The sequence below is a fragment of the Pinus tabuliformis genome, chromosome 9 (genome assembly GCF_031772625.1).
Source record: "Pinus tabuliformis cultivar Carrire ecotype Pingquan chromosome 9, CPIR1, whole genome shotgun sequence".
NCBI lineage: Eukaryota > Viridiplantae > Streptophyta > Pinopsida > Pinales > Pinaceae > Pinus > Pinus tabuliformis.
The window spans coordinates 977,350,618-977,422,706 of NC_142307.1; positions in this window are offsets into that span (position 1 = coordinate 977,350,618).

Consider the following 72,089-nt stretch of genomic DNA (forward strand, 5'->3'; position numbering starts at 1 on the left):
ATTTTGGCAACAACATTATTAAGAATTCTCAGTTAAATTTATTTGAATAGCTGGAGATATGAAAATTTCTCAATAGTGTTGATGTTTTTATTTATTACTAAAGATTGGATGAAAGAGAAAACCTATAAAAGGGGATCTCCCTACCTCGAGAAGGGGGGGTGCCATTATTTTTCTCACTGTGAATTTGTATCTTTCTTTACCAATAATGCAAGACCTAGAAATGTTGTGGCTCATTTTATAAATTATTTTTTAACATGTAGGTTGTGAGCTTTCCTCTAGCTCCCTGCTAATGAGGAAGGGCCCTCCTCTTTACTAGGGATAGTTGTGACTATACAAGTAGCACAACTATTCCATTTAATTAGCTTGTGGGTTTTGAATCAAATTTATGGAATTGAAATTGATTGTTGTTAATGATTTCCTATGTGATTAGTGCATTGTTGTTACTCATTATAATTTGCAGAAATTATTGAATTTATGTCATTCTTACTCAACCATAGCCATCATAGGTATTTATGTTAATCCCCATGTTAACCCAAAAACCCCTTATTAAGCCCTAGATATGGAGTGATTACATTTTTATTATTATATTGTTATGTAGGATATAACTCATTTTGGTCTCATTTTATTATAATTGTATCACTTGTCTCCTATATATATATATATATATATATATATATATATATATATATATATATATATATATATATATATATATATATATATATACTAAGGAGACCTAATCTTAGGATCACCAAATATTATTTTGTTCATTTTATTATTTGTAAAAGAAGGTTTCCCCCTCAAACTAGATTATAATTATTTGTTTTTTATCACTTTTAAAGTGCAATGATCATAGCAATTTACCAAATCATATCGGTATTGCTAATATATATATTCTTGTGATTTGTTGCCACTCAATTCATGTTATTAACTGTTGTTACAAGTTACTATTTGTTAATGATATCCTTTATTGTTTCCAGTTCAATAATGTTATCCTTTATTGTTTCCAACCTATTGATATTAATGCAATTACAGTAGTAACATTTTATTTTCTAGTTGGTTATGTTATTTGAAATTGGTGATATATTTTTTATTGGTTGTGCTTTTGAGAGATTTCATTTATACAGGTGAGGATCTGGTTTTTCTAAGTGTTATTTTCTTTATGCAAGAGTGGTTGGGTGTTGTTTCCTAGAGTGATTTATTTCCCAAAACTTTTTGCATAGTGCTTTTCTTTTTACGCATATGTGGTTTTCAATAGTAAGGTTTCAATTTTAGAAATGAGTGAAGAATGATTTCAATTCCTACAAGTGTGGAATAATTTACAATGAGCATTGGGATTTGATCGAGGGTTGTGTTCTTATTGAGGAAGCATAATATAAGGAATTATATCAAGAAGTACTTAAGGTTATTTAATGATTGTTTCATGCACTTACTATGCATGATAGCCTTGAAATAAAAATATTTACACTGGTTGATAATCTATGTTAGTGGATGTATTGTTTTTAACCAGACAAAATAGCTAACACATTATGTGACCACACTTTGCATTCATTAAATAATCCTCATATGTCCATGACCATAGGCGCATCATAACGATAATAATCTATACCAAAACCATTTGTTCTTTACATCTCTTAGTGCAATGATGGTTATCCTTCGAAGTTTATTCATTAACCCCTTGTAATTGAGCCTCGTGACCATGTTCTTCACATACTATTAATGCAAGACCTAGTAATTTTGTGGCTCATTTTAAAAATTGTTTTGTAACTTGTAGGTTGTTGATCTAGAATATATCCAGGGCAAAGAATTAAAGGTATTACAGACTCATGTGCATGGATGTGCCTATGCTACTTTATGCAATGGATCGATAAGATTGCAGAATACATTGACACTGAGGCAGTTAGAGAAAACATAACGGGAAAACATATAAACACAACAAGTTTAATAAGGATTTCACCCAATGCTCATCGGCTACATCTCCTGGTCCAGCCTTCAGTGGTGGCCTCTCTATTATGTTTTCAAAGCAAATTTTTTACAACAGTGAGTTCAATTTGAGTCTCACTCAACAGACATGATTCAGAAGGACTAGAGTACACAGACTCTCCTTACTAAAACTCGACCTATATTGGTCACAGTAGTACGAGCCCAATCTAAGACTCATACATGACAGCCCTATGCCGAGGAGTTCACTTGAACCTCTCAAGCCTTCTTTGGAGAACACAGACTCTCTAACTCTCTCTGGCTCCGTCTGGCTCCATGTTGCCTTCAGGTCAGCTCAGCTTCTTCTCTCTGTTCTCTGCTCTTAGCTTCTGCATCTAACTAACTCTCCTCTGTGTGTCTCTGCTTCTGTCAGTTCATGGCTTTAAAGCCAGTCTACTTTCTATTGTTCGTTTCCGCTTCCCAGCATTCTGGTTCTTCTGCCTCTGTCCGTTTGAATTCCCCTGTTCTGCATCATCATCACCGTGTAACGCTGATGCAGGAGCATCGAAACTGACCAGCAATGTGGAAAATTGTCCACATGTTGTGGTCTGACAGGGTGAATTTTATTACTGTTTGTTCAATCTCAGTTTTACTGAGAAGGTCGATTCTTCATATAGTTTGTTATTTTAGTGATAAATGCAACTGTTTTATTGAGATTTTATCTAATAGTAGGAGATTATGTTAGCTGTTTGTTAGAGCAATTAGTGGAGGAAACACATAAAAAAATATAAAAGCAAAGAGATTTGGGGGAGCGTAGGGGTGGTGTGGCTGTTTGTTTTTGGGCGAAAAGCTCCAATTAAATAAGAGGACTGTGTTTTTTGAATAAAACTGGAGATCGTTCTTTGTGAGAAGTCATCGAAACAAATCTCTGTTTTTTTATTACTGTTGCTGTTGCTTATGAATAAAAAAAATATTGTTTGCGCCAATGTGTGATGGAAATCTGTGTTATAAATGTAACAGATTAGATTCGTATCAATGGAATGCTGAACTGTGGTTTCAATTCAAATATCTGTGATATGTGTTAAGTTTTGTGCGTGGAATCTTCCCACAGAGGATAATCAAGAAAACAGACTGCGTGGATTTCGGAACAATGCGGATTTGGAATTTGTGATTCCTGAAATTTCGCCTCAAAATCCTGGAGGTTGTTAATTGCCAGTTGTAGAACGAATCAGATTGGATATGCATTAACTGGCAGTTGTGTATTGGATCACGGAAAAAAATGCAATTGACTTGGCCATATCGAATAGTGGATTCGATATGAAACAGAATCTGGTGGCTTCCGATGCGTTGGGTTCGAATCACCATTTCGGGAGGAGTCAATCATTGACAGCGCCATTCCAAATCACGGCAGATTGAAAAAAAAATGCAGATGGATCTAAGTTAATGGAGCAGAGCGAAGTTTTAGTACCTCCTGTTCCAGACCAGCAAAGCTAAAACGTAAATCTACAGTGGAAAAGCGTTTTTGGGTATAGATGTATTGTGTAAAATCGTTTTAACACAGATATAAAACGATTTAGTGATGTTTACGTTTTGGCAAATGAAATAGATTGCATTGGAATGTTTCAATCGATATATGGTTATTTTATTCGTTAATTGCAACACTAATAACACAGATGGGGCGTAAATGGTTTTGATGACATTTGCAAATTGCAAAGAATGAAATGTAGATAGGTGGCAAATGTTTTTGTTTCATTTGAAACCAGTGGATGTTACCTATTATGCGTTGGTAAAAGAATTGGAAGGCTATGCATGTACAACAAATCGAAAGAATTAGTTCTCATATTTAATTGTAACAGGGTTTTCGTTTAGACATTCCGCCTTCTTAAAGATAAACATAATTTTTCTGTTTGTATTGTTGTTTGTGCTATAAATTGTAACCTAATTGGATTGAGCACAGGAGTTCGGTGCATCAATTTTTGGTATCAGAGCCAAACTAGCAGGTGTTTGCAGCAAAAGATGCCGCCAAGGCGAGGAATTGGTCGAGGAAGACCAGAACCAAATGCAGTCCTGATAGACGAAGTGCGAAGACTGCGTGAACGAATGGAGACAATGGAAACAGCCCAGAGAAGAGCACCTGATGAGGGAGCTGAGAGTTCTTCCGAAGAATCTGAGGAAGAAGCGGAAGCAGGAGAAGAAAATGAAACTGCCAAAGTCCTCAAGATGCTGGCAAAAGTTGGAAGCAAACCCAAGATAGAAATTCCTATGTATGAAGGAAGTTTAAATGCCGAGGAGCTCATGGATTGGATCAGATCCATAGATCAGTATTTCGATTATGAAGAGATTGAGGAGAATAAGAGGGTGAAGTTTGCAGTCACTAGACTGAAGGGCCATGCAGCCATCTGGTGGGACGAGTTACAGACATCAAGAACGCGAAAGGGAAAATCTAAGATCAAGCAGTGGGATAAGATGGTAAGCAAACTGAAAGCCAAGTTTTTGCCTAAAGACTATCATTTGAATCTTTTTAAGCAGATGCAAAATTTGAAATAGAAAGGAATGTCTGTTAAAGAATATACTGAAGAATTTTACAGGTTAAATATCAGAAAAGGGCATGTAGAAGATGATCTGGAGAAAGTAGCCAGATATGTTAATGGGCTAAGGTATGAGATCCAAGACGAGATTAGCCTGTTAAGTTTGAAAACTGTTGAAGATGCCTATCAAGCAAGTTTGAAAGCAGAGGAGAAAATATTGCGGAAACAGAGTCAAAGAAACAGAGGAAAGAGCTCAGCAAGAGGTAGAGGATCAGCCAGATCTAGAGGAACACAGCATCAGTTTGAAGCAGGAAGTTCAAGCAGCAGATCACCACAGATGGGTGAATCTAGTAGAGGGAGATTCGCGCCCAGAGGAAGAGGGCGAGGAAGAGATGTTAGGTGTTATACCTGTGGAGAATGGGGACATATGTCGCGGGACTGTCCTCATAACAAATCAGCAAGCTAGAGAGGTGCAAATGTGGTTGAGGCAGAGCCGGAACCACCTCGACTTGTAGAGAAGGAGGAACCACCGGAGGAAGGTGAATCATTGCTGCTCAGAAGAACTTTGCTGAGATCAGAAAAAGAGATTGGAGAACCTGCGCAAAGGAAGAACTTGTTCAGAACTACATGCAAATCAAAGGGTAAGTGTTGTAAGGTTATAATTGATAGCGGGAGTACTGACAATCTTGTGTCTACAGAGATGGTGGAAAAGCTTGGGTTAACAAAGAAAGCTCATCCTGCACCTTATAAAGTATCTTGGCTTCAGAAGGGTCATCAAGTCACCGTGACAGAACAATTTAATGTGGAAATGCAGATTGGCACATACAAAGATGTGATTTTATGTGACATAATGCCCATGGACGTATGTCACCTGTTATTGGGGAGACCATGGCAATTTGACAGAAAGGCGATTCATAATGGAAGAAGAAATACATACACCATAGAAAAGGATGGAGTTAAGCATACGTTGCTGCCAGTGAAGAATGACGCTGATAAAGAGCTGCCTGAAAATAGTATCATGTTGGTGAGTGGTAAGGAACTGCTACAGGAAGTTGATAAAAGCGAAGAGGTGCATTTCGCTATCGTGGGAAGGCCAAAGGTAATTTTAACCTCCACAAATTTAAATGATTTGCCTGAAGAAATTCAATCTGTGTTAAATAGTTACATGGATATTGATGAGCCCCAATTTTTGGTACAATTTGGGCTCATTTGGCCTACTTGCTCTGCTCAAACCATTCATTTTTATTGCTTATGCATTCATTTCTTGGTTTATTCGTGTTGTTTGTAGGAAGAAGGGTAGGCATTCTATCTACGTGACTAATGCATGATAATTTCAGGTTTTTGGCATTAAAAGGGAGCAAAGATCACGAAAAAGGAGACAAGGAGACAATGAGGTGGCACTGCTGGTTTTTAGGAGAGGATGTCCACGGTCTTGGGACCTTCCTCGTGATTCCCACCATAGCTCCGAGCTCCAATCCATCTCCCCACCGAGCTTAGAAGCAGCCAACTGTTCTACAGGAACAGCAGTTATAACTGTTCTACAGGAACAGCAGTTATGACTGTCCTACAGGATCAGCAGTTTAAACTTCAGTTGGACAGCCGAGCTCCTAAAATCAAGGACACCTGTTGGATTATCATTTGGCATAAATACTGAGGCCGTAGCATTGGATAGAAGCTTTTTTTTGAACTTTTGTATTGCTCTTGTAATTTTGAAGTACGAGCTACAGCTCAATTTTGTAAGCCAATTTTGGCATGTCATCAGACTTTCGTTTATGAATAAAGGCAGGCAGATTTTGATCTCATCCTGTGTTTCTAAGGGAGCTATAGCTCTCAGGTTAGGGCCCAACCTGAGAGCAATAGATCTCCTCGGTGTTGTAATGTGTTTGCATTTCGTTCCAGCACTTTGAGTTTTTACTTTCACATGCAATTCGAATTTACAGTTTGTTAATTTAGTCTTTTCATGAGCTTAGATAGGATTAGTTTATGGTGAATTTGTTTCAGTTGCTTAGATTCGATAGGAGGATAGTTATAAATTATTGGAGCTCCAGCAAAAGGTTGTTAAGGCTCACTGCCATCTCTCTTAGGGATTGGGGTGCAGCCCATAACCAACCACCAAAAAGAAACGCAGTTCTTCTCACTTCCATGCAAGCTGCAACATAGACATTTTCGTTGAAGATCCGTCCATGCACTTTTGACATTGAAACATACTTCTACATTTCACTTCCATGCACAAGTTTCATTTCTTGGTTTTCCATTGTTGTTCATAGGTTTCATAGCACAGTTATCATAGGTTAATGAATTTCTCGTTTTTGGGTGCATAAGTCATTTGTTTCATTTACGTTGCTCCTCATCATTCCACTTTCTTCCTCTTCTTCTTGATCTCTCCTCAATCCACCTACTCAGCCTCTGTCCAACTCATTTACCCTCCAACTCATCCATTATTCACTTAGCTCCATTCACTTCAACTTTCGTTGATCACCATCCTTCCAACCATCAAACCACTGCATACACTCTTCCTCCATCTGATTTCTCTGCTCCTGAGCCATCACCAGCTCCATCTCCATCTCACCTATCCTTCCACACCACTCCAACACTCCTCCATCTCCAAAAACCTCCACGGCCAAACATCCTGTAGAATTGCACAGACTTTCTGTAGAAACCCCTGAGTTTCCTGTAGGATCCCCTGCAGACTTCCTGTAGAAACCTGCAAACTCGGTTGCTGAGCATCCGAACGTGGTAGGCTTCTGTGGACTGATGCTGGAGACCCTCTGGGACCTCCCTTAGCCATCCTGACCTTGCCCATGCTTTCCTTCCATTCCAACCGCTCCTGCACAACCAAACCCTAATCAAAAGCATCATCGCAATAGATCCAACCACTTAATGAAAAAATACAAAAACATGATTTTTCAGATGCAAGTAGCTTAGATGCATGTATTTCAGTTCACTGCAAGTAATGGCATTAGTGGTAGTAGTTTCATTCACAGTTTTGCATCGTTAGGATCTAGCCTAGTCAAATTAGGGTTTACTAGGGTTTTCATGCTTTGTTGGCTTTCAGTTTCTTTCTGCAACTAGATTAGTCTTCTTTCAGTTAGCTTTCGTCCATCATTCATAAAGCTTCTTCTGTGAGCCTATAGAAGTTGGCTTGAGCCCTAGCGGACTTGTGCCAGCTGACCAAGTGATAGCTGCGACAAGATCTAGTACTTGTGCATATAGCACCGTCGCTTCCAAGTTTGTACGAACTACCGGGTTGATAAAATTAGAGATAGGAAGCTCCAGGAGTTGTAGCATTATTGCTACAATACTGGAGCCCACCATCTTTTTGGCGCCGTTGCCGGGGAAGCGTCAGAGTATTAGTAATTGTTGCTTTTCTTCTACTTCCTTACTCTTGCCTTCTGCTAAGTAGTTTACTTCATTTCCATTCTGCAAAAGTAGCATAGCATTTCCTGCTTTCATAGATTAGCATTTCCTGCTTTCATAGATTAGCATTTCCTGCTTTCCTAGATTAGCATTTCCTTTCTGCAAGCGTAGACTAGCATTTCCATTCTTGCAATTTCCTTTGAGCAAAGTAGATTAGTTCTTTCCTGCTTTCAGTTTAATTTCGCATCTTTCATAGTTAGTTGTAGATCAATCTGTCTCAGTTTTGCAGGTACCAAAAGAAAAGCAAAGCAAAAGCAATCAAAAAGAAAAAGAAAGTCTTTTCCATTTCATGCCTCGTAGGAACTGAGATAGATCAGGCAAATTCCTACCAAACACCCCCACCACATCACTGAGTCACCCTTCTCTCTTCTTTGGTGACAGTGACCTAGAAGAACATATAGGTGAACATCCTGAGATATCCAAAGACCCTATAGTAGAAGAAGAGTTAGAGACCACTCCATCTGAAGCTATGGCTGACAATAGAAGAGGAGATGAGAGAATAGAAGGTGCTTTCCCCATCCGAGAGACCAATGGAGAGATGAAAATGAAAAACATTAGCCCCTCTGCCTTACCTCACTTCCATGGGCTGACCACTGAAGATCCAGATACCTTCCTATTTGAGTTTGTTGTCCTTTGTAGAACCTATGACTATACTGAAGATGAGAAAAAGTTGAAACTTTTCCCTTCCACTCTTAAGGATGCAGCACTACGCTGGTTCATGGGCTTACCTGGGAATAGTATCACCACTTGGGCTCAGATGCAGCAAGCTTTCAACACCAAGTACCGGGATTACTGTAGGTCCAAGGAAACAAAGGGGGAAATCTTTCAGATGTCCATGGGAAATGATGAGTCCTTAGAGGATTATGAGGAGAGGTTCCAACTAAGCTATAAGCGGGCCAGGTGCACGCTTGACCCTGAATCCCTCAAGTTGGTCCTGCTCCGAGGAGTCCCTGAAGACCTCTTAGATACCCTTCACATGTTAGCTGGGGGGGACATTTACCAACTGCCTTATGAGGACATCAAGACTGTGTTTAGAAACCACTCCAGGGCAGCTCGAAAACGAGGTAGAGGAAACCACCTCTCAACTAGTGTCCCTTTCTCTAAACATGAGCTTGCAAATCAATTAGAAGATCTTAAGAGTGAGGTGAGACAAACCATTTCCATGCAGCTTGACACATTCAGGATTCAGCAAAAGAAAGAAGAGGCTGAGAGAGCCTTGGCTGTCTTCTGCCCTAGGTGCACAAGGAGGCACCCTAAGAACGAATGTCCATTGCACTCGGTTGAAGTGTGTTTCGTTTGTGAGGAGGACCATCCCACAAATCAGTGTCCAACCTTACCTGGGTTTAAATCCATGTACCATGGGACAGAAGCTCCCACAGAGCCTCTCTATTACCTCAACCAAAGGAGGCCACAGGGATCTAGACCTTATCAGCAGGGGATGCAAGGGGCATCTCAAGCTTATTACAGCCCCAACCAATCGACTCCTATGCCTTCCTGGGGTCCCCCTGCTCATCCTTCATGGTCCATGCCTCCTCCATGGTCTTATCCACCTCAGTACCCCACTCAACCTACTTCTCATTCATATCACTCACATGCCCAGCCACAGCCTCAATGGAATGCACCTCAGTCGGGGTGGAGGCCCCAATACAACACTCCTCCTGCCATCTTGCCTCCACCACCAGTTCAACCTCAGCCATTACCTCCTGCTCCTCAAAGGCAGCCTCAAATGCCTGCTCAACCGAACCCGAACCCCAACAATAGACAGGCCCAGCAGGTATACACTGGGGAAACCTCATGCCCTACCTATGCGGTGGAGATCCAGGAGATCAATCTTCGATCTGGAAAGACTCTACCAGATCGCCAACCTCCTCCCCCAGAGGATGAGGAAGATAAATAGGAAAGTGAACCAAAGGCTATTCCACCCTTTCCTGAGAGACTAACAGCCACCACACAACCCAACCCAGAGGAGGAAGAGCTTTTGGGTGAGCTCAAGCAGTTGTGTGTAAAAATACCACTTCTCCAAGCCATCAAGGATGTGCCAATATACAACAAGCTGGTTAAGGAGAAGTGTTTCAAACACCCAGGCAGACGGAAGAAAGATGCCTCAACTATCAATGTCATAGGACAACTGTCTGACCTTATGTTAGGACAAGTCATCTGCCCAAAGTACCTAGATCCTGGAAGTCCTGTAGTAGATGTTCACATCAATGGCACCATCATACCTCACACCTTGATTGATCTGGGGGCTGCCATTAATGTGATGACCAGGGATACCATGCTTAAGCTTAATCTTCAGGGTTCCTTGAGGAAGACCTCGATAGTACTGCAATTAGCAGATCGCTCCACCGTGACTCCCGAAGGGATCGTGGAGGATGTCTTGGTATCTATTGACTCTTGGGAATACCCTGCAGACTTCCTGGTTCTGCAACCAAAGGCCAAGCTTACTGGATACCCTCTCATTTTGGGAAGGCCTTGGTTAGCTACTGCAGATGCTTACATAAGTTGTCTTGCAGGAAACATGACCATCAAGAATGGTCCCATGTCCAAGCAGCTAGTCCTATACCCTCCTGCCCAACCCTCCTTAGAGCATGACTTACCACTCTGGTTGGAAGAAGGAGAGGAAGACGAGGTGTACTCAACACCTCTGTGCACCTTAGATACCACTAGAAGAGACCCCCCAACCGAGGATGACTTGATCGAGACCTTGATCCAGAATCCACCTTCCAGTGCACTACCCTTAGAGAAGTTGGTGGAGGATGCCCAAGCTAGCACCATAGTGGATCTTTGTACAACCAACCCTGTTACTCCCAGAGTCAAGAATGTGGAGTTCGGCCCTGAGAAAGCATTGAAGATCAGCTCCTCCCTATCTCCTTCCCAGGAAAAGGAGCTGTGTAGTCTGTTGGCCAACCACCTTGATGCTTTTGCTTGGAGCTATAAGGAAATGAAAGGAGTCCATCCTTCGGTCTGTACCCATCATATATACATCAAAGAGGATTGTAAACCGGTTAGGCAACCTCAGAGGAGAATGAATCCAGCCCTTAAGGACATTGTCAAGGAAGAATTGCAAAAACTGTTGGATGCCGAATTCATCTACCCCATCTCAGATAGTGAATGGGTGTCCCCTCTAGTGTTGGTTCCCAAGAAAAATGGGAAATGGAGAATCTGTGTGGACTACCGAGAACTGAACAAAGCTACCAAGAAGGACCATTTCCCTCTACCTTTCATAGATCAAGTGTTGGATGGACTGGCAGGAAAGAAATTCTTCTATTTCCTAGATGGGTTTAGCGGGTACAACCAAATCCAAATCAGCCCGGAAGACCAAGATAAGACCACCTTCACTTGTCCTTGGGGTACCTTTGCCTATCGAGTCCTTCCCTTTGGGCTATGCAATGCTCCTACTACCTTTCAGAGCGCTGTTTTGAGCATCTTCTCGGAGCTGGTCCATGATGCAGTAGAAATCTATATGGATGACTTTACTCCTTATGGGGCCAACTTCCAGGAAGCATTGTCCAATCTGGGAAAAGTCCTAACCAAATGCACCGAGATGAACTTGTCCCTTAGTCCTGAAAAATGTGAATTCCTAATGAATGAAGGGACCGTGCTAGGCCATACCATTTCTTGCCAAGGATTGCAGGTGGATCCTAACAAAATTGCTCTCATCAAGAGGGTTCCACCTCCTCAAAAGGTCAGGGATGTCCGGAGCTTCTTGGGATTAGCAGGATACTACCAGAGGTTCATTAAAGATTTCAGCAAGCTAGCCTCGCCATTGTTTGGCCTGTTGGCAAAAGATGTGGAGTTTAATTGGACTGACGATTGTCAGAGGGCTTTAAATGAATTAAAGGACAAGTTGGTGTCAGCCCCAATCCTGAGAGGTCCAAACTGGGTCCTACCTTTCCACATCCACACTGATGCCTCGAACAAAGCCATAGGTGCAGCTTTAGGACAAGTTGAGCAGAAACTTCCATATGCCATTTACTTTGTTAGCAAAAACTTGTCCAAATCTGAGCTGAATTACACTGTAACCGAGAAAGAATTCTTGGCTGTGGTCCATGCATTGAACAAGTTCCGACATTATATTACTGGTTACCAGACCTTTGTACATACTGACCATGCTGCTATTAGATATTTAATGAATAAGCCAGATGTGAATGCTCGTATTATTAGATGGTTACTTTTATTGCAGCAGTTTGATTTGACCATTGTTGACAAACCAGGTAGAGAAAATGTTGTTGCTGACTTTTTATCTAGATTGGATTTGTCTGCAGATGAGGATGGAACAGTGGACGACCAGATGCCTGATGAACATCTGTTTGCTATTTCAGTACTCTCTCCATGGTTTGCTGATATAGCAAACTATCTTGTTTCAGCACAGTTCCCTCCACACCTATCTTCCAGAGAGAAGAGCAGAATCATCAGAAAAAGTGCCTCATTCACTTGGATAGGGGGCAATCTGTTCAAGCTTGGCCCCGATCAGATCTTAAGGCGTTGTGTAAGGGAGGAGGAAGTCTTTGATATCCTCCTCACTTGTCATGATGGGCCTTGTGGAGGACATTTTGCAGCAAAGAGAACTGCCTTCAAGATCCTGCAGGCAGGCTACTATTGGCCCACACTTCATCAAGATGTCAGAAGATATGTCAGTCAGTGTGACCAATGCCAAAGAATGGGGAAACCGACCCAAAGGGATGAGATGCCTCTCCAACCTCAAGTGACTCTTGAGCCATTTGGGAAGTGGGGCATGGACTTTGTGGGCCCAATCAACCCCTCTTCGAGGCAAAGGACTTACATCATTGTGTGTACTGACTATTTGACAAAGTGGGCAGAGACCAAAGCAATCAAAGCAGCAACAGAAGAAAAGGTGGCCGAGTTCCTAAGAGAAAACATCTTCTACAAGTTTGGCTATCCAAGAGAGCTGGTCACCGATCAAGGGAGCCAGTTCACCTCCAACCTGGTTGAAGATCTCTTGGCTCATCACAAGATCAAGCATAGGACTTCCACCCCTTATCACCCTCAAGCAAATGGGCAGGTGGAAGTCACCAATAGAGCATTAGAAGGGATCTTGACTAAAGTGGTGAGCAGCAGCAGAAAGGACTGGGCAGATCGCCTGGTTGAAGCCACATGGGCTTACAACACCACTTGGAAGACCACCACCGGCTTCACACCGTATGAGCTGGTCTATGGGAAGAGAGCTTTGTTGTCCATTGAGTTTGAATACAACACTTTGAGGATGGCAGCTCAGCTGGACCTAGATCTCAGCCATGCACAACAAGAAAGGCTACTGCAGTTGAATGGCTTGGATGAGCACCGAATGCAGGCCCTCCTTCACTTAGAAGTGGTTCAACTTCAGAGAAAGGTGTGGCATGACCAACATCTCCACGACAAGCAATTTCAGCCGGGAGATTGGGCTTTGTTGTATGACTCAAGATACAAAGATTTCAAAGGGAAGCTGAGAACCAGATGGCTGGGACCATATGCAGTGGAGAAATGCCATGACAATGGATCTGTCCTCATTCGAACCATTGATGAGGAAGCCATTCCCATGCTTGTCAATGGGCATCGTTTGAAGATCTACAGGGGACCTCTCTCAAGACAAGAGTTCATCAAAACTATGGAGAAATCTGTATTGGTCATAGAGAAGGGTTCTGCCTCTGCCTCTGGCATACCCTGAAGAAAAAATGAAGAAAAAAAAAAAAAAAAAAAAAAAATAAAAAAAAAAATAAATAAATAAAGATCCTTGGGTGAAAACCTCTCTGAGGCGCCCAAGGCAGGTAGTAGGGGTGAAAACCTCATTGAGGCGCCCCTATTGTCTTTCAAAAAAAAAGGAGAAAAGGTGAAAAAAGATCCTTGAGTGAAAACCTCTCTGAGGCGCTCAGGGCAGATGGCAAGGGTGAAAACCTCTCTGAGGCGCCCCTGTTATCTTTCAAAAAAAAAGAGAGAAAAAAAAAAAGAAAAAAACAATAAGCAAAATATGGTAAAATTGCATGCAGGTTGCAGATGTTTTATGGAGGAGAGGAAGCCTTCAACTCAAAGCCAAGGGTCCTTACCATGCTGTCAAGGAACCTCATCAGCACCTCCTCCAAGAGTACCCATGTTTTTTCAAGGTATGTGCAATTTTATCATGGTTTGAATCTTCTACAGGAAGATGTTGTCTTTCTACAGGAAGATGCAGTCTTTCTACAGGAAGGCGCGGATTTTCTACAGGAAAGTACAGACTTTCTACAGGAAGGCCGAACTTTCTACAGGAAGCTCTGTGTTCTACAGGAAACTTCCTGTAGGAGTTTTGGACGGCCAGAATTCATCTTAAAAGAAGATTTAGCGACTATGGATTGGTATGGATGCATGCAAGCCTCTGTTGGCACCCTTGCACATTGCTGTCACCTTGCTCCACCATCCTTGTCGACATGCGACCAAGTCCCTGCACAAACAAAGAAGATCGATGAGTTCTCGCGGGAAAGCCATTTTCAAAGTTAAACAAATGCTGGGATCTCATACCACATGCATCAAGAGCTCTGGGAACGTGATTGAAAAGCCCGAGCCTCCGTCGTGCAGCATGCACCCAAGGAGAAAGGACTGTTACGAGACACCTCGCGGGAATCCTGTAACAGTTCAACCTGCTCGAGTGGATACCATTCACAGCACCGCCATCTGAAATAAAACGCGAGCGCATGCAAGCAAAACATCCACTCCATCTTTGGCAGCCTGTAACCACGAGCCTCCGGGTCTGTGTAAGTCGCATGCAGCAGGTAGATCCACTCACCATCGTCCAAGAACTGGAAAAATCGTGTGCAGCCACGCAGGTAAGTGTCTCAACCCTTCCTTCCATCAAATCGCATGAATTTTACTTTGAAATCGTTTGCAAAGCATAAAATTGAATGGTTGAGCGGCCGTATGGCCAGTCGACTGGCCACGTCGGCTAGTTAAAGTGTAATTGGATGTTTGGGTGGCGGCCACGACAAAGAGAATGAACGGCACGCACGTGAGAACACTCTCGTCAGAGCATGAGTTTAACAGGAAAAGGCGGCGGTAAATCTGTGGGAATGGATGCGGCAGCAAGTGAATACGCAGGCGGATGATGGATGATGTCGCCCAACGGTCCGGTGGGGACAGCTCATCCCCCGCGCCACGGATTGCGCCAATTCAAAATCTAATCGGCTAGATCATGTGCATGCATTTATCATCCAACACTTCAAACTCGGGTGGCTATTCTGATCTCCTCTGCACTTTGATACGCCGAGCTGTTGGCTACCAGAACGCCGGTAAAGCACACCTCGAGCGCGGGCCAACTACAGTCCTCCCCGAGAATTGCGCACTGCTTCTACAGGAACGCAGTTCTACAGGAACGCAGTCTACAGGAACGCAGTCTTCTACAGGGAAGCGGGTGCCTCACGAAAAAGGTGGCCAATTAAAGAGGTAACCCTGAACTCTCATGCAACTGGTTAGTAGAAGTGGCAAGACCATCGTCCACAGTCGGGTCATAAAGATATTGGTGGAATTGTTGTTTGTTGTGCCTATGCTGTCGTTCTACAGGATGTCGGTATAAGTAGACTGTGTTGAATTTTGTGGATTATGTGCATGCTCTGTCTTAATAGACCAAATCTCTTTTGCATTTGCCACCTTTAATTAAAACGACCGTGTTCATCATGCCGGGTGGGTTTATAAGACGGGAACCCACTGATTCAACTAAACTAAGGAGAAACCCGGCAGTGGTAGAGCTCTTCACCAGAGCACAATGGATGCCTTGTTGTGATAAGCTGCAAGGTTACGATGATGAAGTAGCCGAAGAATTCTTGCAGGCTCTGAAGCCTAAATCTCAGACACTGGCCACAGTGAACTTCAGAGGTCTAAGCCTCAAGCTCACCCCAGAACATATCAGTCGGATCACAGAACTTCCTATGGGTCTGCCGTGGGATAAAGAGGAGAGAAAGCTGAGTCAGCAGGCAAAGAAAGAATTCTTTCCACCTGAGGAAGAATTCTCGGAGGACAAAAATGGGGTGCGAAGAACGAGCCTGTTGCCACCTTGGAACGAAGTCAGTTTGCAAATCATGAAATATATTACTTGTGAAGGTCGTTTCAGCATCGTGTATGCATATCACTTTCGGCTGCTCACTGAGTTGAGGCACCGAATTGACCTTCCTGTAGAACAAAAACTGAGCATCCCTTATTACCTCCTGCAGTCTCTAATGGAGTGTGCTACAAAGCTGAAAGAGGGAATACCAGATCAGATAGCCCACCATGGGTTGATCAAGATTCTTGTGGAGGATGCATTGCATTCTTATAAGGTTCCCCTCTCATGGGAATCCTTCCGGAATTTGACAAAAGATGGGGACATTAAAATGTTGATCGAAGAAACGGGTTCCTCCAGCAGTGAGGAACAAGAAGCAGTGGCCGAGGAACAGGAAGAAGAAGGCCAAGAGACCCCGACAACAGTACAGAAGAAGGAACAAAGGAAGAAGCATGAGGAAAAGGAGGACAAAGAAAAAGGTGGCACACCTATCCTGTCAGCAAGGGAAAAGAGGATGAAGAGCAGAATGGACAAAGCTGAGGTGGTCCACGTCAGCCCAAGTACCTCAACAGCACCTGCAACCAAAGTAAAAAGTAAAACTCAGGCAGGCAAGCAAGCAGAGGTGGAGACACCTGTGTCTACAGGAAAGCAAAAACAGGCTTCTACAGGAAGCCCGAAAACCATTGAGAAAAAGGCTTCTACAGGAAGCCCAAAAACAAAAACAAAGGCTTCTACAGGAAGCCCGAAGATCATTGAGAAGCAGGCTTCTACAGGAAGCCCAAAAGCAAAGACCAAGGCTTCTACAGGAAGCCCGAAAATCGTTGGAGAACAGGCTTCTACAGGAAGCCCAAAAACGGAGACAAAGGCTTCTACAGGAAGCCCGAAATTGCAGAAACAGGCTTCTACAGGAAGCCCCGAAAAGGTGAAACCCAAGGAGAGGAAGGTGGATATTCTGGCACGGGAGGCAGCAGCTGTATTAGCTGGCCTCAACACGCCACCTAAGCCAAAAGGAAAGAGGAAGAGGGAGACCCCTCTATACTTTAAGGCTCGAAGAAGTGTTAGGATAAAGACGGGCAAGCCACAGGCCCAATCCAGCAGCCCGATTATCATCGAAGATACACCTGCTTCTCCCAAAGAAAAGTCACCCTCCAGGATCACAGTCACCTACGAGAAGGGGAGTCCAAAGAAAAATACGTGGCAAGAAAGGTTAGACTTGTTGACTGAACAAACGCGGCTACAGGAAGCTGAAAATGTTCTACAGGATACTCTGGCCCGGCTACAGGAAACGGAAAAGAAGGAAGGAGAAGGACTCTCATCACCACCAAGGGAGGGTGAGGTAGAACCACCTGAAGAGATAGAAAGAGAACATATACCAGAACCTAGCCCTTCACCTAATCTGAATTCATACTACACCTTTTTAGAAGCGGGCAAAATCATACCGCAGAAATTTACTGTGCCTCTATTTTTTGAACTAGAGAAAGAAAGAGTCCGTTCCCACACATGGATGCAAATCGCCAAATCAAAGGGTGTGGCGGACATAGGCCCTCTACAAGATCAACTCAGGGAGGTCAGGAGTGAATTCACCATGGCTAAACATGTGGCTAATTGCCAACGTGTGCTTCTACAGGAAGAAAATCAGAAACTGAGATTGCAACTACAGGAACTAAAGGCAGGGGCAGGAACATCCTCCAAGGACATCACAAATGAACAAGAAGGCAAAAAGGAGCTGACCACCAGCCTTGAAGGGCCAATGACACTTCTACAGGAAACAGAACAGCAAACAAAAATCGAAGTGCAAGCCCTGAGAGAGCAACTGCAACAAAAGGAAGCACAATTGGCCTGCATGGCCAGTTGGGCCATGGAGGCAATTCAGTGCAGAACACCTGCAAAATCCTATGGATTGTTCTTAAAAGATCAATGGCTGCAGTTCCAAATAAAAACCTTGGCACAAAGAGGTATTTCACATATCCAAAACCCACAACAATTTTCTGAATTGTGCAGTACTAGTTCGTCTGAGGACAAAGCCAAATTAGCCGAGTTTTACCTCCACAATTTGGCTTTGCCTAATGAAGTCTCCTGGGATCCCAATGTTGCCTTGGGTGATATGCAATTGATGGCGTTCGCCTCATGGTTAAACCATGAGGATCAGAGAGCAGCTGAAGCAAAATCGGTCATGAACCGAGAAGTAAGTGAACCACTATTCATTCGACCAGAAGTAGAGGATCCGGTGGCACTCATCTCAGCCCACCAACAGTTGGCTACAGATCCCACAGCTTCCTTGAGATTTATGGACCAACAGGCCCAAGCCATAGCCCACTTTGAAGACATGGAAAGGTTGTTGGGAGAAAGTGCTGCCCAAGCATGTGCAAGAAGATGGAATACCCTGGCACACAGCTTGAAAATCAGAGTGTACCATACCCCCATTCTGATGAGGGAAGCTTTGGCAAGGGTTGAACTTTACAAGAAATCCATGCAAAACCTCCAGGCCAGCTGGATTGGCCTTAAACTCAGCCCACCTCTACTGCTAGGACTGACTGAAGGCAATTCAGAGGAAGATGACAGTCAACAATGGGAAGAGGTGAACAGGAAAGCAGGGTTTCATATCCACAGAGAAGACACCACCACAGAGCCTTGGGATACAAGGGAAGCAATGAAAGCAATGAAGGATGAAGATTTGGACTAAGTTGCTCAAGGATGAGCAAATAGTTTAGCTGGGGGGTGATGATGAGCCCCAATTTTTGGTACAATTTGGGCTCATTTGGCCTACTTGCTCTGCTCAAACCATTCATTTTTATTGCTTATGCATTCATTTCTTGGTTTATTCGTGTTGTTTGTAAGAAGAAGGGTAGGCATTCTATCTACGTGACTAATGCATGATAATTTCAGGTTTTTGGCATTAAAAGGGAGCAAAGATCACGAAAAAGGAGACAAGGAGACAATGAGGTGGCACTGCTGGTTTTTAGGAGAGGATGTCCACGGTCTTGGGACCTTCCTCGTGATTCCCACCATAGCTCTGAGCTCCAATCCATCTCCCCACCGAGCTTAGAAGCAGCCAACTGTTCTACAGGAACAGCAGTTATAATTGTTCTACAGGAACAGCAGTTATGACTGTCCTACAGGATCAGCAGTTTAAACTTCAGTTGGACAGCCGAGCTCCTAAAATCAAGGACACCTGTTGGATGATCATTTGGCATAAATACTGAGGCCGTAGCATTGGATAGAAGCTTTTTGAACTTTTGTATTGCTCTTGTAATTTGGAAGTACGAGCTACAGCTCGGTTTTGTAAGCCAATTTTGGCATGTCATCAGACTTTCGTTTATGAATAAAGGCAGGCAGATTTTGATCTCATCCTGAGTTTCTAAGGGAGCTATAGCTCTCAGGTTAGGGCCCAACCTGAGAGCAATAGATCTCCTCGGTGTTGTAATGTGTTTGCATTTCGTTCCAGCACTTTGAGTTTTTACTTTCACATGCAATTCGAATTTACAGTTTGTTAATTTAGTCTTTTTCATGAGCTTAGATAGGATTAGTTTATGGTGAATTTGTTTCAGTTGCTTAGATTCGATAGGAGGATAGTTATAAATTATTGGAGCTCCAGCAAAAGGTTGTTAAGGCTCACTGCCATCTCTCTTAGGGATTGGGGTGCAGCCCATAACCAACCACCAAAAAGAAACGCAGTTCTTCTCACTTCCATGCAAGCTGCAACATAGACATTTTCGTTGAAGATCCGTCCATGCACTTTTGACATTGAACCATACTTCTACATTTCACTTCCATGCACAAGTTTCATTTCTTGGTTTTCCATTGCTGTTCATAGGTTTCATAGCACAGTTATCATAGGTTAATGAATTTCTCGTTTTTGGGTGCATAAGTCATTTGTTTCATTTACGCTGCTCCTCATCATTCCACTTTCTTCTTCTTCTTCTTGATCTCTCCTCAATCCACCTACTCAGCCTCTGTCCAACTCATTTACCCTCCAACTCATCCATTATTCACTTAGCTCCATTCACTTCAACTTTCGTTGATCACCATCCTTCCAACCATCAAACCACTGCATACACTCTTCCTCCATCTGATTTCTCTGCTCCTGAGCCATCACCAGCTCCATCTCCATCTCACCTATCCTTCCACACCACTCCAACACTCCTCCATCTCCAAAAACCTCCACGGCCAAACATCCTGTAGAATTGCACAGACTTTCTGTAGAAACCCTTGAGTTTCCTGTAGGATCCCCTGCAGACTTCCTGTAGAAACCTGCAAACTCGGTTGCTGAGCATCCGAACGTGGTAGGCTTCTGTGGACTAATGCTGGAGACCCTCTGGGACCTCCCTTAGCCATCCTGACCTTGCCCATGCTTTCCTTCCATTCCAACCACTCCTGCACAACCAAACCCTAATCAAAAGCATCATCGCAATAGATCCAACCACTTAATGAAAAAATACAAAAACATGATTTTTCAGATGCAAGTAGCTTAGATGCATGTATTTCAGTTCACTGCAAGTAATGGCATTAGTGGTAGTAGTTTCATTCACAGTTTTGTATCGTTAGGATCTAGCCTAGTCAAATTAGGGTTTACTAGGGTTTTCATGCTTTGTTGGCTTTCAGTTTCTTTCTGCAACTAGATTAGTCTTCTTTCAGTTAGCTTTCGTCCATCATTCATAAAGCTTCTTCTGTGAGCCTATAGAAGTTGGCTTGAGCCCTAGCGGACTTGTGCCAGCTGACCAAGTGACAGCTGCGACAAGAGCTAGTACTTGTGCATACAGCACCGTCGCTTCTAAGTTTGTACGAACTACCGGGTTGATAAAATTAGAGATAGGAAGCTCCAGGAGTTGTAGCATTATTGCTACAATACTGGAGCCCACCAGATATCATTGTGGATGAATTACCAAATGAATTACCACCGGTTAGAAGTATAAGTCACCATATCGACTTAATACCAGGAGCAAGTCTACCTAATAAAGCTGCATATAGATTAACTCCTCAGGAAAATGCAGAAGTTTCAAGACAGGTGTTATAGACATTTTTGTGCCTTACAGCATGAAGCATGAAATGTCGATAATCTAAGGGATCCAAAGTCCCTAAACATGTTGTTCCTACCCCTAGAGGAACAAGGTCAGCAAACCACAGCACTAAAAATCAATTCTCCACCTGAAAACACTCAAAAACAAGCTAATTCTGGATCATGTCAACTGCTCCACTAAGCATCTGCGCTGAATGTCAACTGCTCCACTCTGTACCTGCGCTGAATGTCAACTCTAATGAAGGCTACCTGCGCTGGGCGAGATTGGCCAAGTGGCAAAGTCATTCTGCAAGGTGTCAAATGCCCAGGAAGCTTCCAAAATGACACTTGGATCAGGGAATTCGCCTTGTGATGAGTAAGAGGATCTAGATCTCCAAGTGGAAGCAAGAAACTCCAAGTGGACTCAAGAACTGAAGTATAACTGAAGTGGGAGAGGACACTAGTCAGCTTCATGCCAAACTCAAGCTGACTCATCCTTTCTCCAAAACTCCTATATATAGAGCTCTCTCATGAGGTCTAGGGAGGCTGGAATCTTGTGAATGTAAGGAAGTGTTGTTGGTTTGAGTATAGAACTATTGGGTGATTGCTTTGACGAAGGTGAAGAGGAGATTTCTTTCTGCTGGGAGGTGTCGCTGGATTGGGCCTATTATGGTTGTAACACTCTCAGAACCTTCTTCCATTAATAAAGCATTTGAGGTTCTTCTATATGCATGTGTCTTTGTGGCGTATTGATGATTGTATATTTGATTTATTCTAATCCTTGAATCAATTATGGATGTATGCTTCTTGTAGTTTCCCTTTCTTGTGCTTTTGCAGGATCTTTGTGTAGCTGGGCCAGTGAAAGAGCAAGGAGCTGGGAGCAAGCAGCAAGGAGAGAAGATTGGATCAAACATTAGCGGAAGACAACGGTTAGTGGATCTCTTTCTCCCCTCTCTTACATCTCATAAAGAAGTAATCTTGAATAGCTTTGCATTCGGTTGTTGCTGAGGTACTATCACCCTTAGAGTGGGATAGGGTCATTCCGTATTGGATACTTTTCCCAACAACAACAGGTTCAAGAGCTGATGGACAGGGGGCTGATTCGGGAAAGTCTGAGTCCGTGTGCTGTACCAACGGTGCTTAGTCCGAAAAAGGGAGGAGAATGGTGCATGTGCACTGATTCCAGAGCTATCAACAAGATAACAGTCAGGTATAGATTTCCTTTGCCCAGGATGGATGATTTAATGGATTATTTAAGTGGATCCAGGTACTTTACTAAGATAGATCTGAAAAGCGGGTATCATCAGATCAGAATTCGGGAAGGCAATGAGTGGGAAACAGCTTTCAAAACCAACAGTGGATTGTATGAGTGGTTATTGATGCCTTTTGGGCTCACTAATGCGCCCAGCACATTCATGAGACTAATGAATGAGGTTCTGAAAGAATATACAGGTAAATTTGTTGTTGTTTACCTTGATGATATCCTAGTTTTCAGCAAAAGTAAAGAGGAGCATTTGGAACACTTGAAGTTAGTTTTGAAAACTCTGCAGAAAGAGAAACTACTAATCAATCTGAAGAAATGTAGTTTCATGAAAGAGGAGCTGGTATATTTGGGATTTGTGATTTCCAGAGACGGTTTGAAAATGGATCCGGAAAAGGTACAAGCAATCAAAAATTGGCCTACTCCCAGGAGTGTCTTTGAGGTAAGAAGTTTCCATGGACTTGCTAGTTTCTACCGAAAGTTTATAAAGGGATTTAGTCAAGTTTGTGCACCAATCCTTGAGACAATTAAGGAGGTCAATCAGCCATTTCGATGGACAGAAGCAGCTGATAGGAATTTTAATTTGTTGAAAAGAAAGATAACAGAAAAGCCTATTCTAGCCTTACCAAATTTCGATAAAGTTTTCCAAGTAGAAACCGATGCAAGTGGAGAAGCAGTTGGTGCGGTGCTAAGCCAAGAGCAAAGTTCGATAGCATATTTCAGCGAGAAGTTAAATGATGCAAAGAAAAAATATTCTTCTTATGATAAAGAATTTTACGCTATTGTGTAGGCATTAAAAAAGTGGAGGCATTACTTGCTACCGAAAGAGTTCATCTTATATTCAGACAACCATGCTCTGCAGTTTATTAATAATCAGCCAAAGCTAAATCAGAAGCACGCCAAGTGGGTGGAATTTCTGCAAAGTTTCACTTTTGTAATAAAGCATAAAGGTGGTAAGTCTAACAAAGTGGCGGATGCATTGAGCAGAGTAAGTTTTCTTTTGCAAGAATTTAAAGTGGGTGTTGTAGGATTTGATGAAATGATAGAAATGTACAAGGATGATGAGGATTTTAAAGACATCTACACAACAGTGCAGAATCCAGTGAGCCATAACAAAAGTCAATGGATGGATTACCTTATTCAAGGAGGCCTGTTATTTAAAAGCAACAAATTATGCATTCCTAAATGTTCAATGAGAGAGAACATCATTAAAGAGAAGCATAGTGGAGGATTATCTGGCCATTTTGGACAAGACAAAACTTTCGCTCAGGTGAATGATTTTTATTATTGGCCTAAAATGCAAACTGATATTAAAAAGTATGTTCAGAAATGCAGGGTATGCCAGTATGCCAAAGGAAGGAGTCAAAATACCGGACTATATCAGCCATTGCCCATACCAGATCGACCATGGGATGCAGTGAGTATGGACTTTGTTCTGGGTTTACCAAAAACTCAGAGAGGAAACGATTCTATTTATGTTGTTGTAGACAAATTTTCTAAAATGGCTCATTTTATTACTTGTAAGAAGACTAATGATGCCACACACATAGCAAATTTATTCTTTTCAGAGATTGTGAAACTGCATGGTTTGCCTGTAAGTATTGTATCAGATCGAGACACTAAATTTGTAGGGCATTTCTGGAGGACACTTTGGAAGAAACTGGGAACTAAGCTCAGTTTTAGTTCAGCTTACCATCCTCAGACGGATGGACAAACTGAAGTTGTAAACAGAAGCTTGGGGAATATATTAAGAAGTTTGGTACATCAAAATCCCAAACAGTGGGATTTGGCATTAGCTCAAGCTGAATTTGCTTACAATGACACACCAAACCGAAGCACTGGAATGAGTCCATTTCAGATTGTGTTTGGAATGCATCCGAGAGGAGTATATGAGCTAAGAGACTTGGGGAAACAAGAAGCCAGAAGTGCAAGTGCTGAAGATTTTGTTGAACAAATGCAGAAGCTACAGGAAGAAGTTAAAGGTAAACTACAGGAAAGCAGCAAGAAATACAAGCAAAAGGCAGATCTGAAAAGAAGAGAAAAAGAATTTCAAGTGGGAGATTTAGTCATGGCATATTTGAGGAAAGAGAGATTTCCTACAAAGACTTATAATAAGCTGAAATTGAAGAAGATAGGACCCTGTAAAATCAAAAGGAAATTTTCAGCCAATGCATATGAGATTGAGTTGCCGGAAGGGATCGGAATATCCACCATTTTTAATATTGCAGACTTGTATCCATTTAAAGAGGCAAAAATAGAGTTGCCGACTGAAACTATAGGTGATGAAGTTCAAACTGTGGATTGGGAAGAACAGGTACCAAAAACATCCAAGAAAGAAGTTGAAGCTATTTTAGATCAAAGGATATCCAAGAAAACGCGAGGACAGACATATTTTCAGTATCTTGTCAAGTGGAAAGAGCAGCCAATGGAAGATTCCAGTTGGTTGACAGCAACTGAATTGCAGAAATACGGCATAAATCCTGGAAGTTTTAAGAATAAATCTTTTCTTCTCCGGGAGTCTGATGCAGGAGCATCGGAACTGACCAACAATGTGGAAAATTGTCCACATGTTGTGGTTTGACAGGGTGAATTTTATTACTGTTTGTTCAATCTCAGTTTTACTGAGAAGGTCGATTCTTCATATAGTTTGTTATTTTAGTGATAAATGCAACTGTTTTATTGAGATTTTCTCTAATAGTAGGAGATTATGTTAGCTGTTTGTTAGAGAAATTAGTGGAGGAAACACATAAAAAAATGTAAAAGCAAAGAGATTTGGGGGAGCGTAGGGGTGGTGTGGCTGTTTGTTTTTGGGCGAAAAGCTCCAATTAAATAAGAGGACTGTGTTTTTTGAATAAAACTGGAGATCGTTCTTTGTGAGAAGTCATCAAAACAAATCTCTGTTTTTTATTACTGTTGTTGTTGCTTATGAATAAAAAAAATATTGTTTGCGCCAATGTGTGATGGAAATCTGTGTTATAAATGTAACAGATTAGATTCGTATCAATGGAATGTTGAACTGTGGTTTCAATTCAAATATCTGTGATATGTGTTAAGTTTTGTGCGTGGAATCTTCCCACAGAGGATAATCGAGGAAACAGACTCCGTGGATTTCGGAACAATGCGGATTTGGAATTTGTGATTCCTGAAATTTCGCCTCAAAATCCTGGAGGTTGTTAATTGCTAGTTGTAGAACGAATCAGATTGGATATGCATTAACTGGCAGTTGTGTATTGGATCATGGAAAAAAATGCAACTGACTTGGCCATATCGAATAGTGGATTCGATATGAAACAGAATCTGGTGGCTTCCGATGCGTTGGGTTTGAATCACCATTTCGGGAGGAGTCAATCAGGGACAGCGCCATTCCAAATCACGGCAGATTGAAAAAAAAAATGCAGATGGATCTAAGTTAATGGAGCAGAGTGAAGTTTTAGTACCTCCTGTTCCAGACCAGCAAAGCTAAAACTTAAATCTACAGTGGGAAAGCGTTTTTGGGTATAGATGTATTGTGTAAAATCGTTTTAACACAGATATAAAACGATTCAGTGATGTTTACGTTCTGGCAAATGAAATAGATTGCATTGGAAGGTTTCAATCGATATATGGTTATTTTATTCATTAATTGCAACACTAATAACACAGATGGGGCGTAAATGGTTTTGATGACATTTGCAAATTGCAAAGAATGAAACGTAGATAGGTGGCAAATGTTTTTGTTTCATTTGAAACCAGTGGATGTTACCTATTATGCGTTGGTAAAAGAATTGGAAGGCTACGCCTGTACAACAAATCGAAAGAATTAGTTCTCATATTTAATTGTAACAGGGTTTTCATTTCGACATTCCGCCTTCTTAAAGATAAACAGAATTTTTCTGTTTGTATTGTTGTTTGTGCTATAAATTGTAACCTAATTGGATTGAGCACAGGAGTTCGGTGCATCAAACGCTTCACAGGAGGCGGCCACCTATTCTGCAACGGGTCATTGTGTCAGGTTCCTTGGACACATTTGAACGACCATTATTTCCATTTGCTCCAAGATTGCCTGCGAAACACGAATCTTCTACCAACTCATCGTCCACGTCGGACTTCAAATCCCATGTAACCTTGCCTTATAACCTTGTCAAATCCGGTCATTTATCGGGACACACCTCCACCATTGATCTGGGCCCCCCAAATCCTACTGTCGTCATTCATATCTGGCGGGTAAGTAGCATGACGTTTACCCATCCAATGTGAGCGGTTTTCTATCTCTTCCGCTGGACACGTGTCGCTCAATATGTGGCATCAGGCGGGACTCGATTGAAACTTCTTACCGCCTCGAGGCCTTCCAATATCCTGCCAGTTTTGTGGAATCCCGCTCCACAGAACCGAATTAATTACTTTTGTGCATTTCTTAGTCATTTCGGGTCCGGGGGCTCGGGGCTTTCCTTCACTGAGGGGGACACCCTGCGATGCGCGATTAGCGCTAATTGCGTATCAGAAACTACCCCCGTTTCTTGAATTAGCCTCTGGTTTTGCCAATTTTCACCAGCACGCGTTACCATGGGCCAACAGTCTGCGCACTCAACCGAGGGTCCTCATTGCTCCGCGTTGATCACAAATTGCAACTGTCACGAGGATTCCTTCTGATAGCTTGATCTTTCTAAGACTTGAATCTTTTTGGCATAATTTGAAAGGGTTTATGAAAACTTAGAGAGTGTTTAGGATCCAATTCGAATCACGGCCTTCCCACTGAAAAAGCTTTTGGACCACCAAAAGTTGCTTTTTAAGCATCCATCAAGTGAGGGTACTGATTCCTCGCTTGCCCAATTTCTATCCATTTTGCGTTGCTTGGTTTCGAACCTTTGAGTCTAATCCTGAGGTACTGAACATCCCCTCTGCACGTAGTTCTCACCTTCCGGTCCATAACTGTATCTTCCTACAATTCGTTAAGATATTTAGGCAACAGATCATCAATAGAAGGCAATTGACTCTGCTCTTTAGGATCTTCAATCAATGAAGGTTCAAATAGTCTCAAGCTTTCTGCATTAACAACTGAGTAGATGTGCATGTAAGCTAGTAAATCAAGGTGAAAATCATTCTCACCAATTTTCTCAAGTATCTTGAAAAGTCCATACCTTATTGGCTTCAGCTTCTTACCTTCACCTTGCATTATGTCTTTGCTGATATACAGCCAGACTTGATCACCAACTTGGAAACTATGCTCCATCTGATGCTTATTATGCTTTGCCTTGTACTTGGCTTGGCTCTTTTCTAGTTGTTCCTGTACTGCCTGGTGAATCTCTTGGATTTGTTCGATGAACTTGGTTGCCTTGTCCACATCACTGCGTCCATCAATCATTATGTCTTTACCAAAGACAAAATCCAAGGGAGACCTTAGTGTGAAACCAAAACAGGTTCCAAAAGGAGATCTCTGTGTAAAATAATGTTTAGCTCAGTTGTAAGCACGTTACACATAACATAAATGTTCATCCCAAAGCTTGGGATGCTTGTTGCAATAGCCTCTCACCAACTGGATCACTGTCCTATTGACCACTTATGTTTGGCCATATGTTTGCAGATGAAAGGTTGTACTCTTTTTCAATTTGGTGTCCATCAATTCCCACAAACTTGACCAAAATTTCCTGACAAATCTAGTATCTCGATCAGATATAATGAAAGTGGGTAATCCAAAATGAACCCATACATGCTGAAACAACAACTTTGCAGTTTGTTCAGTTGTAATCTGTTTGTTACAAGGTCTGAAAATACATATTTTGCTGAACCTATCCACAACAACATATAAATAATCATGACCTTTCCTAGCTTTAGGCAATCCCCCAACAAAGTCCATGGAAACACTTTCCCAAGGATGAGAAGGAATTGGTAGTGGAGTGTACAGGCCTAGTTTCCTATTGTTGGACTTGTTTTTAGCACACATGGTACACCCTCTTACATATCTAGAAACTGTCTCATTCATTTTTTGTCAATAACAAAATCTTTGCAGCTATGCAACTGTTTTACTTACACCAAAGTGACCTGATATTAGAGATGTGTGCTTCTCGAATTATCTTTACTCTTTCGATTTGTGGAATGCATAACTTTCCAAAATGATACAAGAGTTAGTCCTTAACATGATAATATAATTCTTCTACTCGTTTGCCATGACTTAAAGTTGCATATACATCTTTAAAATCTATATCTTGAGCATATTGTTCAATGTAGCTTTCATGAAATATTGAATTATGCTTAAGTATAGTAGATGCATTTATGATTGGTCTGGACAACATATCTGCAATTTTATTGTGTATGCCATTTTTATATCTGATGACTAGATGAAACTGTTGTAGAAAACCCATCCATCTCTAGTGTTTTGATTGCTGCAACTTAGTTTGGGAGTGTAAATATTGAAGTGGTTGATGATTAGTATGAATAACTATCTCTTTGCCCATTAAATAATGTTTCCACTTTTTCACACTCTGTACTAATGCATACAATTCTTTATCATATATGGTATAGTTAACTAATGTAGAATTAAATGTCTCAGAATGATAACATATGGGTTTACCGTGTTGCATCAACATTGCTCCCATGGCATAGTCACTGGCATTTGTTTCAATCTCAAATGGTCTTTCAAGACCGGGAAGTGCTAGTACTGGTGTTGTACTAATCTTTTCTTTTAAGGTGTCGAAGGCTTTCTGTTGTTTGCCTCCCCACTGAAACACCTTGTTCAATCTTGTTAAATCATGTAAGGGAGATGCAATTAAGGAAAAGTTAGAAATAAACTTTCTCCAATACTATGCTGCTCCTAAGAAGCTTCTAACTTCTATAGCAGATTTGGGTTTAGGTCAATTTACAATGACTGCAACCTTAGAAGGATCTATTTTCAATTCACCACCCCCTACAATATGACCCAAATAATTCAAATATGTTTTGCCAGATTCACATTTTGAGAGCTTGACATAAAGATTTTCTCTTTTCAAAACATCTAGACTCTGCTTGACATGCTTTAAATGTTCTTCCCATGTTTTACTGAATATAAGAATGTCATCCAAGTATACAATGACAAAATCATCAAGAAAACGTCTGAGTACATCATTCATTACTCTCATGAAAGTAGCAGGAGCATTAGTTAAGCCAAAAGGCATAACCAACCACTCATACAATCCCTGCTTTGTTTTGAAAGCAGTCTTCCATGCATCTTGCTCTACAACTCTGACCTGATGATAGCCACTATGAAAGTCCAACTTGGGAAAATAAACAGCTTCTTTTAACTGATCTTATGGATCATCTATGCGAGGAAGGGGATAACGATTTTCGATCATTGCTAATTGCCACTCAATTCATGTTATTAAATATTGTTACAAGTTACTTTTTATTGTTTCTAGCCTAATTATATTAATGCAATTACAGTAGTAACATTTCATTTTCTGATTGGTTTTTTTATTTGAAATTGGTGATATATTTTTTATTGGTTGTGGTTCTGAGTGATTTCATTTATACAAGTGAGGATCTAGTTTTGCTGAGTGTTGTTTTATTTCTGCAAGAGTGACTGGGTGTTATTTCCTTCTTACAGAGTGATTTTTTTCCCAAAAATTTATGCATAATGCTTTTCTTTTCATGCAAGTGTGGTCTTCAATAGTAAGGTTTTAATTTTAGAAATGAGTGAAGAGTGATTTCAATTCCTGCAAATGTGGAATAATTTACAGTGAGCGTTGGTATTTGATTGAGGGTTGTGTTCTTACTGAGGAAGCATAATAGAAGGAATCATATTAGGAAGTATTTTATGTTATTTAACGATTTTTTCTTGCACTTACTATGCATGATAGCCTTGAAATAAAAATATTTACCTTGGTTGATAATTTATGGTAGTGGATGCATTGATTTTAGCAATACAAAATCCCCAACACATTATGTGAGGTCCCACCTTACCAAACATCAATATAATAAAGAAGTAAAAGTCCCATTGAATACTAAGACACGAAATACTATTTTCTTTTTTAATTGTTCTTTATTTTATTTTATTTTTAAATTTTGTGGCTATTCATATTCATAAAAACTAAGAGTTATACATTCCAACAACCAATTTTCTTATTATGGATTTAGAATCTAATCCACAAGAATGTGTGCCCTAAAATGCACATAACATCCTCATGTGAAACTATGAGAAACATTCTATTATAAATTGGTGTTTTAAATAATCAAAGTTCTGAATGAATAAGAAAACCATTAATCCAATTAGTGGGGTGATTCATAGATCCATCACCTTGGAAGGTCATTAACACAAAATTTCCCAACATTAATTAAATGCCAAGTTTAAGCACCATTTACTGAATATTTCTTGAAAGGAGGCAACAACACATGAGTATTCATATTTAGAAGAGACCCTTCAATTAATGAGTGAGAATGTGGTGTAATGTTAATGGAATATTTTAAATGGAATCTCAAATTTGTACCACAAAACAAGTCCATATTCCATAAACCAACCATAAATAATTTGACTTGCAATTTGAGACACAAGTGGCTCAAAGAAAGAAATGAAATTGAAATATTAACCTCTACTTGAGTGGTGATCTAGTAAGAGAATGATGCCAAGAAAATAGATCCCAAGAAAATGAGGGGAATAATCATCCAATTTCAAGCTAATGTGCAACATAATTGCACAAAACATTATGTGTCTCATTGGAAAAACAATGTAACATTTTATTAAGCTTATTACAACTACATAAAATTTAGTCTTTCTTTTTTGAAAAAGACAAAGGAGACAAATGTCAACAATTCTTGCACGTATTAATGGATACATACTGAATGTTTTTGTAGTCTCTAAATATTAACAGATTAGATTAAAATAGCACTCCATATCTTCAACAATTAAATTTTATTGTGAGTTACCATAACATGGGACTTTAGGGATAATACTATCCAACTATAGGAGTTGGAGTAATAAATTTAATAGTTATTTTAATTAAATAATGAGTGAACTAGATAGTTGCATCACCTATGCAATATAACAAGTGTTAGTGAATTAAAGGGTAGCAACATATAAATGGTCAAGACCAATGTATTGAACCATGGAGAGGACCTGGTTCATAATTCTACAGAGATGCCCATTACTTAACATTTATACTCGAAGCCACTTAAAAGTTTGTCTCAGATGTAGTAAAATTATCACTACGCTTTACAATATCTGTACGCAAGTCAAGAAATATAAACATGGAATTCCAATAGTATTTAACCTTGTTGAGCATTCAACCCATAGATTGCATATTTGTGTTGATTAGTTTGATTCAAACCAAGTTCCACCATTGTAACACATCTTGGTACTAGATTATCAGACTTTAATTCCATGCTTAAAACACAGTATTATATCCACAGACATCTAAATTCATATTTAATCCAAAGATTAAATACACATTAGAATCAATGTGCAGAGTTGGAAGCACATGGATGCATATCAATATTAAAAAAAATACATACAATGATAATTTCAACGTAGTTACACATTTTCCTTAAATACACAACTGAGAAACTTATCTCAAAATTATTTCCTCTTTATCTCACCCCTTCTCATACTCCAAGAATTACATTTTTATATAAATATACATTTTTACTCTTGAATTTATGAAATTCAAAAAAACTTCTTAATTTACCTACATTATCTAACATATTCTAAGATATCATATTGCTTTATTTACATGGACAAGAAATGTAGGAATGGTTAGAGTCATTAATGGCATCATAGTCAAAATGTATACAACGTAACTATAAACATTTAAATCACAAGTCAATAGTAAACAAAAATACCATCAGAAAAATTTGTGGTCAAAAATAGGTGTCAAAACAAAAATCAACTTTATAAGAACCAATAGCATTCAATATGATGATGTCAACCAGGGCGATGACTCACCATTTTAAAATATAAAAAAATTATAAAAATAAAAAATAAACTATGTTTTCAACTCATATATTCAACTTTTCTCCCATCAAAAGTATGAAACATAGGTACTCCTTGGATGAAAAATTAAATTTTTCATCCAACGAGTGATTTTGCTCGAAATTTGAGTAATGTTGTAAGAATATAAGTTGAAAATACGATTTGAAAAAATAGTTTTTTTCTTTTTTCCATCCAAAACTTGATGAAGTAATCTAATATTATTTTATCATTTCCACTATTATTTTATAGTATTCCTTAGGATGCCCATTTTAGACCTCAAAATTTCTCTAATGCACTCTTTACGCATAGTGAATTAAACATATATATTGTTAAGACATTCTGTATCATATCAAGATTCACATCTATTGATAATTGGCATTATAATCCATCACATGTAATGATACAACACTTGAATATGGAAAATATAACGTTCCCACACTTAAAAATAAACTAGAATAACAAATTCAATCTTGTAAATATGGTTGGGTGAAAAATATATTCCAGAAATTAGCTTAATTTGTAATATTTCTTCCTCCTCCCTAATAATAATGAACATAATATTCTTTGCAAAATACAGTGAAATGCTTCCATAAACCAATCAAATGAGGTTAAATTAAACATTTAATTTGACCAGAACTGTTAAATTTATTTACAGTAAAACATAGAACTTCAAATTGTCAATAAAAACATTGCAGTTGTAGTAAATGGAAACCATTGGAACTATAATTCACACTACCATGTTGTGGGAAAGCCTTACAACCAACTAAAGTAAATATTTACTATCTAAATCAACTTTCCACCGAGAGTATTCTCTAGCAAATCTTTAATTTTCAATAAATGTATATAAAAGGGAGTAAATGAAAATCCAATGACTGTAATTATAACTTTTTGGAAAAAAAAAAAATCTATCTGGACATGTGAACTACCTACATCTTCATTTATAAGAAGTTAATTAAAACATATTATAACAAAATTGGAAATTATACCTGATACTCAATCATTCTACTCCGTTCAACTACTACGCTTTCCAAATCCAACAAAATAATCAATTTTACCACCCAACCATATCCAAGGGAAACATTTTTCCTCATAACCCCTGATACCTATGAGCTCATAAATAGTACCAAAGTCAAAAATAGTGAGAAACTTGAGGAAAACGAAGGAAGATATCTTATCTTTCTCTCACACCACTTAGTTTACATCAACCAGAAAAATCTATTGTGATTTTTAATTTAGGAATTTGGTAGTCATTTCAATGGCATCTCCATACTCTTCCTCCTATCCTCCCCCATGGAGAAAAATCCTTCAATATTTATAATCATTGAGTGGAGTGACACCTCACCCACTTCATGCAAAAATTAACCTATTTTTAATTTATAATAATTCACATTATTCACCAGCCTCTCCTTAGGTGGCAACCTCTCGATTTTTCTTAATTATTTAATTACTCTAATTATCTAATATTCATCACCCCATGTGTCCTTTCTAAATAATTTTCTATTATTTATTTTTCAAAAATAAATAATTAATATTTTGTATTAAAGTCACTTTTATTTTAACTGTCCCTCTAAAGTGGGTAAAATAGAGTTAATTCAACTCAAGTTTTAACCTAGATTAATTCACCTAGTTGAGGTAAGCCCTTAAGTGGTGTGTTGTTTTTTATTCGGAGAATAGGGATTTTGCACTCCTATTATGCACCTCTCCTGACTTGTTAGGACTTCACGCCCTTGCCATGTACCTAGGACTCCATGCCTTGATTTATTGAAAATATCCAATATCCCACACCTTGATCTTTCAAAAAGTTAGGACTTCGCGCCCTAATCGTTTTCATATATTGTCATCTATGCTACTTTGAAGTTCCATGATTTTCCTCAAGGTACTAGGTATGAGCTCATATGCATCTAATGATCTATTGGCAAGGTCTTGTTTCCCCATACTTGCATGCATCATAACCTTGTATATTAAACACATCAATTAAAATTCTTAGTGAATTAATTCAATCACATTTTACTGAATTGTATACATGAACTCCACAATCATTTATTATCTTAGCATCCTTCATGGAAAATAGCTAAGTTCCCTACCAATTCCTGCTAAATACATGGTTAAGCATACATAATCATGTAATTCATAGATCATCAACAAGATTATGGTCAGTTAATTACTCCACATATTACCTTTTGTTCATATGACACAACATATACCATCATTCATGTCATGAACCAAAGTCAAAATAAGGATGCCAAAAGAGAAACATTAATAATATGCACTTAGCCAAAATTGGTCTTATACACACAACCATAGATGTTACCAAAAGCATGCAGCAACCATGTGACCCAAAATATGTCTATAGCATACAACCATATACATAATTCTGATATATATACTATTTATACACTTCATTGAAATCACCCTCTCCATGTGTCACCAAAACTAACTAACCAAGAAGGGACAATACATACTCCCCCTCTTGGGCTAAACTTGGCCCAAAGTTTTCCTACAGTCATAAGATATTTAGTTCTTTGTTTATTTTCTTATCAATAAGGTTTTAACCTTATGTATAAGTATTTGATATATTTTTCTTCATGCCAATTCATAATTCAATGTTTTGCTAAAGTGAAATCATCTCCATTAAAACGAAAAAATACAATTCTTAATCAAGTAGGAAATATATCCATACTATATTAGATATGTTTCAATATATAAAATGCAAAATATTTATATATCAAAACCATCCATACAATTTATAATACCATATCAAGATACTATTTTATGTAATTGATATGACATCTACTTAAGTTATCTATAATAACTTGACATTCCACATGTTTTTCTTCTCATAGTCTGAATTAATCCTTCATGTGTCATATTTTTGGTTCTATGGTAAATTGAGCTTGCCAAGCTATAAATATCTCCCACATTAGTTGTATAACAACATTGATGGTCCATCCCATCATATAATCAAACTTGCATGACAAGAGGTAGAAAATCAGACATATACAATTTCCGCGTCAATCTACTTACCAAAACATGATGTTGTATTTATAAGTAATGTTTTCTCACTCTAAGTTTACCCTTCTCATTTCACAAGACATATATGAAATCACAAATCTTAGGAACCAATCACTATTTTTACTAAAATTTTAATCCTAAGAATAAATACAATTTGAAGATCAAAGCACAATTATTTTAACTTATCAAGGTAAAGTGGAAAACGCCTACTTTATACCACCGACTTTTCCTTGAATTCCACAACCATTGATGTTTTTCACTTTCATTACTTGAGAACCAATTAAATCTTGGTTTATACAAATTTCATTCCAACATATCAATTTGCAATCTTCCAATCCAAGACTACTCATAAAGTAGGTTATCTATAACATTATATCTGTTATCACTGAAAATTCTGTTGCCAAAATTTTCAGTCTAGCTTAAGGACAAAGTGTTTTCGCAGCGCATAAATCCTTTAGCAGTTTCGCAGCGCAGCCTGTTTTAGTGATTTCGTAGCGAAAAACACCGATTTCGCACTGGCTGCGCTACGAAATTGGGGATTTGTTCGCATTCACAACCATTCTTTTCCATCTGTCATGTTTATCAAAATTCATTGGGTTCGCATCAACAGTTGTCAGCTTATAAGGTTTTTAGTACCCCAGCAGATGGTGTTTCATTGGGATTATCTGGAACACTCTTTCTTTGGAAGAAGCCTCCGGTGGTAATCAGTGGAATCAACAAGGGATTAGACTGTAGATATCACATCATTTATTTTGGCACTGTTGCAAGTGTAAGGGAAGCTCTCATGTCAGGGGTTAGAACAGGGGTTCCTTCTATTGTAATATTTTTGAATTGGGAAAAAGATTTCCCAAATCAATGCTTGTTGCTACTCCTGATGACTCTTATGTATTGCTAAGCGGGGCAGTTGCAGTTTTGAGGCCTAACGCAGCTGTTTTTGATAAGGAAGTTGAGGGGTTCCCACCTACCCGTTCTGTTGGTGAACTGCCACCTGAATTGCATTGCCCTTTATGCAATGAAGTAATGAAAGATGCTGTACTGACCAGCAAATGTTGTTTCAAAAGCTACTGTGACAAATGCATTAGGGACCATATCATATCAAAGTCCAGGCGCGTATGTGGAGCAACAAACATTCTTGCAGATGATCTCTTGCCAAATAAGACTCTTCGTGATACCATAAATCGAATTTTAGAGACCAACACCAGCATTGCAGAAAATGCTGGCAGCTTTCTACAAGTTCAAGATATGGAGTCTGCCAGGTGTCCCAGGTCCAAAGTTCCGTCTCCTTCTCTTTCAGGATGTGCAAAGGACGCACAGACAGCTCCTTCTAGATCTGACATGCCAAATGTGAAGGAAATTATTACTGAAATGAAGCCACCTGTTAACCAGCCACAATAGCCAGCAAGAAAGAAGAAGAAGAAACGATCTCGACAAGTTTCTACTATCAATGAGATGCAGTGGAGAGCATCACAAGATTTTGAAGCTGACGGGTGTATGATGCCGTATGCTGCACCTGCTGCATATAATGCTTGCTGACTTGGTGCAAGCATTGAGGAAAAGAGGACATGTCGTGGCGGTAATTGGAGATGCTACGTTATCATAATGCCCACATGGCGGTGCTGTTTCATGCTTCATGGTGTCCATTTTCAAAGTTGTGTCGATTTTTATATGATGACCTATCCTCAACGTTTCCAAAGATTTACCATGTAGCTGTAGAGGAGTCTGTTCTAATGCCCAGTGTTCTTTCGAGAAATGGAGTTCATAGTTTTCCATCTCTCTTTCTACAAAACCAGACATCAACGGTGCGCTATCGTGGATTAAAGGACCTTGATTCACTTGTACATTTCTATAAGGAGATTACAGGTCTTATTACAGGTAAAACAGTGTCGGTTAAGGCGTATTTGGCATGTAAATTTGGCACTCTTGACCAAGCCCTGGGCAAGCGCCAGAGAACATGGCATTTTTGGTTTTATACAGGGTCTTGGGACAGCTTGTTTGGGTTTTGTTGTTCAGCCTGTGAGTGGAATTTTAGATTTTGTTTCCTTGACTGTGCATGGTGTTGAAAACAAATCAACTTCAAATAGGATCAGGCTCCCGCGTGCAATCCGGGGAAATGGTCTGCTCGAGGTTTATGATGAAAGGGCAGCACGTGGACAGATGGTACCTCACCTTGCAGAAGTAAGTAGACATTTTGGATGCACTGAGATTTTCAAAGAACCTTCAAAATTCGCGTGGTCAGATTCTTATGAGGAGCACTTTGATTTACCTCATCGTTTGATTCTGTTGATCACAAAAAGGCGTGACTTAATGGTTCAGTGCTCATCATCGAACAAGACACTTACAAAGCCTTGTAAAATACAATGGGATGTTCCATGGGATGAGTTACTGGCCTTGGAATTGGTTAAAGGAGATCAGCAAAAGCCTTCTCATGTAATTCTGCATCTAAGAAACTTTAAAAAATTTTGAATGCTTTGTCCGAGTTATAAAAGTCCTTGCAGAGAATGACCAAGAAGGGACAAGCCAAGTAACAGTGATTTATTCTTTTATACAAAGGTTGTGGAATACTTACCAGTCAAGGAAAAACGGCTGTGATTTCAAGATGCTGAGCACTCAACAACAATTCGCTTCCTCATCAAACGGAATATCAGATAGAAGTTCAATTGCAGATTCTGTCAGTGTTGTTAGTGGCCAAGCAGAGATAAGTTCTCAGTGTCTGGATAGCAGCAGTATTGAGTCATTCAAGAAGAGATCCTTATTAAATAAATATTGAGTGGTCAAGGGTGGAATTACAGATATGTTGAGGCTGGAAAAGGTAATAAGATTTCTTACCTACAGCAGAAGGGATTCCCGGAAGTGGCTCTTCACTTTGTTAAAGATGAGAAACAGAGGAACGCTGGAATTTAGCAATAGAGAGAGTGAAATTTCTGCATCTACAGATAACACACTCAAGTTGTGGGATTTTACAAAAGCCAATCCTTCTGGGTTATCCAATAATGCTTATACTCTGACCTATACTGGTCATACCAATGAGAAGATTGTTGTGGGGTTTTCTGTCATGGATGGATATATTGCATGTGGTTCAAAGATCAATTCTGTTTTTGCCTACTACAAATCTCTGCCTATGCCTATGGGATCACATAGATTTGGATTTGAAGACCCTATATCTAGTCAAGGAATGGAAGATAATAGTGGTTAGTTTGTTTCAAGTGTATGCTGGAGAAGGAAATCAAAAATAATGGTGACTGCAAATTCCACTGGCAATATTCAGTTGATAAGGATTTTGGGTTGAAGTTATGTTTTTGAAATTACACAGCAGTTTCGTAGCGCGCTACGAAACTGCTGTAGGTTTTGTTTTTGAACGCAGACATACAGTTTAATGATGAGATCAGCAAATTTTTGAAGGAAATGCCTCAAGAACATAAGGGAGACCATACAAGACTCTCCTAGCTATTCAGAGAATGACAGATGTGCATTTTGGAAAAGGTGAAATATTTTGTTTCTATCTCAAGTCTCGTTAAAGGTACTTTATGACCGAATTGTTAGGGTTCCTGTTAAGGTTATCGGAGATTTTTGTTTGTACACTTGTTCAGCTCACAAGGCTTCCAGCTCATTGGAGAGTATGGTGATATGCGTTGTTTATGAAGAATTAGAGAGCAGGGGACATGTTCTTTAAGTGATGAAGAATGATGGGAGACAGGGACCGTAAAAACAGAGCACTTCTCTTGGTTAATTAATGAGCCATCTGCGCAACTAGAATCCAAAGCCAGCTCGTTCAGTGTATTCTCCTCCAAGATACCTCAACCAAAACAGATAGAGGACATGTGTCAAGAGTCAGAAAAGCATTATGCTACGAGGAGGACAGATTTTGAGTTTTGAGTAAATTAAGACCATTTGTAATTACAGTTCAGCAATCATGTAATTAATGAATTAGTTATACAGTAGATAAGGATAGTTAATAGCAACCTTCGATGCTCCCCTCATGCTGGAGGAAGAAGCTCGAGGTGGTTAAGCATGTATTCCTATATATGGATCAAACTTGGATGTAATAGAGGTTGGATACTTTGATAGAGAACAAGTCTATTTTGGTTTATGTAAAGCATGTTTCAAGAATACAAATGACTATTGTTTTTGCCTCAGGATTCTCAATAGATCTCATTGTTCAAATGTATGGTGGCTTGTTATTTTAGTGTTCTTTTACAGTTCTGTTATTGCATAATCACTCAGAACTCATGCCCACATGCTCTGACTTCCTGTATGTTATGGCAGACTGTGTTTTATGTTAGTTATGTTTGAGCATAGATGTAAAGAGCCCTGACTTCCATGAAAAATAGTATTTTGGTTTGCTGAGATGTGTGAGACTCCATAAGCCCAATGGGAATCAATCTGATATCTGTCCAGCTAGTTTATTTTCATGTGTTTGTTAAAGAGTTAGCCATCTTTCCTTGTTAGTGATCAACATTCATAATCTGTGAGAGAGCCCTCTCAGACTAAGGAGGCTAAGCCTTAGTCCAAAGCTAGGTTTGAAATAGTTACACATTATCTTACTGATAGGCAGCCTTCAGTGTGTGATTTTGTGATAACAATATCAACACCTATTTCCCAATTACTCATGGTTTCTATTCAATAACTAGGTAATTCATTTAGTTTCATGCCTTATTTCTTAACATTAATACATATAACAAAACCTTAAACAAATCTATGAAAACCATACATTCCGTAAACTATGAATGATCTTGTTGATTTTACATAAGGTTTACACTATCACAATGGCATTTCTATCCTAAAGCTAAGCTTCATTTCTTTTTTTTTCTCTCTCTCTCTCTTTTATAAAAAATAATTACTACCCTCTCAAAAGATTACAACCTTTTGTAGGACTACTAACTACTCATACAACTATACATCCCAACACAAATTACTAAATCCAATAATCTATTCCATTCCACATACAGTACAATCATCATAGGTTTCTAAATCATGAAACAATTCCAATTCATCAAAAATGTGATCTTACTCTTCTTCAATTTCTCCCTTAAAAATATCACAAGAACATATTCTTGTAAAATAAGAACTCAAAGCAAGTTTTCATTAATCTCATACCTTATCCTTTAAGCTTAAATAAAATAAATTTCCAAGAAAATGCTTATCTTTAAATATGATATTTTCTTAACAATTACGTGCTAATCAAATTTCAAGTAAGTAATTCATCAAGTTCATAAACAACATGAATTTTAAATCTATCAACTAACTAAAAATAGTTTTGATAAGTTCATGAGTTCAATCCTCATAATTTACCTAAGTAATTTAGTTAAATACAATTCAACCAATATGTATAAATTATGGTGTAGGTTTGCAATTGCTCATGAAGTTTTAATCAAAATCACAAGACACAAACCTACTCCACTGCTCTGCAAAATTCAATTCACAATTTGGAACATCAATCACAAACCTACATTAAGAAATAACACACATGCACATAGTATTTTTCTAGGGGAAAGCATTCTATTAAAAACCCCTATGTTTGCTTGCATTAATCTGATGAATAGAGATGTATTAAAATTTCTAGCTCAATTTGATCTCAAATTGCAAGTGAATAACCTATCTCTCTGCTCACATTGAAGCTCTAACCCAGACTTAGTCAATTTTTCCTCTGCTTGAGCCCCTATTTCCTTGTGAAATTCCTGGGGGAATTAGGCCCCCATTATTTAGGAATTTCCTCCAAAATGCTTGCACAAATCCCAAGGTTAATCATCTGATTGCATGCAACATCCTTACACTCGAGACTAATCTACAACTAATGTTACATTTCCTTGGAATCTCCACCACAACTGGGGAACTTGGATTCTCTTCATGCACTAGCTATTTTGAGTTGATTGACCAGTTAATTGGATGATCATTTCATTAGACTAAAGTCTCACTACACAATTGACCTTCCACAAGTTCCTCCAATAGTTAGAACTAGTTTAGTTGAAAACAACTTGAAATAACTGAGCTTAATTGCTACAAATTAGAAATCACACATGCTTAACTGAACTCAAACTCCTCTAACTCGAATTTACTGAGTAAATTGGGTAACACAAGCCATGTCACACAAGTTTACTACATCCAAGTTGTCTGCTAATGTGGAAATTCAAATTTTATCAATTTGACCAAGGCAAAATAAAATTGAAACTTTCTTGTTGCATTTTTCAACACTCCCTCTTAGCAAGAAAGGGACTATCAACCACCCCTATCCTGCACCTGTGGAACTCAAACTTCCCTCTTGACAAAGCCTTTGTCAAAATATCAGCATCTTGTTCCTCTATCAGAATGTATTATAGCAACATTATCTGCCTTTGCACATTGTCCTCTAAATGGTGATACCAGATATCTATATGCTTGGATAGATTGTGAAATACAAGATTCTCAAATAGATTGATGCAAATCTAATCATCACAATAGATCATAGTTGGATCCATAATCTAACCAAACAGTCCCACAAGTATCTTTCTCATCCAGATCACCTCACACCTTGCTTGACTTGGAGCCGTGTATTTTCCTTATGCCAAGTTGAGCACCACATATCTTTGCTTCCTTCTATACCAGGAAACCATTGCGGACCCACCGCTAAAAATTCCACCTGATGTACTCTTTTGGTCAGACGGACTCCCTGCCCAATCTACACCTGTGAAGCCACATAACTTCACTCCCTCTATCTGTCTATACCATATTCCAAACTGGGTAGTGCCTCTATGAGACTGTAAAACATGTTTTGCTACCTTTCAATATAATTTGGTTGGCATAAACATAGCTTGACTTTTCTAGTTGACTGCACAGCACATATATGTCCATGTGTTCACAAAATATACCAATGAACCCACTAGCTACTAATAAATGGTAGCATCCACTTCCTCACTTGAAGTGGCATCCTCCTTCCTCCAGTTGGTTGCCAGAGGTGTCTCCATTGGTTTACAACTCTCCATTCAGAATCTTTGTAGTATCTCATTTGCATACTTTCCTCGAGACATAAATAGTTCCTCATCACCCTGCCATACTTCCAACCCAAGGATGTAGTGCATGAGACGCATGTCCTTCATTTCAAAGTCTCTTGCAAGTTCCTCCTTGCAATATCTGATCAGTTGCTCATCACCAATTAAAATTAAATCATCAACATATAAGACAATAATAAGAAATTTATCTTCTACCGAGATGCGATAGAGGTTTGCATCTTCTTCACTTTTGGTGAAGCCCAATCCAGTGAGATAGTTGTCAATCCTGGTGTAGCAAGCAAGGGGTGCTTGTTTGAGATTGTACAACACTCACTTGAGACTACACACATGAGACTCCTGATAAAATGTCTCAAAACCTTCTAGTTTTTTTATGCACACCTCCTCCTCAATAACCCCAATGATAAATGTTTTTTTTACATCCATTTGGTGGATCTTCCACCCCATTTGTGCATTAATTGCAAGAATTGATCTGATGGATGAGTACCTAGCTACAGGAAAAAATCTCTCCTAATATCAATTATCTCAACTTGAGAGAATATTTTGGCCACAAATCTGGCCTTATACTTCTCTATGCTTTTGTATGATGCATGCTTTAACCTGAAGATCCATCTCGACCCCACAACTAGTTTATCTGTTGGTCTTGGGACCAGTTCCCAAACATTTTTCTTTACAATGGTTTCATACTCTTCCACCATTGCATCAACCTGTTTCTCTACTTCTTCCTCAAAATAGGATGGCTCAGTCTCTAAAAGCTCAGTCATTAGATCCATGTAGTGAGTGTACCTCTCAAGTGACCTTCTCTGCCAACGCAAATTTGAAGGAGCTCCCATATTCTCCCTCGCATCCTACACAAGTCTATCATCTTCCCTGGTCCTTTTTATGCCTTCTCTGGATGGTTTTTCTTGAGTGTATATCTCCAAGCTCTGCTCCTCAATTTGTGGTTTCTCCACAACTTCCTGAGGCTCCTCCTTTGGTGCTAAAAGCTCCTCCTCTGGTGGGATTTGAAGTTCCTTCTCAAGAGAGCATCACATCGCTTTCTCCTCATCAAAATTTACATCCCTTCACACACCTGTCATTCTGAGGGATGGAAAGTACACATGTAGTTGTGAGGAGTTTTTGTGTAACCAAAAAATAACCCAACATTGTTATCAGCTCAAGCTTCTTCCTTGATTCTTTGGATACATGGCAATAAATAGAGGCTCCAAACATCCTGAACTGAGACACATCCGGATTTCTCCCCAAGAAGTCATCTTCCAGTGTAATCATACCAAAAATCCGATGAGGACTCTATTTCTATAAGTATACTTTTGTGTTGTATACCTCTTCCCACAAATGCAGTGGTAGGCCTTGGTCATGTAACATAGCCCTCACAGCTCCCACAATGCTACGGTTCTTTCTCTTAGCCACCCCATTCTTCTATGGGTTGTGGGGTATTGTCAACTCCCTTCTAATGCATTTTTTCACACATAAATTTTTAAATTCATTCGAAACATACTCACCTCCATTATCTCTCCTAAGATCCTTCACCTTCTTGATGGTTTCTTTCTCAACTAGTGGCTTGAACTCTATGTGCTTGGAGAATGTCTTGTCTTTCTTCCACATGATGAAGATCCAGCGCTTCCTTAAGAAGTCATCAATACAAATGACAAAATATTTGTGTCTGGAAGTGGAGGTTGTCGAGAAAGTTCCATAGACATCTAAGTGGATCCTTTCCAAGATTTCATGTGCTTTGTTATCTCAATCATGAGATCTGGATTTTTCATACTTTCCCAATCATTATTTGTTGCATAATCTTCAAGGTACCATGATACAAATGGCCAAGCAATTTGTTCCAAAGTTCACCGACATCGATGCTCTGCACTTTCTCTACCTTAGTGCTTAATGCAGCACAATGTTCCACATCTAGATTATATAGGTTCTTCACCCTAATGATGATCCTCTTCACCTATTCCATGGCTATGTGTCTTAGGAATATTTTCCCTTTGTTGAAGATCACATCATAACCATGTTCTTCCAAAATTGCAACAGAGATGAAATTTTTCTTAAGGCCTATAATTAACATGACATCCTTGAGTCTTAGAGGGGAGCCTAACTCCCTCTGAAATATGATTGTACTAATCCTAGTTGTGTTGTACCTTCCATCATCCCCCATCTTAATATGCATCTGGATATGTTTCTCCTTCAAGTCAGTGAAAAACTCTCTACATCCTATCATGTGGAACAAGGCCCCTGATTCTAAGTACCATTGTTACACAGTATTTTGTCACACCTCTTGCACTTCCCTGTGACATACCTTGAAGTGTCTGAAACATGACCATTATGCAATGTACGCATTCATGTATATAGCTCATATCCCTCCTAAATACTTTGATTGGAAAATTCCTTGAGCTTTCCCTAAAGAAATAGCTCTTAAAACCCTAAAATGCGACCATTGTTGTTTTAAGCCTTATAAGACTGATGATTCTCATTTTAGGGATTTAAGAGCTATTTCCTCAGGGAAATCTCAAGGCATTTTCCAATCAAAGTCTTTAGGAGGGATCTAAGTTGTATACATGAATGAGTAGACTGCATAATGATCATGTTTCGGGCACTTCGGGGTATGTCACAGGGAAGTGCAGGAGGTGTGACAAAATACTATGTAACAGATGCCCCTTAAAGCATGAGGGCGGAATGAGGAGTGATGGTTGAGATGCTTTACGAGCTTTTTCAAGGACGAGGACACACACTGTTAGGAGACCTCCAAATCAAGGATGCATATACATATACATATCGAGATCAAGACATGAATCTGCCACAAGAGCGCAGCCATATGGATGATGAAGACTATATGAAAAGATCCATGATATGGACGTAGCCATCCAGATAATGAGGATCATCATGAATATAAAGCCCTACGATATGGTCATAGCCATCCATATAGTCGAAACATGTATACAATCATGAACAACATATAAATTCACGCAACTTGAATCATATTATACAAGATGCAGGGTCTTATGCTCCATCCTGACCAAATCAAAGTATGAATTATAACATGCGAATGAATGTGTTGAAGTCGAACATGCTAGAAAACCACCTGATTACCAGCCAATGATGTGGATTGTTAACTGGTACAAGAGAAACCACCAATAATGGCAATGGCTCTCAAGGTACAACAGTACAATTCGTGAATGTCATAATGAATTTGAAGTCGAATAATTGTGGAATCATCCAATTGAAGGCCAATAGTGAAAAAATGTCGTCGGATGTGAAGAACTTTCCATTAAGGAATGTGTTGAGTTCCAAAACCTCCTCTCTCTTAAGCAACTTTCTCATCCTTCTTCCCTTGCTTTCCCATAAACAATGCATCCTTAATCATCCAAATCCATTGCACATTGCCTCAAGGAGTATATCTCAGTGATTTACAAGTTATATTGTTATGTTTGTTATTTGAATAGCTTTTTGGCCTTCATCTATGGAACACAGCCACATTCTGCAGCTAACCAGCTATTCCGCAACCATCTCCACGCTTTTGTAGGTTACAGGTGTCAAGAGAGGAAACAGACCACATGGTTACCTTGGAAAATGTCAGAGCATGGATTATATCCTATCCATTTGGCTAAGATCGATGTGGAGGACTCTGGTCAAAGGGGAGTCAACTATAGGAGACCTATGGCAAGTAGGACTCTGTTTTCACACTATTCTTAGTGATGGATCAGAGGCAGTATTCTGAAGCCGAGGACTCCATCTGCCACTTGTACAAACAGAATCCAACAGCCACTATTAGAAGATTTATGTTCCAAGGCAACCGAAAACAAGAATTCTTCATACACTACCTGTCTACGTGTTTTGTTGTAGATGACTTCTCTCTTCAAACAGATGTATATTTTTCCTATAAATACCAGCGTTTAGAACGAAGAACAAGTTCAAGTTTTTGCTTATGTACTAGTGCAATTTCCACTTTGTAGTGTGAGAAACTCAATGCTCTGTTTAATATAACAACTCTGTTTTCAATGGATACCTGAAGCGCTTGTGAAGAGTTGATTCCGTGTTGATAATCTGAGACCTTGCAGAGGGCTCTTGCATGGTCAAGGGTACATGTTTTTATTTCTGTTTGTCTTTCTCTTAGTTTAGTTGTAACTTCACTGTGTGTTTTTCATCATGTTCAATTGTTTTCTAACTCTATGTATATTGCAACTTATGTCATTTTTCACTAACTCAGAGTAGTTGTATTCCAGCGTAGAATAGTCTTTTGGTTTTCATTGCTTTCTAGTCTCTTAATTGTAGTTTTAAGTTGATTTTAGTAGCATAAGTTAGTTCATTTTACTTGTTGTTCATTAGTTTTCTAGATTTTAAATTCAATTGTTCATTAGTTTGTAGCAACTCATGATATAAATGAATGTTTCCAAAAGCCTTTCGTTGATGGTTAATCCTCAAACTAAATGGTGAAATGTTGTATTTATGAATGAGTCTTTCGTTACAATTGTTGTTCATTAGTTTTTGAGTTAAGCAGTTCAATGCTATTTTCTTATTAGTGTAGTCACTCATGATATAAATGAATGTTTCCAAAAGCCTTTAGTTGATGGTTAATCCTCAATGTGATGCAGGAAAGTGTTCCCTCTGCGGACAGAGGCAACCCCTCTAGCGCTAGAGTGGGTCTAGTCACAAACAAGGACAAATCAACAACAATTCTCTTTAAATAGTTCAAGTTGGAGGCCTACCTCAACTGGTGGTCGATGGAGTTCCGTTGCACTGCTCCAACTTTCGCTTCTCAATGAGTAATCAACCTAAAACAAAGCAAAGGAAATAAAACAAAGCACGTAACCGGATACAACAAAGAACTATTTACTCATAAAGTCAAGAAATCATGAGCTATCTAGTACATTGCATACAATACATAGGAAAACATCATTGATTGCATTAAATATGAAATAGAGTAAGCTTACAACCCAGGTCTTGACGTCACAAGCCTCCTCAGAAGGGTCCAGCCAGCGTGTTCTTCAAGCATTCACTCTTAGAGATGGATCTCCAAAATTACAAGTCTCTCTCACACAAGTTTCACACAAGATCAAAGGCACAACCTTCCTTAAGCTCTTAAACAATCCCACACTTGTCACACTCACACCAGCTATCTAACAAGCTCACAATACTATCAGCAACACTCCAAAGACTAAGAATTCCAAAAACTAGCAGCTCATAGCAATGGTGAGAGCTTAAATAGGAGAAGGAGTCTCCATGAATGGTGGGAGGATGAGCTTATCTCCAAGAAGGGTAGCACAAATGACAGAACAGCCACGCCAGAGAAAGGAGGGCGACATAAACAAGGCCAACAACCAGGTCTGGAGTCATCTGGAAGGCCGACTGTTGGAACAAACTCGCCCAAACTGGATCATCGCGGGCACATAACTGGTCTGTCGCGCTGACATCGCTAACATAACGGAGCTAGTCATGTCATCGCGGGAAAATACAAACAACAATTGTGTTGTCACTTGAAATTCGACCATCGCGGGAATCATGTGTACTTCGGCGATGGCAGCGCTTCTAGACTATTTTAGAGTGCCCATCAGCGCGTTTATTTGGCAAACAGACGCGATGAGGTAGAAACTTTGGCAAAGTGGGTCATTTGGCAACATCAGAGAGCATGAGCATGAATGATTTTGGACTCATGACACAGTAGGAAGACTGGGAGGAAGGCAGTGACAAATTACTGTGTAACAGATTCCCCCTAAAGTATGAAGCCCGAGAGAGTGGGAGGGGTGAAATGCTTTACGAAACTGACTAAATTAGAACACCATCTAGAAGAACCTGCACGCAAGTACAACTAATATCTCTGATAATGAAGTACATGTAGTCCAGGCATGGGTGCAGCCATCCAAAAGACATACGAAATAGGTATGTGGTACGGACGCAGCCACCCAGCTAATGAGACCATGATGATAATAAAGGTATGGTCGCAGCCATCCATGAAGACTTAGGTATGGTTGCAGCCATCCATCAATGAGTCACGTAATCATAAAACCAATCCACGCAGCCCAAACATGTGTAAGCTAGGTTCGGGGTCTTGAACCCATCCGATCATAGTACAAATCCTAACATGCGAATAGATGTGCTGAGGTCGAGCATGATAGAACATCGCTTGATTACCGGTCAATGATGAAAATCGTTAACAAGCACGAGAGAAACCACCAATAATGCCAATGGCTCTCAAGGTACTGTCCAGCACAATCCACGAAGTGTGAAAAAGGGAGCTGAAGTCGAACACTCGTGGAATCACCCAATCGACGACCAATAATGAAAGTCGACCATCAGGTGCGAAGAACTTGCCATTGAGGCATGCAAGCTCTAAGGTACCAAAGGGGATCTCTAGGTCAATCTCCTGGATAATGAGCTGATGTCAACAAGAGACGACCCATCGTAGGAGGGCCATAATGTTTCCCCCATCAACGACACAAGATAAGGAACAAGAGGCAGATGGCTAAACAGAGTACCAGAGGAGAAGGCGAGGGTATAAACTGCAGAAGGATTATACTCTTGAACATATTGGCGACACGACTCCGGAGGGGGGTGTGGCAGCATTCAGGCATCAATGGATCAGAGGCTCGAAGGAGACAGCATGAATCGAATGAAATGAGGCTAGAATGATAACCCAAACCCGCGGAAGGCCAAACGATGATGTATGGATGTCCCAACCCGACAAGAGGCAAAAGTGTCGATGTTCAAGAGTGACTAGCTGCCATAAACAATCAATGATAAACATGTTGTTGAGTCCAACCTAGTAATATTTTAACAAGCCCTAGGAAGGAGAAGCTCGAGTCTCGTCATGGTGACGAGTCCAATGTCGTCAGGGTTTAACGAGTCTGACATAGGTGAAACTCAGAGTCTTTTTCATGTTTAGAGAGTTTGAAAAAGACACGGAAAAGAAAACTCCAGGGGGGTCCTTTTTTGTAGAGTTGTGTCTCTCAAGCCCGAAAAAGTATAAAACAATACTCGAAAGAACCGCCCGACCATTACGATCGAGGAGTACTTTTCATAAGTAGTAACTTCGACCCAAAAAAGTAAAAAAATGATCAGAAGCACGTCGTTTTGTAACCAATAACGAGCCTGAAACGACAAAAGCTCGGTAATCTTTCTTATGTTTAAACGGTCGAAAAAAGAGTTTAAAGACGACTTTTCGGGAACTCGGCCATCTTTTCATGTTTCAAGTCGGAAAAGAGCTTAAAGACGACTTTTCGGGATCAAGTGTATATGAAACTGTTGTAATTCCACTATCTGAGATCCTGCACAAAGAACACATCACACGTAAACCCGTTCGAGATAATATGAACAATGCATATAAAAACATAGTTAAAAAGCATATTTTGACTATCCATATGGCAAAAACTATGAGAAAAAACCCACATTTATGAAATGTAATTTTTAAATTTGCAAAAATCACTATAAAAAGGAATTAACTCATTCATTTTTACCATATCACTGTTCAAATTACTGTGGAGCGACTTGGAGCATTGAGGTTGGCGAGCGAAATTCGGCCATGTCCGTGCATCATCCGTCCCAAACCAGTTCCAGGTAGACACACGTTGCCCTGCGCTTCATTTTGATGCTTTTTTCATGCGTTTTGAACGTCCCAAGTGGTAGTTTAGGCGGGTTTTTAAACTGGGTTCCGCCGCTCGGTCATCGTGGGTTTTCCCAATCAGGTCCGTGATGGTCGAGGATTTTTTACACTGGGCGCGCTACGATCATCGCAGAAAAGTGATGTACTTCCGCGATGATCGCAAAAAATTTGAACTACATATATCGCGTCATCGCGTTTGTTTTTAAAATAGTCGTGATGACGCCACGAACTTATGTTTTTATGCAAATTCAGCGTTGAAACTTCTAAAATAAGTGTTAATTCAATTTCTCTCATTCTACAGGCTATAATGGCATTCGTCTGGCAAGAATGCGCGCATGATAACAACGATATAGAAGCTTTTGCCGATGCGGGATGCCGAAACGCATTACGAGCATGTGGATTGCTCAAATTCTTCCTAACTCCACACTTGTGGGCACAACCTGACTTGCTGGACCTACAGATCAGGGCCTAGAATCCCGCAGATGGGAAATTTATCATCCGAGTTCGGGATATCGAATTCAATTCTACAGACATCTATTTTTTGACTAGGCTTTCTCGTCGAGGTGAGAGGCCCATTCTCAAGGGGCAGCGACCCGAGGGTGATACCTTAGATATGCCGATGGCTCAAGTGTTCCCACAGGCGCGCAAGTCAAGGAGTGGGAAGGTGGCAATCCCAACAGTGGAGGACGTAATCCTTCGTGCTATGATTTTCATGGTGACACGGGCAGCGGACTCCCAAGCCCAACATGAGGCTTCGAAGACCCATCTCCGGCTGGCCCTCGAGTGTCTCAATCCCACCATGTTTAACTAGGTAGAGGCAGTAGCGGCAAACATGAAGAGGCAACTCACCAACTGTCGTCGAGGAGAGACAAAGCAGTTTGGTTATGGATCCATCTTAGTCCCGCTCATGCTGGAGCGGGTGTCGGCACTGCAGTTGCAAGACATGGATTTGGACTTACCCAGGCCACGTGAGACGAGGGCCACGCGATGGGCTCACGTCATGCCACGAGGAGGTGGCGGACGACCAGTGGCGTGGGGGATATTTTTCCGAGAGTGGCTAGAGCGACATACGATCTTCGTGGAGGATTGGCCATATACCAGCATGGACTTCCGCGGAGATCCTGACATGCAGCTGCGCGCTGGAGAGCAGTGGGATGACGGCGGTAAGACACTTGATCACATTTTTTTATTTTTTATTTTTATGGTGTTTTTTTATTTTTTCATGTACATTTCCTAATGACGAACACTATGGTATGCAGATGTAGGACCAGTGAGACCCCTTGGACTGACTCCAAAGGCGCAGAGGGACGCGCAGGTTGTTGGAGCACTAGCCCTGGCTCCTCTAGAGGATGATACAATGGAGACAGTGATCCAGAACCTTGAGGGCCTACTAGCAGGGATTCCAGATTACATGGGAATCGAGGAGGTCCCCAGAGCATCCCAGATCCACACAGTAGGAGTGGAACCCAGGATGCACCGCCTGTTGAGGCGGGTGGCACGAGCGGCGGTGCACTATAGGGAGCACAACCCACCGCAGTAGACACCTAGGTTTTTATTTCCTGCTGGTGATTTTTTTGAGAGACGTGTCTTAGATGTAGAGAGAACACAGACTCTATTTGGACATGTACACTTATTTTTGAGCACCTCGGTGCTCCACACGATATATATATATATATACATATTCCTATGGTCTATTATTGTGCTTCACACGCTTTCTTGTATGATATTTTGATTACATGTTACGCAAACGTCTATCTAATACATGATTAGCCAATGCATCAGTTAACGTGTTCAAGCATCGTGGAATATGCTGATATGTAATGAAATCAAAATTCCTCTCTAACAATTTAACATGTAAATACAACCTTAAAATGCGATGGTCTCTGACAGAATATGGCCCATTGAGCTGGTGGACGACAAGTTGAGAGTCCAGGTTCACAAACAATGCACGGATACCGAGATTAATCGCCTCGGCCAGTAACTCAATCACAGCACTATACTCAGCGACATTGTTTGTGGTACAACCTAAACACACACCTTGAAGATCTATCAACTCACCATGAGGATCGTAGATCACCCACGCCGCAAAGGACAAGTTGCGGGTACTGCGGTAGGCACTATCAGCGAAACCAACGTAAGGTGCACCAGACATCTGCACAAGAAGCAAAAGACACAATAAGCGGCAATCACGCCTTCACACCAAGCAAAAAACATGAAAACACACACACACAACACACCTGCTAACACACGTATGTACAAACCAAAGTGCATGGGATTCACGCATAGTACTTTTTCAAGTACAGCCCGTTTCGGGGCTTATTGAGAGGATTCCCTTCGTAATCAATTAGCTCGTAGGCCCCTTTCTGCAAAACTCTCTTTACAATATAAGGCCCAAGCCACATGGGTTCGAGTTTTCCTACCCCCAGCTTATCATTCGCTTGATCGTAAAGCAGGACTAAATCTCCCTCAACAAAAGAATGAGGATGGACAGTATGATCGAAGTGAGTTTTCACTCTCTTCTTCTGTGCTTCGATAGCTAGAGAGGCTAGGCGACGGGTCTCGTCCAGCCGTTCTAGGTAAAGAAGGCATTCTTCTACCGGAGTAGTGTTGGGAAGTAATTCGACGGCCAACTTCAACAAAGGGATCTCGCACTCGATTGGAAGGGTAGCCTCCAGTCCGTAAACTAATTGAAATGGAGTGAAACCGGTGGCATCCTTCACAGAGGTTCGGTAGGCCCACAAGGCGGAGAACAACATCAAGTGCCAGTTAGACTTATGCATGCCAACAGTACGTTGAAGCATCGTAACCAGAACCTTGTTGATGGCTTCAACTTGGCCATTGGCCTGAGGATAGTATGGAGTCGAACTATCATGCCGTAAGCCTAGCTGGGTTGTTAGCTCAGTCATCATGTGATTACGGAAATGCTTCCCGTGATCCGTGACGATGGCCTGAGGGACTCTGAACCGTGAAATAATATGGTTAAACAAAAATTGCACCGCTGTGTGACCGTCTTCAGTTAATGTGGGCATCGCCTCGGCCCATTTGGTGAAGTAATCGACGGCAACGATAATATACCCATGCCCCCCAGCCGAGCGAGGGTTACAGGTCGTATAATCAATGCCCCATTTTGCAAAAGGGTCGATGGTAACAATAGGGTGCAACGGAGCTGGAGGCGCACGCATCTTCCGCTGGTATATCTGGCACTCGTGACAGGAGCGAACGGCAAGAATGCAATCCTTAAAGATGGAGGGCAAGAAATAACTGGCGCGGAGGATCTTTTGAGCAATAGCATATCCAGACATGTGACCACCACAGGCGCCAGAATGGCAGTCATTCAAAACTCGCTCAGCTTCCTCGAAAGTTAGACATCGATGGAGAACAGAGTCGGCGCCAAGACGGTACAAGGTGTCCCCAATGATACAGTAGGGTTGAGACTGATGACGGATCCGTCGCCGAGCATCCTTAGACACAGCGGGATGAAAGGAGGACGTCTGCAGATATACAATGATATCCCCGTACCAGGGATCGAGGGTGCTAATTAGGAACAGAGTTTCGTCCGGGATATGGTCCTCTGACCGAGAGGGCGCGGTAGAAGATGGCAAAGAGCAAAGTAACTCAGCAAATACAAGGGATTTCTTAGACTTGGCAGTGGTGAATTCCAAGTCGAACTCTTGGAGGATGATGATCCACTTCGAGTACTTGCCCCCCAGCAACTGACGTGACAAAATGTACGTCATCGGGTTGCAATCAGAAACCACGGTCGTAGTGCGCAACAAGATATAATGGCGGAAACGTTGGACGGCACAAACGGTGGCCAATGCCAACTTCTCGACGTAAGCGTATCGAGTTTCCGTATCTAAAAGATTGCGGCTGAGATAATATATGACATGCTCAGTGTCATCATCATCATCTTGAACGAGAACCATGCCAATAGTGGTATCGGCAGCGGCCAAATACAGAGTATAGTCGCGATGATAATTCGGAGGACGCAACAATGGAGCAGAAACAAGGAGACCCTTGAGATGCTCAAAGGACTCTTGAGCAGCGGCATCCCAATGAAAAGGGGTATCTCGCTTTAGTAACCGCGTGAAACCTTTAGCCACTTCGGCATAGTTTGGAATGAATCGTCTTAAAAAATTCGCTTTGCCCTGCAAGCTCTGCAATTGCTGCAAAGAAGCAGGGGGAGGAAGATTCAGAATAGCCTCGACTTTAAGGGGATCCAAATGGATGCCCTCTCAGGAGACGATAAACCTGAGCAGTCTGCCTGACTCAACGCAGAAGACACACTTATGAGGATTAAGCCTGATGCGGTAGTGTCGACAGCGGAGAAAGATTTCGCGAAGATGAGCAAGATGGTCCTGGCATTTGGCTGAATGAGCTAGTAGATCATCCAGGTACGGTTGTACAATGTGACGGATGTCATGGAAAGCATAGGACATTGCACGTTGGAAGGTAGCATCGGCGTTTTTCAAACCGAAAGGGAGATTTTTGTGGGCGAAAGTGCCCCATGGACAGATAAAGGCAGTCTTGTGCTAATCGGCAGGCGCAATATTGATCTGGTTATACCCAAAAAAGTCGTCCATGAATGAATACATTTCGCTCCCAGCACACTCATCAATGAGCTGATCAATGAAGGGTGTGGGGAAGTTATCTTTGGGACAGGCCCAGTTAATATCATGGTAATCAACACAGACTCGAATGGTGCCCTGTTTTTTGTTCACAGGGACAATATTGGAGACCCAATCTGTGAGTGGGATGGGGTAAATAAAACCAGCCTTAAGAAGCTTTTCAACTTCCGCTTTAATGGTTGCAGCCTTTCGGGGGTGCACAGGGCGTAGACGTTGACGAACAGGTTCAGCACCCAGATACGTAGGTATCTCATGCACCACTATGTTGGGATCAATGTCGGGCATTTATTCGTAGGACCAAGCAAAGACATCACGAAATTCACGAAAAAGATCAGTATAGAGCTGAATTTCCTCCGGAGTGCAAGTGACTCCAACATGAATATGCTTGACAAACCCTGGTTTCGCAGAGATGTCGATGGGCTTGGTCTGCGTGATGTTTCCCATATTTCCTTCAAAAGACACTTGATAAACTTGAATGGGTGTTTGAAGGGGTTGAGATGGGAGACAAGGAGCAAACCGCGCGAGACAGGTAAGCATTTCCTGATGGGCAGGGAGAAACGAGGAACGATGGTCATGAACAGACCAAGGAGGTTCCTCGAGAGACATGGTCTCGATAATGGCTTCATCGGAAGGAAATATTTCTTTTAAAGGATCCGAAGAAGCGTCATCTCCAAGCCAAGTGGAATGAGCGTACGAGTTGGGAGCCCTGCTTGAAGTAGCAAGTTCAGAAGGGGGAGACGATGCAGCAACGATTTCGACGTAGTTGAGCTCGGTAGGACTCAACGGCATCTCATCGCCCCAAGATTCTACCTGATCAGCGGGGGGAAGAACCCACAGATCAGAGCGAACGGAAATCATATTAATAGGAGCGACGTTAGGAGGTGGGAGTGAAAAAACACCCATCAGGGCAGGATCTTTAAAAAGTCCAGCTCCCACACTCTCATATGGTTTGGAGGTATGCTCCACAAAAGGCACGTTGCCTTCGGAAGAGGAGGCGAAGAAAGAAAACTGGTCTACGGTGACGATCTTCCCCTGATGAGGGAAACGAATGACACGAAATAAAGATGAAGCCATGGCTTGCATGGCGTATGTCCAACTACATCCCAGAAGGAGGTTCTAGGTAAGATTAGCATCAACAACTTCAACTTCCACTTCGACCATCTTCCCTTCCAAAATAATGGGCAAACATCGGAGTATACCATAAGGACGAGATTCTCTCCCATCAAACGCTTCCAAGGTTGTAGGAGATTGGCTTAGAGTCGGAGAACCAATAGCCTTCCAACAAGCAACAGACATGATGCAAGTTGAAGCACCTTCATCAATGACTGTACGATGAATCGTTTTAGAATTAATAATGACCTGTATGAGGAAGGCGATTTGGTGAGGTAGTCTCGGTATATGGCTTTCAAGGTCAAAAGTGATCAGATCCAAGTCAGCCGGTTCTATGCCACTGATGGCCGATAGCAAGGACTTCCTCTGAGAGGGGCAGCTCTGGAGTACTTCTAAGGCGGACATAGCTGACGGAGCCTAGGCTAAGTCCTCAATGATGCTGTAGTGCTGGGCAGCATGAGCATTAGGGTTGTAAGAAGATTTCTGGAGTACACCTTTCGGAGGGGGTCGGATGGGCGTCTCAGTGCTAGGTCTCTTGATATGGAGCGGACCAGAACTAGACGGAGGAGCGCTAGAGGGGACCTCAGGCTCTTTCCCGGCAGGCGACGGATATTCTTTTGCCCGAGTACTGATGTGGACAGGAATTGTCCCAGCCATAAATACTTGAGAACCAAAGGAAGAAGAGGGTTGAGATGGATCAGCCACCATTTGCATTTGCTATGAGGGAAAAGGTTCTTTGAGCACAGCAGGAGTCCCGGGAGCACCTTTCAACAAACGACTAACTTCAGACCGTCTCAGGCATTCTTTGGTATAGTGATCCTCATCGCAGATAAAACAAGGGTACTTGGGCTTGCGTTTGGCGCCTTCCTCGGGTAGAGGTTTAGGGGAATCCTGCTTAAATTGAATCGCTTTATTTTTTCCTTTTCTCTTCTTCTTTCCTTTCAAGGCTTTGTCCGCCGTGGTGGACTGGACAGCGTTAACCTCGAAAGTATTACCAGAATTAGATACAGCCTGAGAAGTATTTTCGTTTGGAGCATTCGACTTTTTCTTCCCAAGGTTCGCGGAAGTTTTCTTTGAAGGCGGATTAACGGAACCAATGATACCGTCAATAGATGGTGTTGGCGGGGCTTTGGAAGTTCCTGGTCTTGGGGCATCAGGCAAATAATCATATAACGTACCAGACTTGGAGTAAACCAAGTCGAGGTACTGAGCATGCGCAATAGCTTACTCTTCAGTTACACATGCCCCCATAGCAATGTCCCGTGCTATCGGACCGATGAATGAAGTCGTGAACCAATCGGTGAGAAGCTGATCGGGAATCCAAAACTTAATTAAACAACGACGCCGTCTCCATTCATGGATATGATCATAGATATCCGTAGCCGTTGTCTGTTTTAAGGATGTCAGGAGGTGTGTGCCCATTTCATATCAAATCAGCAACTAAAAATGAGTTAAAAATGCCATAGCCAACGAGTTAAAATCCTAAAAAGATCCACAAGATAACTCAATATACCATTTAGCAGCAGAGCCAATGAGAGTCCTTTGAAAAAGGCGGAGCCGGATTGAATCATCAAGCCATGAATTCGATGAACACCATAGATGATAAGTCATGACGTGAGCTTGAGGATCTTCTCCAGCTTTACCATCGAATTTGGGACAATCACCGGGAATTTTAGTTGGAACCAGTGGCCAATACGGATTATGAAGAATGGGATCATTTGTCAGCTTGGACACATCCAACAATTCCAACATCGCTAAAAAGGGTAACTAAGGATTAAAGGACATCTAGGGCTGCGGGTAGGAAGGAGTACCAGAGTTCCAGCGAGCTAGCGAGCTAGCGGTTTCCCCCATAGATTTTGTCCAGACGGATTTGGCCCCGGAGGGTTTTGTCCGTAGGGATTTTGTCCATAGGGGTTATAGCATGACTGTGCCTGGATTTGCCCCCCAGCATTCCATTGATTACCAACTTGGCCTGCAGGAGCAACATAAGGTTGCTGGTAATTCTGATAAGGACTCACCTGCAGTTGTTGATAATTTTGATACGGGGCAAATTGAGTTTGCCCTAGGGATTGTTGGAAATCGTAAGGTGCCTGGGCTCCAAACTGAGCCTGAGAGGCAGGCTGCGTTTGATAGGCTGGTTGGGTTTGAGATCCAACCTGCATTTGAAGACCGGATTGGGTCTGGGGCCCAGCCTGGGGCTGAAAACCGGGTTGAGCTTGAGAAGCAACAATCATTTGAGTGCCCGGTGTTGGCATTATGTTCTTTGGTATGGCTATATGTTACAGATGTTGTACTTGATGGCAACTCCCATGACAAGGCTCTCATTTTATTGAAAAATAAGAAGGACGCAGGATATCAGTTCAGAAGGTGCGTACCCGCAGGTACACCTTGCAGGGACCGCGTCCAGAGACGCAGGCCAGCCATTCAGGAGGTGCGTCCACCCAGTGCACACATTTCAAGGCAGAGAAAAGCTCACGTGGGGGTTTTTTGTGTTTTACTCTTGGTATCTAGCCGACGGTATTGTGTTATTATGGTGTCGGCTCGTGGTATTGTTCCATGATTTAAGGAGGAGCTTGCCTATATAAAGCAAAGGAGATCATTTGGTTTAAGCATGGTTTTGGTTGAATATCTTATGAGGGCTAGATCTGGTCTAGATCTAAACAAGGCGAATCTACTGATGGACCGAGATCTCTTCGGCGCCTGTTCAGATCTATAGATCTGACTGTCTGGGTTACTTCTGAAGTCTTGAAATCATCTATGCCCGGAGGGACGCAGGTGCAGTAAGGGTTCAGGTGCGTCGAGACGCAGGCGCAGAAGGGTTCAGGTGCGTCGGGACGCAGGCGCAGAAAGGTTCAGGTGCGTCGGGACGCAGGCGCAGAAGGGTTCAGGTGTGTCGGGACGCAGGCGCAGAAGGGTTCAGGTGCGTCGGGACGCAGGCAGTTCAATAGAATCAGAGCGAGGGACGCAGGCTATCAGTTGAGCAAGGTGCGTCCGGGACGCAGGCTAGCAGTTGAGCAGGGTGAGTCCGGGAAGCAGGCTAGCAGTTGAGTAGGGTGAGTCCGGGAAGCAGGCTAGCAGTTGTGCAGGGTGAGTCCGGAAGCAAGCTAGTAGTGGAGTAGGGTGCTTCCTTCTCTTAAAATCTTTGTTTATCATTGTTGTGTTCTGGGTTTGGTCCTATTACTGTTGATCTAGTTACTACAGTTGATTGGGTGATTCTCTCATACTTGATGATCAATTGATGCTTATGGATCCAGTTTGAAAATTTATGAAAAGTGGTCCTTGTAAGAAAAGAAGTAGGGGGTTGTAGCTCCCTTCCAGGAGAGACTGGAAAACGAGAGAGAGTTGTAGCTCTCTGCAGGTTGCAGCCTGCGTACTGGTAAAGGACTGCACTAGTACAAAACCATTGTAAAAGAAGTTTCTAATTTGAAAGAAGATAGAGACATATTGCAGCAGGTGGTTTTCACCCACATTGGGTTTCCACCTTACATCTTGTGTTCTTTGGTGTGACTATCTGTTTTCTTTGTTCATGCACATTATTTTATGGTACTGACATGCAAATATAATTCAAAGATCAAATAAGGAAGGTTCATTAAAAGAATTAGATAATACTGATTCACCCCCCCCCCTCTCAGTATTATTTCCAACAATTGGTATCGGAGCAGGTCCTTCTGAGGAAGCTTGATCGCTTGAAGGAAAAGATCCATCGGAATGGCTAATCCAGAAAGAGAGGCACACATCAGGCCACCAGTCTTTGACAGGAACAATTTTACTCACTGGAAGATAAGAACCACTGCATATCTACAATCACTTGGAGCAGAAGTTTGGGGAATCGTAGAAGGAGGATACAAATTCCCATCAGCAACTCCTACAGATCCAGCAGAGAAAAAGCAATATGAGCTCAATGCCAAAGCTGTTAGTGTCCTATTGAGTAGTTTGACTCAATCAGAATTTATGAAGATCATGCATTTCAAATCAGCTAAGGAAATATGGGACAAAATCGTCACAAGCTACGAAGGAGATGATCAGGTAAAAAGAGCAAAGCTTCAAACTCTCAGAATCCGGTATGAAACTCTTAAGATGCGTAATAATGAAAGCATAGCTAATTATTTCCTGCGTATGGATGAGATTGTGAATTGTATGAGGGATCTGGGTGAAGAATTTGAGGAAGTTGTCTTAGTTGAAAAAGTTTTGAGATCTCTGTCTGCTAAATTTGACTCTAAAGTATCTGCCATAGAAGAAAAGGAGAATGTGCAGAAAATCACCATGTCACAACTTCATGGGATCTTAACTGCTTTTGAAATGCAACAAGAGGTACCACCAGAGGCCGCATTCGAAGTATCAAAGGAAGAAGATGAGGTAAATTTTGTCAAGAATCTTGAACGGGGAACTGGACGGTTCAAAGGTAAGCTACCTTTCAAATGTTTTCTATGTGGTAGAGTTGGTCACTATGCTGCTAGATGTCCTCATAACAAAGGAAAGATATCTGAAGAAGATGGTAGAAGCTATTATACCCATATTAAAAGTTCATTCAATGATAGTGAAGATATTAGAAGTCTCATGGCACATAAGAAGAAGAATGCTTCATCCAATAATAGCGAAGATATTAAAAGTCTCATGGCACATGAAGAGAAGAATGCAGAAACTGAAGAAGTTGCCAAATTAAAAGAACAATTGGAGACAGAAATCAGGGTAAGGGAGCAATTGCAAGATATAGTAAAGGATCAGAGTACAACTATTTAGAAACTTGAATCAAGGATCCTCTCTCTAAAAGAAGATCTTAAAAAATCAAGAGAACAGAACAGAGAAGATCTTGAAGATCAAGAACATGAAGTGATCAAACTAAAGCGACAAGTGGAAGAAGGAAGAAAAGCTGAAGAAGACCTAAGGAATCAATATCTGAAAAAGGAAGAACAACATCAAGTTGAGGTAAATATCTTGAAAGGTAAAATAGAAGAAAAGGATAAGCTTTTACGATTTCAAGATAGTACTAAAGTCTTGGATGATATTCTTAATAGTCAAAGGTCTCCTGCTATCAAGACTGGTCTTGGTTTTCATGAATATGTTGAAGGTGAATCTAGTTCACAAGGTGAGGCAAGAAACTCTAATGAGAAATCTGAAATGCTCAACGAGGAACAACCAAGGAAAGAAATTCCTCAAGGAAGATCCTTTACTCCTAACTATGATAGACGATTATTTCCTCCACTAAAAAATGTTGAATGTTATGTATGTCATAATCTTGGACATGTTGCAGCCAGATGTAGAAGTAGAATGGTTCAAGACAGATCATCACATCCCAGGTATTTCAGAGGATATTGTTTTGCCTGCAATGCATATGGACACAAAGCAATTGATTGTGATAGAAGGAACATGAAAAATGTAAGATGTTATACATGCAACAACTATGGGCATAAAGCAAGGGAATGCAGGAGCAGATTTCAAAATTCAAAACAAAAGGACCATACATCATCACAGTTGCAGGAATTGAAGAAGACAGAGACAGAAAGGTGTGGCATAATTCAGACAACGGACATAACAGACACAGGGGAATCTGAAAGTGATGAAATTCAGTATTCCATCTTGCATACGCTGATATAATGAAGACAAGTCGCGTATATACGCGAGTTACAGGCTGCAAAGTCGCGTATATGAAAGGGCAGCAGAACAGACTCAGGTTCAGTCATGGATGGCTCAGGCTCAGGGGGAGCAGAACAGACTCAGGAAATGGTTCAGTCATGGTTAGCTCACAGGTTCAGGGGGAGCATATAATGCATTGTTGGCATTCTGGAGGATGGTCAGAAGGAGATCTTGCTGCAATATGTCTCTATCTCTTTCATGGTGGATTATGGTTCTTTGTTGCAGATCTGGTTCATTTTCAGGAGGAGCATGATCTTAGGGGGAGCATACCCCTTTGCCCTTGATGTCAAAGGGGGAGAATGAAGCTGAAGATTGTAAGGTTGCCATCAAGTCCAAAGGGGGAGATTGTTGGCATTATGTTCTCTGGTATGGCTATATGTTACAGATGTTGTACTTGATGGCAACTCCCATGACAAGGCTCTCATTTTATTGAAAAATAAGAAGGACGCAGGATATCAGTTCAGAAGGTGCGTACCCGCAGGTACACCTTGCAGGGACCGCGTCCAGAGACGCAGGCCAGCCATTCAGGAGGTGCGTCCACCCAGTGCACACATTTCAAGGCAGAGAAAAGCTCACGTGGGGGTTTCTTGTGTTTTACTCTTGGTATCTAGCCGACGGTATTGTGTTATTATGGTGTCGGCTCATGGTATTGTTCCATGATTTAAGGAGGAGCTTGCCTATATAAAGCAAAGGAGATCATTTGGTTTAAGCATGGTTTTGGTTGAATATCTTATGAGGGCTAGATCTGGTCTAGATCTAAACAAGGCGAATCTACTGATGGACCGAGATCTCTTCGGCGCATGTTCAGATCTATAGATCTGACTGTCTGGGTTACTTCTGAAGTCTTGAAATCATCTATGCCTGGAGGGACGCAGGTGCAGTAAGGGTTCAGGTGCGCCGGGACGCAGGCGCAGAAGGGTTCAGGTGCGTCGGGACGCAGGCGCAGAAAGGTTCAGGTGCGTCGGGACGCAGGCGCAGAAGGGTTCAGGTGCGTCGGGACGCAGGCGCAGAAGGGTTCAGGTGCGTCGGGACGCAGGCAGTTCAATAGACTCAGAGCGAGGGACGCAGGCTATCAGTTGAGCAAGGTGCGTCCGGGACGCAGGCTAGCAGTTGAGCAGGGTGAGTCCGGGAAGCAGGCTAGCAGTTGAGCAGGGTGAGTCCGGGAAGCAGGCTAGCAGTTGAGCAGGGTGAGTCCGGAAGCAGGCTAGCAGTGGAGCAGGGTGCTTCCTTCTCTTAAAATCTTTGTTTATCATTGTTGTGTTCTGGGTTTGGTCCTATTACTGTTGATCTAGTTACTACAGTTGATTGGGTGATTCTCTCATACTTGATGATCAATTGATGCTTATGGATCCAGTTTGAAAATTTATGAAAAGTGGTCCTTGTAAGAAAAGAAGTAGGGGGTTGTAGCTCCCTTCCAGGAGAGACTGGAAAACGAGAGAGAGTTGTAGCTCTCTGCAGGTTGCAGCCTGCGTACTGGTAAAGGACTGCACTAGTACAAAACCATTGTAAAAGAAGTTTCTAATTTGAAAGAAGATAGAGACATATTGCAGCAGGTGGTTTTCACCCACATTGGGTTTCCACCTTACATCTTGTGTTCTTTGGTGTGACTATCTGTTTTCTTTGTTCATGCACATTATTTTATGGTACTGACATGCAAATATAATTCAAAGATCAAATAAGGAAGGTTCATTAAAAGAATTAGATAATACTGATTCACCCCCCCCCCCTCTCAGTATTATTTCCAACACCCGGTTGAGCAGGCCCAGAAGGATGTCCTTGAGAGAACTGAGGCTGAGCCATCTGGCCAGAAGGTTGACCCAGTTGAGATTGATATTGGCCCATCTGCCCCGAAGGTTGAGCTTGCTGGATGTTGGGCTATCCTTGCACAACTCAGGGTTGTCCTGACAGACCGGATGGCTGAGCGGACTGGACAGTTGGTTGACCTAATTGGAATTGAGGCCGACCGACCTGCCCAGATGCTTGACCATACTGGACAGTGGGTTGGCCTTCCTGAACATAAGGTTGACCAACTTGCCCAGAAGGATAACCTTGTTGGACACCAGGTTGACCTTGTTGCATGTAAGGTTGTCCCGGATTACCAGAAGGTTGCGCAAAATAGGTAAAAGATGGACCACCAGAGGCTGAAGGTTGTCCCTGAAAGGGTTGTCCTTGTGGGCCCCCAAGTTGCCCTGGATAAGACTGCCTGTAATACTGCTGCCCTTGAGAGGTTTGCATGTAAGACAGTTGGCCTTGATTAGGTGGTCCTTGAAGATGTGCAGGCGATACTTGGCCACCATGATAAGTGGTGGTGCCCCAAGCAACTGATAATGGAACCGAGACCTCAACAGTAGGCTGAGATGGCAAGGATCCGGCAAGATAAAGGTGATGTCCTACGGGATCGTAGTAATGGAACGGACCTTGCGAGCTCGGATGCTGGACAGCTTGTAAATACTGATCGTATGCCCCCCCTGCTGGAATGGAACCAGAAGAAGGTGGGGCATTTAACGTAGGATTAACAACTCCGGGTACGAATGTCGATGGGCCACTATAAGCTAACCCTGAAGAAGGTCCAGCTGCAGCAGTCACAACTGAGGATGCAGTAACGGCACCAGCAATGGGGGTTGAAGACGCCACACAAACAGTTGGAATAGTCGGGACGGAAGTGACAGACACATTGTGAATTTGAGGAATAAAGGACTCTCAGGTTGAAATGATGGTGTGTGACCATATAGAACTCGTAGAGGGAGTCCTAGAAGACATAACATCCCTTAACGCCCTATAACGTAAAGGTAACGTAACACCAAGAGGGGTGCTACGAAAAGGTGGAGTTTCCGCTGAGGTGGGAATTTCACCGCTCGTCGCAACGGATTCTTCACTTGTGACAGGGGATGTGTCCTCCATATCAGAAGAAGACATTGGGACCGAGACACCAGGAGGAGTGGGAGGGATATCTTCTTCAAAAGGCTCCCAAACGGGGTTCCAGTGAATTTGTAAGCCTCGTCATCTAGAGCGCGAGATTTAATCATTGGATACTCGGGATAACAGGGAGAGTATCACTCACAACCGGTACCTAGGGAGCAACAAAGGAAGGAGGCCCTTGGTCACTTGGAACGGGAGACGGGATCGGTGATTCCGCTAGGATGACAACTTCAAAATATCCTAGGCAAGATAACGAGAAAGGACCCTACTCAAGCTAATGCAAACAAGATCTAACCGGGTAAATGTGAATCGTGGCCGAATAAATTTTAAGACACAGGAACAAAACTTGACCTTTTCATTTTTAAAGAGTCAAGAAAAGGACAAAATATGACTCTAGAAGCCTTCGAATGTTTAATGATCCCGAAGTGACAAGTGCTCAGATGGAACTTTTCTTTTAGGGAGTCCGAAAAGGAACGAAAGTGACTACTTCGGAGACCTAGGCAAAAAGGTTTACCAGACAAATCCGTAAAACTGCATATACACCTTGGCAGTGATATGAAAACCAAGGACTTTCCATACGGCAGTCAATCTTCCCGAATGCTATGTTCGATACGTTACGGCTTGTAAGGTGGCAAACACGACGTCCTATGGATAAAGGATGATAACCTAGTGGGGTCTCCCCATATACTTGATGGTACGTGGGAGCACAAATCCGTACTAGACCACTATTGAGTCACAGAAAGAGGAATCAGCCAACCTTGAGTGGAAACAAAAGTGACTAGGTTTAACGACACCGGAGCACGTCTCTAGCCTAGACCTCTAAATGTGTGTGTTATGTTCCAATGCGTTGTTAGATTTATTCAGTTCGTTTTAAAGTTGATCTTGGATTATGTTTCAGTTTTCAAGCCTTACCTTATGTATATATCAAAGCCTAGGATGCAGCTAAAATGAATGAAGTATCATTTTTCTTCGATGAACACCTACCTATGGGAGGGTAGAGAGATCATTCCCAAACAAAGAAAACCAAGGCAACAAACAATTACTCAATGCAAGCAAACATCAATTCTTAAAATGCACTGATACTACTAATGAGAGATCTAATCATTCGCTTTTCAATATGCGACTTGAAATGAAAATTTACTTTCACTTTCGCATGCTAAATGAAATGCAATCTTTTTTATTTTGATGCCTTTAATCTAAAGAAACCAATAAGCAACAAACAAATGTGGAAAACTGGTTGATCCAAACAGTTGTAATCTATGTCCGGGTAGTGAAGAGAAATCGAAACAATGCCAAGATTGGTTCAACAATGATCACTAAATAATCAACCAAAAGTAAGCAAAGGGGAAGGCTCAATCAAACCAACAGCAAGCAGCAAACGAATCTTTGCAAACAAGCAACCAAGCAAAACTGATCCAAAGGACTTGAAACAATAAAACTAGGTCACAAAGCAAAAAGGCAAGATTCGTCCAACAAAGCTCACAAGAGAGTGCCTCAACCTCTAGACAGTGAAAAACAAATCATCAACCAAGTGAGAACAGCAGGGACTAGCAAGACTGACGGATTCAGGAGGCAGAATTGAAAAAATTCAATTCTACAGCAATCAGCGCGGGCAATACACAGCAACAAAGCGCTGATAAAGAACGACACGCAGCAACAAAGCGATGTCAGCGCAGAAGTACACGCCTTTTCCGCGATGGTCCGATTTACAGAACCATCGCGACTGTTAGGTGTAATAACACAATGGACAGGAAATTACAAAAAGGGTGACACGATGACAGCATGACTGTTAAATTAAAAAGTGCGATGATGTTCAAAAACAGCCACAAACGAGCCAAAGACTCCCAAACCAAAGCAGTCAATCTTTAAACAAATAAGTGCATTTCCCAGCTCAGGCCAGGAAACTCAAAAAACAGACAACTAATCCCCAAAAACTTGAAAAGAGACCAAACAAAAACTCAAGGCAAGAGTGAACAAGAAAAGAACAAAGGCCAGCTCCCCAACAGAGTCGCCAATTTGTGATGCAGGAAAGTGTTCCCTCTGCGAACAGAGGCAACCCCTCTAGCCCTAGAGTGGGTCTAGTCACAAACAAGGACAAATCAACAACAATTCTCCTTAAATAGTTCAAGTTGGAGGCCTACCTCAACCGGTGGTTGATGGAGTTCCGTTGCGCTACTCCAGCTTCTGCGTCTCAATGAGTAATCAACGTAAAACAAAGCAAAGGAAATACAACAAAGCACATAACCGGATACAACAAAGAACTATTTACTCATAAAGTCAAGAAATCATGAGCTATCTAGTACATTGCATACAAGACATAGGAAAACATCATTGATTGCATTAAATATGAAATAGAATAAGCTTACAACCCAGGTCTTGACGTCACAAGCCTCCTCAGAAGGGTCCAGCGAGCATGTTCTTCAAGCATTCACTCTTAGAGATGGATCTCTCAAATTACAAGTCTCTCTCACACACAAGTTTCACACAAGATCAAAGGCACAACCTTCCTCAAGCTCTTAAACAATCCCACACTTGTCACACTCACACCAACTATCTAACAAGCTCACAATACTATCAGCAACACTCCAAAGACTAAGAATTCCAAAAACTAGCAGCTCATAGCAATGGTGAGAGATTAAATAGGAGGAGTCTCCATGAATGGTGGGAGGATGAGCTTATCTCCAAGAAGGGTAGCGCAAATGACGGAACAGCCACGCCAGAGAAAGGAGGGCGACATAAACAAGGCCAACAACCAAGTCTAAAGTCATCTGTAAAGCCGACTGTTGGAACAAACTCACCCAAACTGAATCATCGCGGCCACATAACTGGTCTGCCGCGCTGACATCGCTATTACATAACGAAGCTAGTCATGTCATCGCGGGAAAATACAAACAACAGTTGCGTTGTCACTTGAAATTCGACCATCGTGGGAATCATGTGTGCTTCCGCGATGGCAGCACTTCTAGACTGTTTTAGAGCGCCCATCAGCACGTTTATTTGGCAAACAGACGCGATGAGGCAGAAACTTTGGCAAAGTGGGTCATTTGGCAACATCAGAGAGCAGTGAGCATGAATGATTTTGGACTCATGACACAATAGGAAGACTGGGAGGAAGGCAGTGACAAATTACTGTGTAACACTCAAACTAAATGGTGAAATCTTGTATTTATGAATGAGTCTTTTATTACAATTGTTGTTCATTAGTTTTTGAGTTAAGCAGTTCAATGCCATTTTCTTATCAGTTTAGTAACTCGTGATATAAATGGATATTTCCAAGAACCCTTTCAGTTGATGGTTAATCCTGAGACTAAGTGGTGAAACGTTTTATTTATTAATGAGTTTTTCTTTGCATTTTCATGTTTACTTTTCTTAGAATGATGAAAATGAAATCTCTCAAATTGCTATCATAAGGAGATAGTTCTCCCTGAAATATGTAGCTGAGTGATAACAATACTTCATTTACCCTTGCTTTCATAAATAGAATAATCACAATTTCATTTTTAGTTTTTCACTTAGTTTAGTTGCAGTTTCATCTTCAGTGGTTCATTAAGCTTTAATTCTGCAATAGATTAGACAGTAGAAGTAATCTTGTTTTTAGTATTTCACTTTTTATCATAGATAGCTGCCATTTCATTTTTTCATTTAAGCTTTGGTTTTGTAATTAAGTAGATAGTAGTTTTAAAGTCCTTTCAGTTCATATTTTGGAAACAATCATAATAGCAAGAAGAGAAGCTCTATTTTCATTTTCTTATTTAAAAACTTTACTTCAAAATTTGGCCTAAAATCACTTTTAGCTCTCACTTCATTTATTTAGATTCTTAACAGCAGTAGATTAAGATTTTGTAGATTACATTGTAGAACATTAGGAATCAAAAGAACAAAACCCCAAAACAAACATAAAACTCAAAAACAGTGAGCTAAGAGGGTTATCTAGCACATATATTGAACTACACTTCATCAGTTTACGATACCCGGATTGATAATTTATGTAGCAATTTAGGACACTAAATTGACTGAACATTTTGGAGCCGTTGCGAGGGAAGTATAACTAAGTAGCCTTATCTCTTACATTCATAAAAAAAAACAATAAAAACAACAAAACAAAACAATGACATGCATAGAGAAAGAGACTCTAGGGGTAGATTTATAGCTAGGGGAAAAAGTTCAATTTTCACAGCTCCACCTACTCCACCAAGAGTTAAAAAGGATACACCTCCATCCCAGACTCATACTCCCAGCCTTAGGATTCTTGGAATTCAAGGGGCAGCAACTCAATTAGAAGATTCTCCTATTTCATCTACTAAAGCAGACATAAGAGAGAAGACCTTTTTCACTTCTACAGGGGAGCCTATCGTAATTGAAGAAGTAGGAATACCTAGTGAAGAGGAAGAAGTAGAAAATCTCTCCCATAATCCATTAATAAAAGAACTAGAGGACTCTGAAAAAACTATAATGGCAGAAGAAGAACAAGATGGAGAATTCTCACTGTTTGGAGGAGGGGGTAGAGGGAGAGGTAGAGGAAACAACGGAGGAGGTAGAGGCAACAATGGAGGAGGCAGAGGAAATAGGGAAATAGATAACTCATTTGGATTCCCTATAGTAGATAAAGAAACACATACAACAATGAAAAGCATTTCACCATTTGTCCTCCCAAACTTTTATGGATTGAGAAGTGAGGACCCTGAAACATTTTTGTTTGAGTTTGAAGTCTTATGCAAAGCCTATGACTATCTACAAGACTCTCAAAAACTCAAATTGTTCCCTTCAACACTAAAAGGGCTACTTTGAAATGGTTTATGGGGTTAGTCAATCAATCCATTAGAAGTTGGAATGATATGAAATAGGCATTTTTGGATAGATACTTGGATTATTGTATGCCTACTAATCATAAGGATGAGGTATTCAAAATGATGCAAAAGGAAGATGAAAACTTAGAGGATTTTCTTGAGAGATTCAACTACAATTTGAAAAGAGCAAAAATGAGCAATTTAGATGAAGAAACTTTGAAAGCTCTTTTGTTAAAGGCCATTAGAGATGAAAGGATAGGTATCCTTAACATGATGGGAAAGGGAGACATCTCTCAACTTTCATTGAGTGACATAGCAAAACTATGTGTTTTTCTCTCAAGAGGGAAATCTAAAACTGGGAAATGACCAAGAGATCCTTCTCTTGTTAGAGCAAACAAATCTTCAACCAAATCTGTAAGTAGGGCAGAAATTGGCAATATGTTTAATAAGTTTAAAACTGACATTTTAGGGAGCCATAGTGAATAGCTAGACACCCTCAAAATCCAAAGCAAGCAGAAAACAGAGGTTTATGCCTTAGCCATCTTTTGTCCAAAATGCAGAAAGAAACATGCTCTAAGGGAATGCCCTTTAGATGCAAAAATTGTAGAAACTTGTATGATTTGTTTAGAAAGTCATGAGACTAAGGGTTGTCCTTCAATCCCAGGGCTTAAGGCTGTTTTTCAAGAAGAAACAATCCCAAATTCTGTAGAACCTCTTTGTTTTGTTGCAAAAAGACCTTGGCGAGGGCAGCAAAATCAAGGATTTAACAATCCAATGTATTTTTAGCCCCCACCAAACTGGAATTCTTGGGAGCAACCTTGGCCTCAACCTCAAAATCAGTATCAATCTCAACCATGGGCACAAAGGGTACAAAATCCTTATGGGAGATTTGCTCAATATTATCAATATCCTCCATCTTATCAGAGTTATCCTCCCCCACAAAATCACCACCAAAATCAGCAACCACAACTTCCAAATCAAAGCCCTCACCTTTCATTGCCATTTCCACAACAACCTCCACAACAAAGTCAAAATCCTCAACTCTTACTTCCATTTCAACAAAAACCAAATCAACTACCAGCCCAACCATTGCCAAACCCCAATAATAAAAACCCTCAGAATGCTTATATGGTAGAAGGACAACAATTTCCTACTTACATGATTGCTCCTCTAGATCTTAATGATGTTCAACTTAGATCTGGTAAGATATTAGAAAAGGAAAAACCTTCTATAGATATTCAAGAACAAGATGCTTCTGAGGAGGATTCTCTGAAATTCAATAAAAGTTTTGAGAGAACCAAAACCAAACTAGTGAAAAAGGAAAACAAAAAGAGTCAATAAACACAACTCCTATAATTGAGCAACCAGCATCTACTTCTACACTTCCTTTTCCTAAGAGATTACAAATTGATACAGGAGTAGAAAAACAGATCTTGTTGCCTAATTATGACTTCCTAGATGAATTGAAGAATGTCTGTATCAAGATTCCTTTGTTACAAGCCATTAGAGAAATTCCTATTCTAGCTAAGTCAATAAAAGAGTTAGCATCAAAAGACCAGGAAGAAAACCAAGAGAAACAAAAAGAATTCACCTGGTAGGAAAGATAGCAGATATCATGATGGGAAAGATTGCCATGCAAAAATATGTGGATCCAAGAAGTCAATTGTCAAGACACACATAAATGGAATTGAAATTCCAAACACATTGATTGACTTAGGGGCAACAATAGACATTATGAGTGGACAGACTATGGAGCAGCATAAACTTCCTAACTTTCTTTACACACCTACCTTAATGCAACTTGCAGATAGATCAGTAATCAAACCAAATGGTGTGCTAGAAGACATTTCAGTCTCCTAAGATTCTTGGGAATATCCTGTTGATTTCATGATTTTAACTCCCAAAAATAATTTAGGACACCCACTCATCTTAGGAAGACCTTGGCTGGCCACAACTGATGCTTTTATTAGTTGTAGATCTGGTGACATCTACATTTCTGATGGTAATTCAAGAAAGAAATTTACTTTGTATCCTCCAGCAAAATAAATCATAGAAATAGATGACAAGGGGTGGATCGATGATGAAGATGTTATTCAGCCTATCTTTACTATATCAGAAATTAGTGAAGATAGACAAATTTTGAACACATTGAAAAATTTTGAAACATCTTCAGAATATGATCATGCACAGTTCCAGGAAAAATCTAATGTTGAATACTTGTCATCTAGGAAAATGTCTCTCTATTATATGGAAGAGTCTGGTAGCTCTACAATTGAAATCTTTCCAGGTAGAACATTGAACATAAACAAAAACTTGGAGAAACTACAACAAGAAGAGCTAACCAAGATATTACAAAAGCATACTGCTGCATTTGCATGGGAGTATACTGACATGAAAGGTATTGATCCTAAGACTTGTATCCATCATATCTATATTGAGGAAAACAGTAGACCAATCAAACAACCTCAAAGAATAATAAATCCAAATCTTAGGGAGATTGTGAAAGAAGAGCTCCAAAAACTACTCAATGTAAACTTCATTTACCCAATCTCAGATAGCCAATGGGTTTCTCCTTTGGTCATTGTGCCTAAAAAGAATGGGAAATGGAGGGTGTGCATTGAATACAGAGAATTGAATAAAGTAACCTTGAAAGATCACTTTCCTTTGCCCTTCATAGATCAAGTATTAGATACATTAGCAGATAAAAAGTATTTCTCATTATTGGATGGTTTTAGTGGTATAATCAAATTCAAGTAGCACCTGAGGATCAGGATAAAACCACATTTACTTGTCCATGGGGATCTTTTGCCTACCGAATGCTTCCTTTTGGGTTATGTAATGCACCAACAACATTCCAAAGAGCAGTACTAAGAAATTTTTCTGGATCTAATACATGATTGTGTAAAGGTATATATGGATGATTTTATAGTCTATGGTAACACATTTGAAAAAGCTTTGGAAAAATTGGAAAAATTCCTTAAAAGATGTAAAGAAACAAACCTTTCACTAAGCCATGAAAAATGCTTTATGATGTTTACAGAAGGTATTGTTTTAGGACATTACATTTCAAGAGATGGGATTAAAGTAGACAAATCAAAAGTTGAAGTCATATCTAACTTACCAATTCCAAATTGCCAAAAAGATGTTAGAAGTTTTCTAAGATTTACAGGATGTTATAGAAGGTTTTTAGAAAACTTTACCAAAGTAGCATCTCCACTCTTCAAATTGTTTACAAAAGATTGTGAATTCAAGTGGAATCCTGATTGCCAATTAGCATTTGAAACCTTGAAAGAAAAAATATCTGAAGCACCTATCTTAAGAGGACTAAATTGAAAACTTCCTTTCCATATTTCTACAGATGCTTCAGATATAGCTCGAGGAGCTGTATTGG